Source organism: Caretta caretta, chromosome 13 (assembly GCF_965140235.1).
Source record: "Caretta caretta isolate rCarCar2 chromosome 13, rCarCar1.hap1, whole genome shotgun sequence".
Lineage (NCBI taxonomy): Eukaryota > Metazoa > Chordata > Testudines > Cheloniidae > Caretta > Caretta caretta.
This window is the reverse complement of record NC_134218.1, coordinates 40,962,936-41,034,827: the sequence shown is the minus strand read 5'-3', so window position 1 is coordinate 41,034,827 and position 71,892 is coordinate 40,962,936. Positions and strand designations below refer to the sequence as shown.

The following is a 71,892-nucleotide window of genomic DNA, read 5'->3' as shown; positions in this document are numbered from 1 at the left end:
GATACCTCATTCGACACCCTTTGTACAGTATTTGCTGCAATATATAACAGTGGTTGCAACAATGATCCATATGGTCATATTCTAATCAGATAACGTCACAATAAGTGTCCAGGTGAGGGTTCGAATTTACCTGAGGGTTAGGACTTGGTCTGGGAGTTAGGGAAGGGGATACAGAAAATGTGAATTTGACCTACATAAATTCAGCTAGGAATCTCAAATGCAATCATGCTCGGAGCCCTGCTGTGAGAATGGTCATCCCAGCCCTTCTCTCTCAATCCTCCCACTCTAAGTTCGCGCTAGGAAATACAGGGTGTCTCTTATAAAGAGGGGGATATACAAATGACAGTCAGAGTTTCCTGTTTATATCTGTCTCTCTCCTGCCCGGGCTGTATCCAGAGCGACAATCTGCAGCCCCCTGGTTCTGTGCCAGCCAACCCCCCTGAGGACTTTCCCTGCCAACACCAGGGACAACGAGGTTTGGTTACATCTCGTTCTCATTGCAGCAGCTCTGGAAGGTATTTTCTCCCTTTCCATGTGCTGGGCAGGCGGGGGATTATTGTGCTATTACCCGAGATACTCCCCTTAACGCGTCTTTATTCCCAGGTGCCCGGTCCCAGGGGTTGGTGGAGTCCAGGGAGGATGTGAAAAGCCCGGAGACTCTCTCCGCCCCTCCTGCAAAGCCTCCGGGTTCACGTTCACCGCCTACTGGATGCACTGGTGCATCTGAAGAAGTGGTTTTTGACCCACGAATGTTTATGCCCTAATAAATCTGTTGGTCTTTAAGGTGCCCCAGGACTCCTGGTTGTTTTTGTGGATACAGAGTAACAGGGCTACCCCTGGAGACTGGGTGCACTGGGTCCCTCAGGTCCCCGGGAAGGGCTGGAGGGGTCCCCCGATCAGCAGGGGCAGTGGGAGCAGCACAGACGCTACGGTGACCAGCCACAGGGCGACTCACCACCTCCAGGGACAATCCCAGCAACCTGCTGTGTCTGCAGCTGACCGGCCTGAAGCCCGAGGACACCGCCCGCTATCGCTGTGCCAGAAAACCCCCCCCCCCCCCCCCCCCGCACAGTGAGGGGAAGCCGGTCTGAGCTCAGACAAAAACCTCCTGTGGCGGTTCCCAGAGAAAACCCCAGCTGGTTTCATGCTGACAGGCCGGGCGCTGGGAGCTCACAGGAGACAGTAATTTCCTCCGTTTGAAATGCGGGAAACGAACCCGGCTGTACAGTCAGATCTAGATCCACAGGAGGCGGAGATACCGGGAACCGGGTGTCCGGCACTGGGCGTGGTGGGGATTCACTCGGTCCCAGATATTCTATTGCAGACACTGATGTGGGTTCAAAGGAATTATTATCTCCCAAACAGAAGCCCAAATAGTCCCATGTTCACCTCTCAGTTCCCGTGTGAGGATAGAAAGCAGGAGAGGTGAAAACACAAACCCTGGCAGCTATAAAAGGGAACAAGGCTGTTCCCCAAATCCCTGCTGGCCGATGCCATAGAGCTGGGTAGTGTCTGTTTATAGATTTATTTGACTCCCTGCCCTGTACATGGTCTCACTTCTATTAGCCTCATCAATGAGCTGGTCTCCAGCCAGTCTGAGAGCCTAGGGCCATGGCGCGTTATGGAGCCAGCCAGCCACCCACCCTTATGGTCTGAGTCTCATTCAGTGTAACTGTCTATCGGACATTCCCTTAGCACATTCCCCCCCCCCCCCCAAAGTGTGGTTATATGAAAGGGAACATGCGTGACAGTGGGAATGGGAAATGAGATACGTGTTTCAGCGTCAATGGTTATAGTGTCTGAATAGAAATATTTGTGTTGTTGTTTTTGTTGTTATCCCCCAATATTAGATCGTGGGGATGGTTTAAAAACACGTAGAGTTCATATCACACAAGTTCTTTAAGCACAACCAGGAGAAAGCTTCTATCTACACTTTATTGCTTATTAATAATTAACTAAGTAAATGATCTTGAGGATGATGCTCAGCGGTGACAGATTTGGTGCTGGTTGTGGTCCCAGTGCCCAGGGTCTCCAGAAGCCGGAATAGGTGACAGGGGATGGATCACTCCCTGATTCCCTGTTCTGTTCATTCCCTCTGCAGCATCTGGGGTTGGCCAGTGTCGGAAGACAGGAGACTGGGCGAGATGGACCCTTGGTCTGACCCAGGCTGGCCGTTCTTATGTTCTTAATTACAGTCTAGGATCCCATAGTCCCATATGGTACAAACACAGACCATAAAACCTCTCTCAGTCCCACTGAGTTTACAATCCAAGAGTAAATGGGAAGTGGAGTGTGACTGGGAACAGGAATGTAAACACGAATATAAATATCAGCCGTGGATCATAATCTCCCTTCACTGTGGCCTGAATCCTCCCTCGACTCTCCCGTAAAGAAAAACTCCAAGACACACTGCTCTCGACCCACTAATGTCAGGGAGGCTCCACTACAAAACCTTAACTCTGTCCTCAGACGCCCCCCCAGCTTCTCCCACCCGCACCCACAGGCAGGCCCCCAGACCTGCTCAGATCACCTTCCTACTATCATGGAACATTTCACTGTAGCCGGTGGCTGCTGGGAAGGGAAAGGGGTTTCCCTCCCAAAACCCTCCCAGCTTGATGGGAAATTTTCCCTCTCTAGTGGGTGGTCCAGCCCAAGAAGTCGGTGGGACAGACCCTGCGCCCCCCACCACTCCCGCCAGACACTGACCCCCTGACCGGACGTTGCATGGCCCTTGTGTGCGTGAACGGGGCTCCAGAGCTGAGTCCCCCACAACCCCAATATCAGCTTACAATAGGCCCTCAGTTTCTGAGTGAGGAAACACAGTCACTGCAGGGAGCTGTTCATTCCTCCCAGGGGTCCAAAAGTGTCAGGAGGACCCCAGCGCCCTGTGCCCGGCGCTGTACAGACACACAGCACGGGACACTCTGAATCCCGCACCCGGAGCTCTAGGGAGAGTCAGTCAGACCACTGGCAGCAGACACAGATCACTGCGTCTCTTATAAGCCTGGGGTATGCAAATCAGGGGGACAGTTTCCTGTTTAAATCTGAGCCTCCCTTTGCCCAGGCTGCACCCGGAGACACAATCCGCAGCCCCTGGGTCGGTGCAGTCCCCAGCCAGTCCCCTGAGAACTTTCCCCTCCCGCACCCGGGAAAATGGGATTTTTGCTCCTTGTCATTGTCGCTGTAGCAGCTCTGGAAGGTATTTTCCTCCTCTGAAGACCTGGCAGAGTTAGGAGAATATTGTGTTACCGCTGTTCTTATACCGACATTAATGGCCTGTCTTTATTCCCAGGTGTCCGGTCCCAGACGCTGGTGGAGTCCGGAGGGGGTGTGAAGAAGCCCGGAGACTCTCTCCTCCTCTCCTGCAAAGCCTCCGGCTTCACCTTCAGCAGCTACTGGATGAGCTGGGTCCGCCAGGCTCCCGGGAAGGGACTGGAGTGGGTCGCCTACATTTACAGCTCTAGCATATACTACAGTGACTCGGTAAAAGGGCGATTCACCGTCTCCAGGGATGACGCCAAGAGTGAGCTGTATCTGCAAATGACCGGCCTGAAGCCCGAGGACACCGCCCGCTATTACTGTGCGAGAGACACAGTGACACCAAACCGGTTTGTGATCGCACAAAAACCCAGGCTGCGGAATCGCCCTTCTCCCGGCGGCCGCGCGGGGGCAGCAGCGACACCCCCCGCTTCGGGCTCGGGCAGGAGACCCGGCACCCGGGGGAACGGGACACAAACCTCCCGCCAGTTTAACCCTTCCGTTCCCGGGGAATGTGTCTCCCCTTCCTGCCCAGAGCCCCGCTGGGTGCACAGATCCCTCACTTCGTCTGTGAACTCCAATGCGGAGTGAGTCCTGTTCTGAGTCGCGCCTCTCCCCCGACAGCTTGGTCTCCTAGGGCCCGTCTCTGTGTCGGTGTAAAGGGGACAAGCGCATTGCGGTTTGCATCAGACACAGCAGATGGAGTGAATAGCTCCTGGGGCCAAATCCTCCGCTAGTGTAAAGTCACCACAAGCGATTTCTCGAGACTCAAGTTACTCCTGATTTACACCAGGGAGCCTCTGGCCCTTTCAGAAAACTGGGATGTTTATCGCATTAATGCAGCGGAAGGTGATTAGTTCATTATAACCGATGTGGGGCCCCTCACCGGGGCATCTCCGCCCTTCGCACGCGGTTATTGCCTTTATGCCCCCAAAGCTGCCGGGAGGCAGAGGAACGATCACAGCCCCTGGGTCAGAGGGGGACTGAGGCAGAGAGAGATGGAGGCCGGGGTGTGGAAATGGGCCATTCAGGGTCCGAGCGGGGCTGGGGGGCAGAGATCACCCGGCGCCAGAATAAACCCCGCTCCGCTGCGCCGGGGGATGTGGCGCCGCCGGGACTTTCCAAAGCGGCTCCTGGGTTGTTTTCACCAACTGCCCTGTGGAAATCCCGGCCCGGACCCTCCGCTGGTGTCAGTGGGTGGAGCTGAGACATCCCAACCCCCAATAAAGTGCCCCCATGTCACAGAGTCACCATGGAGATAAAAGGCCCCTCCCCTCATCCCCCGATGACATCACTCAGCCCAGCGCTGGCCCGCAGGGCATTGGGGACAGTCAGGTGGCTAAGGGCTGTGGACAGGGACATGGTGGGTTTTAATGGGGTCGCTCAGGGGGAGGCGGCTGCGAGGGAGAAGCAGAGGCCTGTGGGGGGGGGGGGGGGCAGGAGGGCCCTAGTGTCACCGAACTCAGCTCTCTCTGAATTGGATACGGCCCGGACTTTCCTAAATCTCCCCTAGTGTTAGTTTCAAGATAGGGATGAGAAAAGGAGTACTTGTGGCACCTTAGAGACTAACCAATTTATTTGAGCATAACCTTTCGTGAGCCACAGCTCACTTCATCGGATGCATACTGTGGAAACTGCAGTAGACATTATATACACACAGAGATCATGAAACAATACCTCCTCCCACCCCACTGTCCTGCTGGTAATAGCTTATCTAAAGTGATCATCAAGTTGGGCCATTTCCAGCACAAATCCAGGTTTTCTCACCCTCCACCCCCCCCACCCCCCCACAAACTCACTCTCCTGCTGGTAATAGCCCATCCAAAATGACAACTCTCTACACAATGTGCATGATAATCAAGGTGGGCCATTTCCTGCACAAATCCAGGTTCTCTCACCCCCTCACCCCCCTCCAAAAACCACACACACAAACTCACTATCCTGCTGGTAATAGCTCATCCAAAGTGACCACTCTCCCTACAATGTGCATGGTAATCAAGGTGGGCCATGTCCAGCACAAATCCAGGCTTTCTCGCCCCCCCTTTCCCCCCCCCCCGGGGACACACACACACACACACACACACACACACACACACACACACACAAACTCACTCTCCTGCTGGTAATAGCTCATGCAAACTGACCACTCTCCAAGTTTAAACCCAAGTTTAACCAGAACGTCGGGGGGGGGGGGGGTAGGACAAGGGGAAATAGGCTACCTTGCATAATGACTTAGCCACTCCCAGTCTCTATTTAATTAATTAATTAATTAATTAATAGTATCCAATTTGCAAATGAATTCCAATTCAGCAGTTTCTCGCTGGAGTCTGGATTTGAAGTTTTTTTCTTTTAAGATAGCGACCTTCATGTCTGTGATTGCGTGACCAGAGAGATTGAAGTGTTCTCCGACTGGTTTATGAATGTTATAATTCTTGACATCTGATTTGTGTCCATTTATTCTTTTAGGTAGAGACTGTCCAGTTTGACCAATGTACATGGCAGAGGGGCATTGCTGGCACATGATGGCATATATCACATTGCTGGATGTGCAGGTGAACGAGCCTCTGATAGTGTGGCTGATGTTATTAGGCCCTGTGATGGTGTCCCCTGAATAGATATGTGGGCACAGTTGGCAACGGGCTTTGTTGCAAGGATAAGTTCCTGGGTTAGTGGTTCTGTTGTGTGGTATGTGGTTGTTGGTGAGTATTTGCTTCAGGTTGCGGGGCTGTCTGTAGGCAAGGACTGGCCTGTCTCCCAAGATTTGTGAGAGTGTTGGGTCATCCTTTAGGATAGGTTGTAGATCCTTAATAATGCATTGGAGGGGTTTTATTTGGGGGCTGAAGGTGACGGCTAGTGGCGTTCTGTTATTTTCTTTGTTAGGCCTGTCCTGTAGTAGGTAACTTCTGGGAACTCTTCTGGCTCTATCAATCTGTTTCTTTACTTCTGCAGGTGGGTATTGTAGTTGTAAGAAAGCTTGACAGAGATCTTGTAGGTGTTTGTCTCTGTCTGAGGGGTTGGAGCAAATGCGGTTGTATCGCAGAGCTTGGCTGTAGATGATGGATCGTGTGGTGTGGTCAGGGTGAAAGCTGGAGGCATGTAGGTAGGAATAGCGGTCAGTAGGTTTCCGGTATAGGGTGGTGTTTATGTGACCATTGTTTATTAGCACTGTAGTGTCCAGGAAGTGGATCTCTTGTGTGGACTGGACCAGGCTGAGGTTGATGGTGGGATGGAAGTTGTTGAAATCATGGTGGAATTCCTCAAGGGCTTCTTTTCCATGGGTCCAGATGATGAAGATGTCATCAATATAGCTCAAGTAGAGTAGGGGCTTTAGGGGACGAGAGCTGAGGAAGCGTTGTTCTAAATCAGCCATAAAAATGTTGGCATACTGTGGGGCCATGCGGGTACCCATAGCAGTGCCGCTGATCTGAAGGTATACATTGTCCCCAAATGTAAAATAGTTATGGGTAAGGACAAAGTCGCAAAGTTCAGCCACCAGGTTAGCCATGACATTATTGGGGATAGTGTTCTTGACGGCTTGTAGTTCATCTTTGTGTGGAATGTTGGTGTAGAGGGCTTCTACATCCATAGTGGCCAGGATGGTGTTATCAGGAAGATCACCGATGGATTGAAGTTTCCTCAGGAAGTCAGTGGTGTCTCGAAGGTAGCTGGGAGTGCTGGTAGCGTAGGGCCTGAGGAGGGAGTCTACATAGCCTTCGAGACACCACTGACTTTCTGAGGAAAGTGACTTTGTGTGTGTGGTTTTTGGAGGGGGGTGAGGGGGTGAGAGAACCTGGATTTGTGCAGGAAATGGCCCACCTTGATTATCATGCACATTGTGTAGAGAGTTGTCACTTTGGATGGGCTATTACCAGCAGGAGAGTGAGTTTGTGGGGGGGTGGGGGGGGTGGAGGGTGAGAAAACCTGGATTTGTGCTGGAAATGGCCCAACCTGATGATCATTTTAGATAAGCTATTACCAGCAGGACAGTGGGGTGGGAGGAGGTATTGTCTCATGATCTCTGTGTGTATATAAAGTCTGCTGCAGTTTCCACGGTATGCATCCGATGAAGTGAGCTGTAGCTCACGAAAGCTCATGCTCAAATAAATTGGTTAGTCTCTAAGGTGCCACAAGTCCTCCTTTTCTTTTTGTGAAGACAGACTAACACGGCTGTTACTCTGAAAGATAGGGATGAAGGATGAGGCCAGTATTAAAACTCAGGGTTGGAATTACATCCTGGGTAAAGTCCGGTTTGGGGGCTCTAAGTCAGGTATTCATGTAGTTTTCCGGTTCAGACATATATGAAGGTGGCGTTTATCCTCAGGGTCACGGTTAGGTGGGGGAGCGAGAGGAGGGATAAAGAAGGTGCCAGTTTCTCTCCTTATGGTCGAGTAGGAAGCTCCGACTGAGACAGGGGTTAGGTGCCACAGAGACAAAGCGTCGCCTCTTCTCTCAGCCCCACACAAAGGAACTGAGTCCGGGCTAGGAAATGGCGGGGGTCTCTTATAAGGAGCGGGGCATGAAAATGAGGGTGAGAGTTTCCTGTTTAAATCTGTCCCTCTCTCTGCCAAGGCTGCACCCGGAGACACAATCCGCAGCCCCCTGGCTCTGTGCAGTCACCAGCCAGTTCCCGGAGAACTTTCCCCTCCAGTACCAGGGAAAATGGGGCTTTGGTTGTACCTGGTTCTCATTGCAGCATCTCCGGAAGGTCCATTCTCCCTTTCCATGGGTTGGATGTATTGGGGAGGTGCGGGATTATTGCCCGAGGTACTCATGTTCCCCATAATTAATTGTTATTCCCAGGTGTCCGGTTCCAGCTGCAGCTGGTGGAGTCCGGAGGGGGTGTGAAGAAGCCCGGAGACTCTCTCCGCCTCTCCTGCAAAGCCTCCGGGTTCACCTTCAGCAGCGACTGGATGAGCTCGGTCCGACAGACTCCCGGGAAGGGGCTGGAGTGGGTCGCCCAGATTCACGGCTGTAGCATATAGGACAGTGACTCGGTAAAAGGGCGATTCACCGTCTCCAGAGATGACCCCAACAGCCCGTTGTATCTGCAAATGACCGGCCTGAAGCCCGAGGACACCGCCCGGTCTCACTGAGCGAGAGACCCAGCGAGGGGAATCCCGACCGGGCTCACACAAAAACCCGAGCGGCAGAACCGCCCTTCTCCCGGGCGCCGCGCGGGGGCAGCACTTCCACAGACAGCCCAGCCCTGGGCACAGGAACGGGACCTACAGCCAGAGTGAAAAACAAATCCGTGCTCAGGTTTCAGAGCTCAATATCCACCTATAGAGCCAGAGACTCCTGGGACTGGAGGGGACCTCGGGAGGTCATCTGGTCCCGCCCCCTGCACTCATGGCAGGATTCAGTGTTATCTAGACCATCCCTGGCAGGTGTTTGTCCAACCTGCTCTTAAAAATCTTCCCTGATGGAGATTCCACAACCTCCCTGGGAAATGGATTCCAGTGCTTAACCACCCTGCCAGTTCGGAATTTTTTCCTAATGTCAAACCTCCCTTGATGCAATTTAAGCGCAATGCTTCTTGTCCTATCCTCAGAGGTTAAAGAGAATAATTTGTCACCCTCCTCCTTGTACTGCTCCTTTTATGTACTTGCAAACTGTTACCACGTCTCTCCCAGTCCTCTCTTCTCCAGACTAAACAACCTCAAGTTTTTCAATCTTCCCTCATAGGTCATGTTTCCTAGACTTTTAATTATTTTCATTGCTCTTCTCTGGACTTTTTCTAATTTGTCCACCTCTTTTCTGAAACGTGGCATCCAGAACTGGACACAATATTTCAGTTGAGGCCTAATCAGCGTGGAGCAGAGCGGGAGAATTACGTGGCTTCCTTACAACATTCCTGCTAATACATCCCAGAATGATCTTCCTTTTTTTAACAGTGTTACATTGTTGACTCATATCAAGCTTGTGATCCCCTATGACCCCCAGATCCCTTTCCGCCGTTCTCCTTCCTAGGCAGTCATTTCCCATTTTGTATGTGTGCTACTGATTGTTCCTTCCTAAGTGGATTACTTTGCATTTGTCCTTTTGAAATTTCATCTTAATTACTTCGACCATTTCTCCAGTTTCTCCAGATTCTTTCAAATTTTAATCCTATCCTCCAAAGCACTTGCAACCCCTCCCAGTTTGGTATCATCCGCAAACTTTATATGTGTACTCTCTATGCCATTTTCTAAATCAGTGTTTCCCAAACTTGGGACACCGCTTGTTTAGGGAAAGCCCTTGGCGGGCAGGGCCTGTTTGTTTACCTGCTGCGTCCCCAGGTTTGGCCAATCGCAGCTCCTGCCTGCTGCAGTTCACAGCTGCAGGCCAATGGGGGCTGTGGGAAGCGGTGTGGGCCAAGGGACATATCGGCTTCCACTTCCCGCAGCCCCCATTGGCCTGCAGCGGTGAATCACGGCCAGTGGGAGGAGCAATCGGCTGAACCTGCGCGTGTGGTAGGAAAACAAACCAGCCTGGCCCACCAGGGGCTTTCCCTGCACAAGCATCACCTCAAGTTTGGGAAACACTGCTCTAAATCATTCATGAAGATATTGAACAGAACCGGACCCAGAACGGATCCCTGCGGGGCCCTTCTCCTTATGCCCTTCCAGCACTACTGTGAACCACTGATAGCTACTCTCTGGGAATGGTTTTACAACCAGTTATGCACTCACCTTATAGTAGTGCCGTCTGTTTGTATATAGGTCTGTTTGTTAGCCTGGGATAGAATTTTGGCTTTGGCTTTTTGATACTCTTCTACTAATACGTGAAAACAAGGGACAAAGACACTGTGATGTTGCTTCTGCCTAGTCAGTTGGATTTGTTAGTACAATGGGAACAGATAAGAGCAGTTAAAGTGACAGGTTTCAGAGTAGCAGCCCTGTTAGTCTGTATTCGCAAAAAGAAAAGGAGGACTTGTGGCACCTTAGAGACTAACCAATTTATTTGAGCATAAGCTTTTGTGAGCTACAACTCACTTCATTGGATGCAATCAGTAGCTCACGAAAGCTTATGCTCAAATAAATTGGTTAGTCTCTAAGGTGCCACAAGTCCTCCTTTTCTTTTAGCAGTTAAAGTGTTACTCAGAGCACACTTTAAGATTGCCTCAACCCCTATCTTAAGACAAAATCAACAGGGGCAGTCAGGAGGGGCAACAGGGATTGTGGGGGGAGGTCTAAAACATGAAAAGACCAAAGAAATGCCTGTCCCTGACCGGAGCACAACCTCACTCCTTACCCCTCCCATGGGGTACAAAAGGGGTGAGATGAAGACACCAGACCCAAAATTGAACATGTCCCTAAACTGTAAGGGGTGGGACTGTGGGCGTGCATTGCAGGTATATTTGGGCCTGCTAAGAAGGAGAAGATGGGAATAGGGGCAATGGGGAACAGGGACACAGGCAAGGGTCAGAGCTGGGAAGGCGGTTATGGGGTAAATGCTCTGCGGCGTCAGAGCTGGGAATGGAACACTGACATGTAGAGCTATGGACATATTTGCTTGGAATTAACCCCAATAAACTTTGCATTGTCTACACTTGGACTTCTGGTCTTTTGCTGCTTGCTGTCTGCATGACAAGAACCAGGGAAGCGGGAGGGTAGAGGGAAATCCCTCTAACATCTTGGTGCCATGACTCAGATGCATCACGTCGGCCAGGTGAGTGATAGCCAGGTAAGTCCCCCGCCCCAACAGTCTGCGCAGCTGCTTGCAGGGGGTTATGATGGGCTCTCATGATGATAGTTGCAGGTCCTTGAAAGCTGGGGTAATGGTTGTGACATTCCCCTCTGGTGTTATTTAGATGGGTGATCTGCTAGGCCTCTCCAATCCTTGACTCTAGGAGCCAGCCTTACCCTGCTCTGCTGTGAGAACCCCCACTCCTGGGCTGTTCATGCTCAGCCTCTGGCATGTCAGCTGAGATCCCATGCCCCTTCTCTGGGCTCTCCTCTGGGACACATTTCCCTATGCTTCCTAAAGCCGGGTCTGTCTCTGGTTCAGCTGCAACTTGCTGGCAGCTAACAACCTGGACAGTTCTCTCCCTGGCAGACATCACACCCCATCCCTTCCTGATGTGGTGTTGCTTCCAGCTGCAGTGCAGGAGTTGGTCTCAACCACCCTCCCACCTGGAAACATGTGGCTTCCCCCAGCTACAGAAGAATCAAGGAGACTCTCCCCCATTCTCTCAGCAGTTCCTGAGGCCTTACCCTTTCCCCCGGGGGGTCCCAGCATAACACTCCCTCCTGCTGCAGGCAAATACTTTAACCTGAGCTACACACAGAAAAAATCATTACCAAGGAGCAGGTTGAAGAGGAGGTGTTCCATTACCCCCACAGTCAAAACACTTTCCAAACCACATGGATTTTAGCTAGTGGTACGAGGCATTTGCTTTCGCCCACCCCCACTGTGACAGGTTGGATCACAGAAACCCCTTTGGAGCTGCCAACTGATGTGCTACGACTACTTCTGCCCCTGCCTTCCCTGCCAGCTTGGGACTCCAGCACCCTGCCTGGCTGTGCCAGATACACTTGCTGGCCACAAACACAGACCCAGGTCTGAACCACGTCCCACAAACTACAAGCTTAATTAAAAGCAGCTTAAGAAATGTTCCTGTCTTTAACACTCAGATGCCCAACTCCCAATGGAGTCCAAACCCCAAATAAATCCACTTTACCCTGTATAAAGCGTATACAGGGTAAACTCATAAGTTGTTCGCCCACTAGAACACTGATAGAGAGATATGCACAGCTGTTCCCCCCCCCCCCAGTTATTAATACATACTCTGAGTTAATTAATAAGTGAAAAGTGATTTTATTAAATACAGAAAGTAGGATTTAAGTGGTTCCAAGTAATAGCAGACAGAACAAAGTGAATTACCAAGTAAAATAAAATAAAACATGCAAGTCTAAGCCTAGTACAGTAAGAAAACTGAATACAGACAGAACCTCACCATCAGAGGTGTTCTAGTAAGCTTCCTTTTACAGACTAGTCTCCTTCTAGTCTGGGTCCAGCAATCACTCACACCCCCTGTAGTTTCTGTCCTTTGTTCCAGTTTCTCTCAGGTATCCTTGGGGGTGGTGAGGCTATCTCTTGAGCCAGCTGAAGCCCTAATGGAGGGGTCTCCCAGGGGTTTAAATAGACTTTCTCTTGCGGGTGGAGACCCCTACCTTCCCCTTTGTAGAATTCCAGCTACAAGATGGAGTTTTGGAGTCACATGGACAAGTCACATGTCCATGCATGACTCAGAACTTAAAGGTAGCAGCCATGGTTCACATGCTACCTTGAACATCCTCATGTGGACTTCTTATGTGGATTGGAGCCTTCCAAGATCCATTGTCCATCAAGTGCTTCTTGATTAGTCACTTAACTTGCAAATTCCTTTCTAAAGAAGCTGACCAAATGCCATTTCTAAGGCTATTTAAAATCAAACAAGTACACAGCCAATATTCACAACTTCAAATACAACAATGACACCTTCTGTGCCACTGAAACCCCCTCCGTTGCTATCTGGACGGGGGATCTGCTCGGCCTCTTCAATCCCTGACTCTGAGAGCCGGCCTGACCCTGCTCTGCTGTGAGAACCCCCACATGCATACAAATAGGATGAATATATTCAGTAGATCATAACCTTTACATAGATATGTTACATGGCATATGTAGCACAAAACATGTTCCAGTTATGTCATATATACATTCATAAGCATATTTCCATAATGTCTTATGGGGTACAACATCACACCCACAATCTCTGCTATTTTGCCAGGCAACATACTGGCCTTTGGAACCACACTCTGCTTAACCAGAGAGATCTGGGCCCCAAATATTCCCTGCTATCAATTTGGACAGCTCTAACCTGCTGCATGTCTGGTTCTGCAGAGGCTAACCTCCCAGAGCCAATACGATAGGTTTCAATTGTTTGGGGGTGGGGGTGGAGGTTCTGTGTTGAGGGCAGCAAAGCTAACAGGAGCTATTGGTTGCCTGCTTCCTCCTAGCACAGGGCATCTATTCCTCAGGTGATCAGTGGAATTACACTGATTGCACCTTCTGGGCTCTTCTGCTTTTACAGAAAATTTGGGATGCGGGTTAGAGGAATGGTTTTGGGCAAGAGAGTGTTTGCCCCCTTCTATCTTCCCAGGGGCAAAATGGGATCCTCCCTTCCCACCTGTTTTAAACTCCTCTTTCTCTGGCCTGCCCGCAGTAGACCCCTGATTCTGTTCAAAGGCATCATCTAAAAAAGCCATCTCCTCCCCAGACTTCACATCTTTGTCCCACAGACACTGCTTCACCTCAGCCTGACATGTGCCTGGGAAATGCTCTTGAGCAACAAGGTCCAGCATTCCCTCAAAACTTGCCACCCCCTAGCCCCTCACCCATTTTCCTAACAAATCTTTCATTTGGTTTACATATTCCCCATTACTCATACCAGGATCACTCTTAAGGTTCCTAAATTTAACTCTATAAGCTTCAGGGGTAATCTGAAAACTTCACAAAAGAGTATCTTTAAATTTACAATAGCCTAAAGCATTTTCACTAGGCATTCCACTGAATATGTTTCGAGCTGTACCAGTTAATTTCACAGCCAGTTAACTCTCTTATCACCAGAGATTTCATGTATCACACACAGCCTGCCGAAGGCCGTCAGATATTCGGCTCTATTGTCATCCTCACTGTGTGCAGGACATAAGTGTTCCCGTTTGTGGATTTTTGGAGTGATGTGAGTCGTTGGGGTCGGGGGGTTCTGGCTCTGCCTCTCTAGCAGGTCCAGCTGGTGTTTTCGCTCTCTCTCTCTTTCTTCCATGGACCTTCTGTGAGCAGCCTCCTCTGGCCGCCTCTTTTCCTTTTCTCTCCAGTTCTGTCAGTGGCAGTCATCTCTGGGGCTCACTCTCCTTTTCTGCAGACTGAAGCCTAAAAAGCTCCAACTTCGCAATCACTTCCCTCATTTTCTTGCTTTTCTGTTCCTACTTCCCTTTCCCGAAATAAGCAAACAGAAAATAACAGAAGTGTGACCCCCTCCTGACTGCTCTTAGCCACTGCACTGAAGACTCACTTAAAATCACAAATATCAGGGCTTAAAGTGTGAACTTCACTCGGAGTAACAAGCCGCACATACACCCTGCTCGCTGTGCCACTGAAACCCCCTCCGTTGCTATCTGGACGGGGGATCTGCTCGGCCTCTTCAATCCCTGACTCTGAGAGCCGGCCTGACTCTGCTCTGCTGTGAGAACCCCCACTCCTGTGCCCTTCACCCACAGCCCCTGGCATGTCAACTGCTCCCAGCTACGTGCAAGCCAATATCTCCTCTCCCAGAAACAGCCCTAGGAGCCTCCGTCTTGCAGTGTCCAGTTATGCGCACTAGACTCTGCCAGCTTGTATAAATTTGTCAATTTAATAAAGAAATTATTATGTACCAGGCTTGTTCTCTGAAGGGGAGATTCTGACACACTGCAAACCAAACGCACTGCTTCAGGTAGAATAAACAAACAGATTTATTAGCTATAAAGGTAGATTTTTAAGTGATTATAAGTCAAAGCAGGGAGCTGTTCATTCCTCCCGGGGGTGCAAAAGTATCAGCAGGACCCCAGCGATCTGTGCCCGGCGCTGCAGAGACACACAGGAAGGGAAGGTCTGACGCCTGCACCCTGAGCCTTGGGGAGAGTCAATCCGACCACTGGCAGCAGCAGTGTGTGTCTCTTATAAAGCGGGGCATGCAAATGAGGGAGACAGTTTCCTCTTTAAATCTCTGCCTCTCTCTGCCCAGGCTGCACCCGGAGACACAATCCGCAGCCCCCTGGGTCGGTGCAGTCACCAGCCAGTCCCCTGAGAACTTTCCCCTTCAGCACCCGGCAAAATGGGATTTTTGCTCCTTGTCATTGTCGCTGTAGCAGCTCTGGAAGGTATTTTCCTCCTCTGAAGACCTGGCCGAGTTAGAAGAATATTGTGTTACCGCTGTTTTTATACCGATATTAATGGCCTGTCTTTATTCCCAGGTGTCCGGTCCCAGACGCTGGTGGAGTCCGGAGGGGGTGTGAAGAAGCCCGGAGACTCTCTCCGCCTCTCCTGCAAAGCCTCCGGGTTCACCTTCAGCAGCTACTCGATGAGCTGGGTCCGCCAGGCTCCCGGGAAGGGGCTGGAATGGGTCGCCCGTATCAGCAGCGGTGGGGGTACTTACTACCTCGATGCAGTGAAAGGGCGATTCACCATCTCCAGGGATAACGCCAAGAGTGAGCTGTATCTGCAGATGACCGGCCTGAAGCCCGAGGACACCGCCCGCTATTACTGTGCGAGAGACACAGTGACACCAAACCGGTTTGTGATCGTACAAAAACCCAGGCTGCGGAATCGCCCTTCTCCCGGCGGCCGCGCGGGGGCAGCAGCGACACCCCCCGCTTCGGGCTCGGGCAGGAGACCCGGCACCCGGGGGAACGGGACACAAACCTCCCGCCAGTTTAACCCTTCCGTTCCCGGGCAATGTGTCTCCCCTTCCTGCCCAGAGCCCCGCTGAGTGCAGAGATCCCTCGCTTCATCTGTGAACTCCAATGCGGAGTGAGTCCTGTTCTGAGTCGCTCTCCCCTCGCAGACCTGGCATGTTGGCTCCCCCGGCCGGTCTCAGTGTCAGACTCACAGGACAGCGTTTGTCTGTTCAAAGGGGACAAGCGCGCTGGGGTTCGCATCAGACCCAAGGGATGGAGCGAATTGCCCCTGAGGCCAAATCTCCGCTAGTGTAAAGTCACACAACTGCTTTCACTAGACTCGAGTTACTCCTGGTTTACACCAGGGAGGCTCTGGCCCTTTCAGGAAACTGGGATGTTTGTAGAAAAGGAGGACTTGTGGTGCCTTAGAGACTAACCAATTTATCTGAGCATGAGCTTTCCTGAGCTACAGCTCACTTCATGGGATGCATCGGACGAAGTGAGCTGTAGCTCACGAAAGCTCATGCTCAAATAAATTGGTTAGTCTCTAAGGTGCCACAAGTCCTCCTTTTCTTTTTGAGAATACAGACTAACACAGCTGCTACTTTGAAAGGAATCAATGACATCAAGTAATGGCAAAGTTCGTGGTTCATGCTTGTAGCAGTGATGGAGTAATCTCCTGTCTTAAGTCAAGTCTCTGGAGAGCACCCACAGCCCGGATGGGTCCTTCAGTCCTTTGTTCAGAGCTTCCATTTGTAGCAAAGTCCCTCCAGAGGGAAGAAGCAGGACTGAAGACCAAATGGAGAAGATGCAGCTGCCTTTTATAGTCTTTTCCATGCGGCCCGTGCTTCCTTTGTTCCAAACACAAGCCAGCCAGCACATGGCTGGGAAGCCTTTAGGGCTTGTCTACATACCCGCTGGATTGGTGGGCAGCGATCAATCCAGCGGGAGGTCTATTTATCGCATCTAGTATAGACGGGATAAGTCAACCACTGAGCACTCCACCAGAAGGAAAAGCACAAGCGGAGTCAACGGGAGAGTCTCAGCTGCCGAGTTACCGCAGTGAAGACACCGCGGTAAGTAGATCTGAGGTGATACCAACATATAAACAAGATCATCATATGTGGCAAATTCTAACATGTTTGCAGATATCTTACACGGCATATCTGGCTGTGACCAGTGTCCCAGTGGGGGACAGCTCTGGTCACTCCACTAGGGTGAACTGCAAAGAATGGGGCAGACAATCCCCATAAAGCGGGTGGATATTCCCAGGGCTGGTGCGACCACTAGGTGAACTAGGCGGTCACCTAGGGCGTCAAGATTTGGGGGCACCAAAAAGCGGTGCCCCCCAATTTTTTACAGTGTTTCATCCTGCTGTCCCGTCCCCCCATGCTTCCCCAAAGTGTCCCCCGGCCCCCACTTGCTGCCCCGGCGCGCCTTCCCAGCCCCAGAAGCGTCCCTGCGTCTCTCCTGCAGCCCCACATTGCCTCGGCTCTGCTCTGGTCCTGGCATCAACTGCTGCCGCAGGGTCCTAGAGCCCCATTTCCACTAGGGCAGGGCAGGTTGCCCTTCCCCCGCCCTTCCCCCTCAGACCTTCCCTTTTCCGGCAGGACCCTCCACCAGCACAGCCCCCCCCCCCCACCCGCAGTCACCGCTCCTGCCCCACACTGGGCAAGGGTCACCCCCAGTGAGGCTACAGTGAGGGGCAGCAGCAGGGGAGGAGGCGCACATGTGATGGCAGCCCCCCCTCCCAGCTCCCCCCACAGGGGGGACGAGGGGGCTTCCTGGACCTGAGAGGGACCCTAGGAGCATGTGCATTGACAGTGATACAGGGTGAGTGTGCTACTGGGGGGGGGGGGACATGGGGGGCCCCTCCCACAGAACTCACTGCTGCCAGCAGAGAGAGGGCTGGGGGGAGTCCTCCACTCTGGCCCCATCCTTGGGGCAGCCTGCCTACACCCCAAACTCATCCCCAGCCCTGCCCCGCCTGAGAGCCTGCACCCCCAGCCAGAGCCCTCACCCCCCACCCCAACCCTCTGCCCCAGCTCCGAGCCTCTCCCACACCCCAAAGCCCTCACCCCCAACCCCAGCCAGAGCCCTCATCGCCCCACACCCTAACCCTCTGCCCAGCCCTGAGCCTCCTCCCACACCCCTAACCCCTCATCCCCAGCCTCACCCCACAGTCCTCACCCCTCCACCCCCATCCCCTTCCCACACACCCTCTCTGCTGCCAAACTCCCTCCCAGAGCCTGCACCCCAATCTCCTGCCCCAACCCAGAGCCTGCACCCCAGACCTCCTCCCCACATCCAAACTCCCTCCCAGAGCCTTAGGCCGGTGGGGGGCAGAGTTTGGGGGGGCGGGTTCTAGGAACCACCAAAATTTCTACAAACCTGCCACCCCTGCCAGTATCTGGGTTTTAAGCCCTGTTATGCCTGCAACAAGTCTAAGCCTGTGAGTGACCCCCATAGCAGCTGCCTGAAGTGCTTGAGGGAATCAAACATGAAAGACAAGTGTCAGATTTGTAAAAACTTTTGTCCGAGATCGCAGAAAGAGCATGACATTGGTTTGAGGGCTCTCCTCATGGAGGCTGTGCTCTGCCTATTGCAGGACTGCAGTCTCAGCAGGACTCTAGGCCCAGCACCTTGGCCTCGGTTTGTAGTTCACCCCTGGCACCGGGATCAGTCTGGTACCTCTACCCTTCGCCAGTGTCCAAGAAGCAGTCAAAAAAGTGGCACTCCCTGGCACCAAGCAAAAAGGGTCAAAGGACTTTGGATAATGGACCTAGTTCAGGCCACCTGCCCGCCACAGAGCCGCATGGGGGTTTCTCTCTGATTGGATCCACTAGTCTCCCCAGGGAGCCACCGCTGGCTCCTGGGAGTGGCACGGGATCCAAACTCACTATTGTGCAAATATGAGTGTGTAGGTTGTTGAAATTTGTCATATTAATATTGTCAGTTGTTGTTGTAAGATAGAATATCCACCAGTCTAATGTTATAACTTTTTATTGATAACAATAATTGGATATTCTAATGGCAGAATAAAATACAGTAGATTTTGATATGAAAGAATGAAGGAAGGAAATATACGTGATTAAAAAGGGTGTATTTCTGAAAGTATTTTGAAAGTTTATAATAAGCGATGGCCTGAGGGGAGGGGAGGGAGAAGGGGGGCGCAAGGTGTAAGTTTCGCCTAGGGTGCAAAATGTCCTTGCACCAGCCCTGGATATTCCAACACTTATAACTTCACATACAAAAATGATACATGCACATAGACAGCATAATTATCATCAGCAAATCATAACCTTTTCATAGACACCTCACTCAACAACCTTTGTACAATATGTGCTGCAAATATATAACAGTGGTTGCAACAATGATCTATAGGGTCATATTCTAATCACACCAAACATTTCATTACACACATTGATATGGGTTCAAAGGAATTATTATCTGCCAGACAGAAGCCCAAATAGTTCCATGTTCACCTCTCAGTTCCCATGTGGGGATAGAAAGCAGGAGAGGTGAAAACACAAACCCTGGCAGCTATCAAAGGGCCCACGGCTGCTGCTCAAATCCCTGTTGGTCAATGTCATAGAGCTGGGTAGTGTCTGTTTAAAGATTTATTCAGCTCCCTGCCCTGTACATTGTCTCACTTGAAATTCTGTGGCCTGCATTGTGCAGGAGGTCAGACTAGATGATCATAATGGTCCCTTCTGACCTAAATATCTATGAATCTATGAATCTTATCGTCTGAGTATCATTCAGAGTAACTGTCTTTCCAACATTCCCTTAGAAAATTCTCTCTCTCTCTCTCTCTCTCTCTCTCTCTCTCTCTCTCTCTCTCTCTCTCTCTCTCCCCCCCCCCCCCCCCCCCCCCCCCCCCCCATGTGTGTGAATGAGTTTGGGGATATGAAAGCGAACATGAGTGACAGTGGTAATGGGAATGGAAATCTGTGTTTCAGCGTGAATGGTTATAGTGTCTGAATGGAAGTGGGAATGGAAATATTGTTGTTGTTTTTGTTGTTATCCCTCAATATTACATCATGGGGATGGTGTGAAACACGTAGCTTTCCTATCATACAAGTTCTTTAAACACAGCCAGAAGAAAGAGTCTGTCTACACTTTATAGCCTATTAATAATTAACTAAGTAAATGATCTTGAGGATGATGCTCAGTGGTGATAGATTTGATGCTGGTTGTGGGCCTAGTGCCCTGGGTCTCCAGAAGCTGGGAATGGGCGACAGGGGTTGGATCACTCCGTGATTCCCTGTTCTGTTCGTTCCCTCTGGGGCACCTGGCGTTGGCCACTGTCAGGAGACAGGATACTGGGCTAGATGGACCTTTGGTCTGACCCAGTCTGGCCGTTCTTATGTTCTTAATTATAGTCTAGGCTCCCATAGTCCTAGGCACGGTACAAACACAGACCATAAAACCTCTTTCAGTCCCACCAAGTTTACAATCTGAGTGTACACGGGAAATAGAGTGTGACTGGGAATAGAAATATAAACATGAATATAAATATCAGCCGGGCATCATAATCTTCCTTCACTGTAGCCTGAATCCTCCCCACGAAAGAAAAACTCCCGGACACGCTGCTCTCGGCCCCCTAATGTCAGGGAGGCTCCACTGCAAAACCTTAACTGATGAAACAAAGAAGTTGTACTTACGTGCCTGTGCTTAATTTGTGTTTTCAATGATTTACCTTCTAGGAAAATCTGGCATGTCTTGCACCCCCAGAAGGGGCATCTTGCACCCCCAGGGGGTGCGTGCACCCCAGATTAAGAACCACTGATTTAGACCATTCCTGACAGGTGTTTGTCCAGCCTGCTCTTAAAAATCTTCAGTGATGGAGATTCCACAACCTCCCTGGGAAATTTATTCCAGTGCTTAACAACCCTGACAGGAAGTTTTTCCTAATGTCAAACCTCCCTTGATGGAATTTAAGCCCATTGCTTCTTGTCTTATCCTCAGAGGTTAAAGAGAATAATTTGTCACCCTCCTGCTTTTATGTACTTGCAAACTGTTATCACGTCCCCCTCAGTCTTCTCTTCTCTGGACTAAACAAACTAAATTTTTTCAAAAGAAAAGGGATACTTGTGGCACCTTAGAGACTAACAAATTTATTTGAGCATAAGCTTTCGTGAGCTACAGCTCACTTCATCAGATGCATTCAGTGGAAAATACAGTGGGGAGATTTATATACATAGAGAACATGAAACAATGGGTGTTACCATACACACTGTAACCAGAGTGATCACTTAAGGTGAGCTATTACCAGCAGGAGAGCGGGGGTGGGGGGGAACCTTTTGCAGTGATAATCAAGGTGGGCCATTTCCAGCAGTTGACAAGAACGTCTGAGGAACAGTGGGGGGTGAGGGAGGGGAATAGTTTTACTTTGTTTAATGACCCATCCACTACCAGTCTCTATTCAAGCCTAAGTTAACTGTATCCAGTTTGCAAATTAATTCCAATTCAGCAGTCTCTCGTTGGAGTCTGTTTTTGAAGTTTTTTTGTTGAAGAATTGCAACTTTTAGGTCTGTAATTGAGTGACCAAAGAGATTGAGGTGTTCTCTGACTGGTTTTTGAATGTTATAATTTTTGACATCTGATTTGTGTCCATTTATTCTTTTAGGTAGAGACTGTCCAGTTTGACCAATGTACATGGCAGAGGGGCATTGCTGGCACATGATGGCATATATCACATTGGTAGATGTGCAGGTGAACGAGCCTCTGATAGTGTGGCTGATGTGATTAGGCCCTATGATGGTGTCCCCTGAATAGATATGTGGACACAATTGGCAACGGGCTTTGTTGCAAGGATAGGGTCCTGGGTTAGTGGTTCTGTTGTGTGGTGTGTGGTTGCTGGTGAGTGTTTCCTTTAGGTTGGGGGGCTGTCTGTAAGCAAGGACTGGCCTGTCTCCCAAGATCTGTGAGAGTGATGGGTCGTCCTTCAGGATAGGTTGTAGATCCTTGATGATGCGTTGGAGAGGTTTAAGTTGGGGACTGAAGGTGATGGCTAGTGGCGTTCTGTTATTTTCTTTGTTGGGCCTGTCCTGTAGTTGGTGACTTCTGGGTACTCTTCTGGCTCTGTCAATCTGTTTCTTCACTTCAGCAGGTAGGTATCGTAGTTGTAAGAATGCTTGATAGAGATCTTGTAGGTGTTTGTCTCTGTCTGAGGGGTTGGAGCAAATGCGGTTGTATCGTAGAGCTTGGCTGTAGACAATGGATCGTGTGGTGTGGTCTGGATGAAAGCTGGAGGCATGTAGGTAAGTATAGTGGTCAGTAGGTTTCCGGTATAGGGTGGTATTTATGTGACCATCGCTTATTAGCACCATAGTGTCCAGGAAGTGGATCTCTTGTGTGGACTGGTCCAGGCTGAGGTTGGTGGTGGGATGGAAATTGTTGAAATCATAGTGGAATTCCTCAAGGGCTTCTTTTCCACGGGTCCAGATGACGAAGATGTCATCAATGTAGCGCAAGTAGAGTAGGGGCATTAGGGGACGAGAGCTGAGGAAATGTTGTTCTAAGTCAGCCACTGTGGATGTAGAAGCCCTCTACACCAACACTCCACACAAAGATGGACTACAAGCCGTCAGGAACACTATCCCCGATAATGTCACAGCAAACCTGGTGGCTGCACTTTGTGACTTGGTCCTCCCCCATAACTTTTTCACATTTGCGGACAATGTATACCTTCAGATCAGCGGCACTGCTATGGGTACCTGCATGGCCCCACAGTATGCCAACATTTTTATGGCTGATTTAGAAGAACGCTTCCTTAGCTCTCGTCGGTTTTCTGGCCCAAGGAGCATTTTCCAAGGAGACAAAAATCCTGGGTTAAATGGGTAAATAAATAACCCTCCACAATATTCATATCTGGTTTCAATAACAATACAAAAACCGGGGTCGGTGAGAGAAAGAGAGAGGGGCTGCAGAGTCCACTTCTCCTGTCCGCCACCAGGGGCAGCAATGAGCAAACAGCACCGCACAGCCTTGGGGACAAGACTGAAAGCGGGCACTGGAGGTTGGAAAACATCATTTTCCAACTCTGCACCTACAGAAACTGCTCCTTTGGACATAGGACCCGCCGGTGCCCTTTGACTCCGCCTCGCCTGTAAAGTCTCCGGGTTCAACTTCCGCGCTGGGTCCGTCAGGCTCCTGGGTAGTGTCTGCAATGGGTCTCCAGGGTGGAGTACCAAGGAAAGAGTTCTCATGACACCGATTCACCAAAAGGGCGATTCATTGCCGCTGGAGAGAATCCCAACAACCGGCTGTATTTACAAACAAGCAGCCAGAGACCCGAGGATACAGCCTGGTATCACTGTGTGAGAGACTGGATCACAGTGACAAAACCCATCACCAAAACAAACAGTGGGTTCACGCCGTGTTGGGCTCTAAAAATGGCCACATTAAAGAAAAGACGGGAATTAACCCCAACAGTCAATGTTATGTCAAAAGCACTGATTTATGCTTGGTTTTATTTTACAGAATGGAGCAGATGAAATTGTTAGAATTTGATTGTATAAAATCGTTTCATGTTCCCTATTCCGTTATTACTTGCCGGAATCATTGGTCTGACACTACCATGGAAGGAAATATGAACAGTGATGAATCACATAAAGTTGTGTGCCAAATGCCTCTGAAGAATGTTATCATTGGTGGAGACATCTATCTAGCTATTTTGTTTTCTTAACACTGTATCTGTTGTCATTGTAGTTTGTTCATTCAAATTATTTATTTTATTCAGTTTTTCAAATCATTTTACTATTTTCCATTTCACTTTTTAAGGTGTTCTTTAAAAAATTCCATGTATGTTGGGGGGAGGGATAACTCGGTGGTTTGAGCATTGGCCTGCTAAACCCAGGATTGTGAGTTCAGTCCTTGAGGGGGCCATTTCGGGATTGGTCCTGCTTTGAGCAGGGGGTTGGACTAGAGGAGGTCCCTTCCAACCCTGATGTTCTTTGAACCTAACATTTTTGGACTATTTCAGCCAAAACTCACTATGTGGAGAAAGCAAAATTCCCATCAGTAATGCCTATCAATAATATTCTTTAAAGCACGAAACTGACTAAGGAACTCAAGCTCCATTTTCAGCAATGACTTAGGAATTCTGAAGTCTAAGGTCTTGTCTACATGGTCCTGCAGTTCGGACTACAGGGGTATGACTAGCAATGTGCACCAAAGTGCTACACGGTAACTTCCTTGTGTGTGCTCTGCAGGTGTGAACTAAAGATTCCTAGTGAGCAATAGCATAGCCTTCTTCAAGCAGGAATACATTAGTGTGAAGGAGGAACCTTGTAGACTGCACCCACAGCATCCAAAGGGGGAGTTTCAGCACAGACTTTGGTGTGCCCTGTTATTCACAGTCCCCTAGTCCAAACCGAGGGATAGTATACACATGCCCTTAATCTCAGTGAAAGTCAGTGGGATGTAGGCATCTAAGAGTCAGATTTTCAAAGGTATTTAGGTACTTAAAATGGCAGCTAAACACCTAGTGAGAGTTTCAGAAGCATCTAAGTGCCTAGCTCCTATTGATTTCAATGGCACTTGGATTCCTAGGCATGTCTGTAGAGCCCATTAGGAACCTATCTACACCTTTAGGGGCCTAAATATCCTGAACATTTTGAGCTTATATCATTTTTGAAAGGGGAATTTAGAATGAAAATTTCAAAAGGGCCAAAGTGAGCTAGATTCTGGGAGTTGGGCTTCTATCTCCCTTAGGCGCCTTCAAAATCCCAGCATTACTCGCCTATGTCACATAGCTGTTTTTGAGAATTTTACTCTGTGTATCACAGAATCATAGAATCATAGAAGATTAGGGTTGGAAGAACCCTCAGAAACTCATCTAGTCTAAGCCCCTGTGTGACGTTGCACTCCATATGTTTTATTGAAATATGCTAATGAGTGTGAATATAATGTAACTAGAACATGCTTTATGCAAAAGGTCTCTTTTAAGGTATCGTTACAAAGCTTATAACCTACTGAGTGTGTTCATTCTATTTGTATGTATGTATAATTCTTGTATGTGAAGCTAGAAATATAAAGTATAACTCTGAAGTACTATTGTAATTATGCACAGTGTGGACCATTAATGGTGGTTTGGAATCTTGCTGGCTCTCATTAACTAGGACAATTGGTTGTAAATGTCTCTGTTTACTTGAAAGCCTTCCTGTGTTCCAGTGACTCAGGCCAGAAAGAATGGAGGCTTGGGGTCTCACAGGATATGTGACCATGTCACCTGGGACTGGAATCCATCTTAAACCTGGTGCTTTTCCATTTCGAAGGAGGGGTGGGGACCCAGAGAGACAAAAGATTCCCACCTTGTGCCGAAGCTATGAAAGTGGGTGAAACAGAACAAAGGGGGCTGCCAGTCATGAGAAATCTCCTAGTTACCACCTGAGCTGGAACTAACAAAAACTGTACCAGGGGAAAGGATTGGGCCCAGTCTAGGAAGGAGTCTAGTCTGTGAAAGAAGCTTATTGGAACAGCTCTGAGGGTGAGATTTACCTGTATTCAGTTTCTTAATGTATTAGGCTTAGACTTGCGTGCTTTATTTTGCTTTATTTTATTTGCTTACTTTGTTCTGTCTGTTATTACTTGAAACAACTTAAATCCTACTTTTTATACTGAATAAAATCACTTTTGTTTATTAGTAAACACAGAGTAAGTGATTAATACCTGAGGGAGCAAATAGCTGTGCATATCTGTCTATCAGTGTTATAAAGGATGGACAATTTATGGGTTTACCCTGTATAAGCTTGATACAGAGTAAATCGGATTTATTTGGGTTTGGATTGCATTGAGAACTGAGTGTCCGGGTGCTGGAGATAGGTGAGTTGCTGAGCAATTTTTGGTTAAATTCTGCAGCTTTGGGGGTGTGGATCAGACCTCGGTGTGTGTTGCAGGTGACTAGCGTGTCTGGCTCAACAAGGCAGGGTTCTGGAGTCCCAAACTGGCAGTGGAAAACGGGCTCAGAGGTATTTTCAGCACATCAGGTGACAGTCACAAGGGGATCTCTGTGATCGAACCCATCACACCCTGCTCAAAGCAGGACCAACCCCAACTAAATCATCCCAGCGAAGGCTTTGCCAACCTGGGCCTTAAAAACCTCTAAGGATGGAGATTCCACCATCTCCCTGGGTAACCCATTCCAGTGCTTCACCACCCTCCTAATAAAATAGTTTTTCCAAATATCCAACCTAGGTCTCCCCCACTGCAACTTGAGACCATTGCTCCTTGTTCTGTCATCTGCCACTACTGAGAACAGCTGAACTTCATCCTCTTTGGAATCCCTCCTCAGGTAGCTGAAGGCTGCTATCAAATCCTCCCTCACTCTTCTCTTCTGCAGACTAAATAACCCCAGTTCCCTCAACCTCTCCTCCTAAGTCATGTGCCCCAGCCCCCGAAGCATTTTCATTGCCCTCTGCTGGACTCTCTCCAATTTGTCCACATCCTTTCTGTAGTGGGGGGCCCAAAACTAGATGCAATACTCCAGATGTGACCTCACCAGTGCCGAATAGAGGGGAATAATCACTTCCCACGATCTGCTGGCAATGCTTCTACTAATGCAATCTAATATGCCGTTAGCCTTCTTGGCAACAAGGTAACACTGTTGACTCATATCCAGCTTCTCGTCCACTGTAATCCCCAGGTCCTTTTTGGCAAAAGTGCCACTTAGCCAGTCGATCCCCAACCTGTAGCAGTGCATGGGATTCTTCCGTCCTAAGTGCAGGACTCTGCACTTGTCCTTGTTGAACCTTATCAGATTTCTTTTGACCCAATCCTCCAATTTGTCTAGCTCGCTCTGGGCCCTATTCCTACCCTCCAGAATATTTACCTCTGCCCCAAGGTTAGTGTCATCCATGAACTTGCTGAGGGTGCAATCCACCCCATCATCAGTATCATTAATGAAGATGTTGAACAAAACGAGCCCCAGGAATGACTGCTGGGACACTCCACTTGATACCGTCTGCCAACTAGATATCGAACTGTTGATAACTACCCATTGACCCCAACAATCGAGCCAGCTTTCTATATACCTTATAGTCCATTCATCTAATCCAGTGGTGGGCAAACTTTTTGGCCCGAGGGACACATCTGGGTGGGGAAATTACATGCAGGAGTGGGGCAGGGGTTGAGGTGCGGGATGTGTGAGGAGGTGCAGTGTGCATGAAGGGGCTCTGGGCAAGAGGTTGGTGCAGAGGAGGGGTGCGGGGTGTATGAGGGGTCTTAGGGCAGGCAGTTGGGGTGCAGGAGGAGTGGGAGATGTAGCAGGGGGCTCAGGGCAGGGGGTTGGGGTGCAGGGGGGAGTGTGACTGGGGGCTCAAGGCAGGGGTTTGGGGTCCAGGCTTTGGCCCGGCACTGCTTACCTCGAGTGGCACTGGGGTGGAAGTGGTGCGCAACGTGCCTAAGGTAGGCTCCCTGCCTGCCCTGGCCTCGCGCCACTCCTGGAAGTGACCAGCATGTCCAGCAGTGGCTCCTGGGGTGGGGTGGGGAGGGTGGCTCTGCTGCACACTGCCCTCGCCTGTGGGTACCATACTAGAAGCTCCCATTGGCTTCGGTTCCCCCTTCCCGGGAAATAGGAGCTGCGGGGGGTGGTGCCTGCAGGCAAGGTCAGCGCACAGAGCCCTCTGCCTCTCTTCCCCAGGAGTCACAGGGACATGGTGCCAGCCCTTCCCCGCACTTAGCCCAGCAGCACCATGGGGGTGGCAATCCCTCAGGCTGGATCCAAAGCCCTGAGGGGCCGGATCCTGCCCACGGGCAATAATTTGCCCATCCCTGATCTAATCCATACTTCTTTAATTTGCTGGCAAGAATAATGTGGGAGACCGTATCAAAAGCTTTGCTAAAGTCAAGGCATACCACGTCCATGCTTTCCCCATATCCACAGAGCCAGTTATCTCAAGATAGAAGGCAATCAGGTCGGTCAGGCATGACTTGCCCTTGGTGAATCCATGTTGACTGTTCCTGATCACCTTCGTCTCCTCCAAGTGCTTCAAAATGGATTCCTTGAGGACCTGCTCCATGATTTTTCCAGGGACTGAGGTGAGGCTGACTGATCTATCATTCCCTGGATTCTCCTTCTTCCCTTTTTTAAAGATGGTCAGTATATTTCCCTTTTACTGCCACTGAGCTGGTTGTGGGCATCCAAAACTTCTGGGTGGTTCTGAAATCTCTGCCTTAGCTCCCCTAGTGCAGTTTTCACTCATTGTTTGAAAAGCACCTGACAAAGGAAGAGAAGCAAGGTTTATCTGCCTTTTTCAGCTAGGGGAAAATTAGGTGCCTTTAAAAATTACCCCCAGAGATCCTGCCCTCATCCAAGATTTGGTGGGATTTTCAAAGGGGCTGAGAGGATTGGACAAGCCGAGCCTATATCGTTTCCTTTGATACATTGGTGTTTATGTCATGTGAGGCAGTGGCCAGGACTCAGGAGACTTGTGTTCTCTTCCCATTCATATCACTGGTCTCCTGGATGCTCATGGACAAGATCCATCACCTCTCCATACCCGGCAAAGTTTTCATCCACCTATGTACCTATCTCCCATTGACTTTCCTGATGCCCAACTCCTGCCTGTGTCTTTGAAACCCCTCCTCCAGTGTCTATGACAATGACAGTACTGAAAAATATCAAACAAATGAAATTTTAAAAATGAAGGGAAAAACAAAAAACAAAATGAGAAAAAATCCCATTTCCCCACATCTTTTTCCAACCAGCTCTCAGTTATGTTCTCAGTTAGATAAAAACATAAAACAGTATTGCTTGAAGCTTGCAATGTAACATTCCTTTATTTCTTAGAATGCAGACCCATAAGATGCAAGAACACAAAAACAGAGGGACAAAGCAGGCTCCTCCCCACAACAGAGAGGCATAACTCTATGGTGATGGGCTGAAGAATGACAGCCCTCAAGCCTAAAACAAAGACTCACCAGCAACTACACACCACACAACAAAAACACCAACCCAGGAAGCAAACACTGCAACAAACCCCGGTGCCAACTCTGTCCACATATCTATTCAAGGGACACCATCATAGGACCTAACCACATCAGCCACACCATCAGGGGCTCATTCACCTGCACATCTACCAATGTGATATATGCCACCATGTGCCAGCAATGCCCCTCTGCCATGTACATTGGCCAAACTGGACAGTCTCTACGCAAAAGAATAAATGGACACAAATCTGACATCAGGAATTATAACGTTCAGAAACCAGTAGGAGAACACTTCAATCTCCCTGGTCACTCAATAACAGACCTAAAAGTGGCAATTCTTCAACAAAAAAAACTTCAAAAACAGACTTCAACAAGAAACTGCAGAACTGGAATTAATTTAAACTGGACACCAAATTAAGCCTGAATAAAGACTGGGAGTGGATGGGTCACTACACAAACTAATTTTCCCTCAGCTGATATTCACACCTTCTTTTCAACTGTTGGAAATGGGCGATGTCCACCTTGATTGTATTGGCCTTGTTAATACTACAGAAGTAATCAACCACTGAAAATAGGCCACTTCCACCTTAACTGAATTGGCCTCGTTAGCACTGACCCTCCACTCAGTAAGGCAACTTCCATCTTATTATATATATACCGCTGACTGTATTTTCCACTCCATGCTTCTGTTGAAGTGGGTTTTAGCCCATGAAAGCTTATGCCCAAATAAATGTGTTAGTCTCTAAGGTGCCACAAGGACTCCTCTTTGTTTTTGCTGATACAGTCTAACGCGGCTACCACTCTGAAAATTGACAACAGAGGATCCTAATCAGTGGAGAATGAATGTCATTGGCTTCAGTGGGAGTGGAAGAGACCCAGAGCCACTCCAAAGATGTTAAGCTCCTTGCAGAATTTGGGCACTTGTGTTCATGTACGGATGAATGTATGGATGCATGAAGCAGAGTGCTTTACTGAAATGTGTGTCTGGAAAAGAAAACATTTTTCTTAAAGAATGTCTCTTACAATATCAAGATATCATCACATCCGATGAAGTGAGCTGTAGCTCACGAAAGCTTATGCTCAAATAAATTGGTTAGTCTCTAAGGTGCCACAAGTACTCCTTTTCTTTTTACAGTATCAAGTTTTGTATAAAGAAATGTGTATTAAATGTATGAAAGATTAATACTGAAAAAGTATCCAAGTAAAAGAAAGAAAGAAAGAAAATGGATGAAGTAAGGTCAATGAGGGGTTCTCAAGGACTCTCCTATTCTCAAGGACTCCAATGGGCCATGTCTAAGAAACTATTTCAGTTCATCTCTATTTTACTATATGCTAAGATTTGTCCTTTAAGGTTCTATGGCTTTTTTGAAAGCAATCAGTTTAAGAATAGCTTTTCTCAGGGACTCATTGACCTCTTTGTTTCTCAGGCTGTAGATGACAGGATTGACCATGGGAGTCAGGACTGTGTAGAAGACAGAGAAGAGTTTGTGTAGGACCGTGGGAGTATTAGCTGTTGTAGCCACATAGACAGTAATCAGTGTCCCATAGAAAACTGAAACCACAATGAGGTGAGAGGAGCAGGTGGAAAAGGCCTTTTGCCTCCCCGTGGTGGAAGGGATTCTCAGGATGGTGGCGATGATACAAATGTAGGATGTCAGGGTCAGTAGACAGGGCACAATTGTCCCTATGGCAGAGATAGTAAATGTTACCAGTTGAAGAGTCTGGGTGTCATCACAGGACAGCTTAATCATGGGTGAAAAATCACAAAAGAAATGATCAATTTCTTTGGAATTACAGAATGTTAATTGGAAAAAGAAAATATCTACTATGGCACAGCCCACAAGGCTACTTATCCAGGACCCAGCCACCAGTTGGCAACAAACCCTGCCATTCATCAGAGCATCATAACGGAGTGGATTGCATATCGCTAAATACCGATCATAAGACATTGCCATGAGCAGCAGACATTCTGCAGTTGACATGACACCAAATAAGTATAATTGCAGAATGCAGCCCTTTACAGAAATGGATCTGTCCCCAGTCAGGAGACTGGCCAGCAGCCTAGGCAGGATGGTGGAGGTGTAGCAGGTCTCCAAGCAGGACAAGTTCCCCAGGAAGAAGTACATGGGGATGTGAAGGTGCTGATCAGTCACAACTAGCACAATAATGAGGATGTTCCTTGCCACAGTCACAATGTAGATCACTAGAAACACGAGGAAGAGAAGGGGCTGCAGCTCAGGGACATTCCCAAATCCTAAAAGGGTGAATTTCACGATGGGTGTTTGATTTCTTCCTTCCACTTTCTCCATAATCTGTATCTAGAAAAAGAAAACCATTAAATATTGATGGAGTGCACGCCGTCAGTTTGTGCTGTTGGATACACTAGCAGAAACCTGGAGTAGGTAACCTCATACCACTGCATCTCTCCACTAGAAGAATGAAGTTGTTAATAAACAGAGGAAGACTAATATAATCAAGAGATTGAGCTTCCAATATAGGTGAACCAAGAGCATGGAACCCTACTGAATTACGGAAATGTCCCATCTAACTCTCTTATGCTTTCTTGAACGTTAAATAAAGACTTTTAGGCTGGGATTTTGGAATACCTTAATCCTATCAGTGCCATAGCAACAAATCTAGAAGACATAAACAAAATCAAGAGATTGGAAACGAAAGATATTTAGAGTTCAACGACTGGTAGTCTAACCTGCAGTTGGGAGGTGTAATTCCCAGCTTGGGTAGAGGTACATATACTAGCTATGGTCAAGCGAGCAGGATAAAAATAGCAGTGAGAACAGGACAGCACATACAGGGGCTTGGGAGGGCCACGTGTGGACGTACCTAGGATCTCAGATGGGATTGTGCTCGGGCAGCTCGTCTGTGCTGCCGAGGCCACACTGCTATTCTTAGCACAATAGCTCCATCACAGATAATGTGTGTAGGTCACCGGAGCAGGGAATTACACTGCCCAGGTGCAGCATAGACATAACCCAGGAGACACACACCGAACACCAAAGAGGCTGCGGTTCGTATGAAGGTCTGTCCAGCTGTCCTCTATCACAGCAGATTCAAAGAAGAATTTGCACCATTTAATAGATACAGCTGAGAAACAGACAAAGACAAACATTAACCTAAACACAGACCATGGGCTGTTACCGATCTCAATTACGCCAGGGTAAATTGCATCCGCTTTATGTGGATTTACACAAGAGCAACTGAGACTGGAATCCAACCCCATTTAAAGAAATGTAAGTGAAATAGAAATGAAAATTCATCAAGATAGAAATAAGAGAGTCGTTTTTATTCAGAAGGGAGAATGTACCTGGAGAAAAATTAAAAAATGGAGAAAACGAAAGAGATAAATAAACAGAATAAGATAAAAATATAGTGTGAGAGAGAAAGAGGAGAGAGACTGAGTTTATTTCTCCAAATTTTTGAGCAATAAAATACAGATCTGTTCAAAGAGATGTAGCATATACTTTCTGTTAAAGCAAAGGTATCAGAACTAATAAATCTGAAATCTCTTCAGTAGTCGTCCCCTCAATAGCATTCATCACCATAAACTTTTCTGAGACATTTACATGCCCCATTTTGGGTTTATGTCCCACCTTCCATTCCTGTTTTTGGTTGCGTACAGGTTTGGCACTGTTAGTCATTTTGAAAAAAAATATTTGTTTTTAATGTTTGGACCGGGGAAGGTTGTATGCTTGTGTTTTGATAAATTTGGCTGATTTCTTAGAAAAAAGGGAAGGGTTAGGTCAAAAGAATAGAAAGAGAGCGCTTAAAGAAAAGGAGTTTTTAAAAAAGAAAGATTGTTTAGGTTTATTAAGGAGAGAGGTTTTCAAAGAGTAAAGATTGGTTATTAAAGAAAGGACAGATTTTTTTGTTTAGGTTTATTAAGGAGAGAGGGTTTTAAAGGAAAAAAAAATGGAAGAACAGAAGGAAAGACCTTAATGAAAAGCAGTTTAAAAAATAAAAGATTGCTTAGGGTAGATTTAGTAAGAAGAGTGGTTGGTTATTAAGGAAAGGAAAGATTTTTGGTTAGGTTTACTAAGGAGAGAGGGTTTTAAAGACAAAAGTTTGAAAGAAAGGTTATTATAAAATACAAAAAAATGTAATAAATGAGGAAATATCAAGGTGGCTTGAAATAGGAGCATTTAAAAAGAGTTATTTTGGAAATAAAAAAGGAAAATATAAAGGGAAAAAGAATTAGGCTGAAAGAGAGCACATGCCAGAAAAAAAGGGAATTTTAAAAATTAGGAAGAAAATCTGTATTCAGTGACAAAGGGCTGTGTGAAAGAGATAAAGTATAGAAAACGAGAGAGAGAGAGAGATGCTTTTCTGTTCATGAGCAGAACACAGGGCTGTGTGAAAGAGGTAAAGTTTAGAAAACAGCAAGAGAGAGAAACATCTTTTTTTGTTCATCAGCAGAACACATGGCTAGTGAGAGAGGTAAATTATAGAAAGCAGTAGCAAGAGGTAAGCAGCAAGCTTACCCAGTGGCTGTCCCTAGGGAAATGATAACGATACCAGAGGCTGTGAGCCTTGGGAGGAAACCCTGCTGGACCAATCAGAAGCTGTTCTACAGCCCATCGCCTCCTCCTTCCTCCCTCCCTCCCTCTCCTCCCCTCCCCACCCCTCCTGAGATAAGCCCTGCATGAAAGATATTTCCACAACCTTTTCATATAGTTAAAGTTTTACCGAAAATTGACTTTTAATTTAAGTTTTGTAAAAGAATATACACTTAAAAGATAAGTGTGTTTGAAGAAACGTTTCCCCAACACAAAAATAATGAGGAATCCCTGTGGCACCTTAGAGACGAACAAATTTATTTGGGCATAAGCTTTTATGGGCTAACACCCACTTCATCAGATGCATGGAGCTGACAAGAAGGTGTGAGTATCAGCAGAGGGAAAATTACTTTTTGTAGCGACCCATCCATGCCCAGTCTTTTTTTAGGCCTAATTTGATGGTATCTAGCTTGCAAATTAATTCCAGTTCTGCAGTTTCTCTTTGGAGTCTGTTTTTGAAGTTTTTTTGTTAAAGAATTGCCACTTTTCAGTCTGTTATTGAGTGTCCAGGGAGGTTGAAGTGTTCTCCTACTGGTTTTTGAATGTTAGAATTCTTGATGCCTGATTTATGTCCATTTTGCATAGAGACAGTCTGGTTTGGCCAATGTACATGGCAGAGGGGCACCTCTGGCACATGATGGCATATGTCACATTGGTAGATGTGCAGGTGAATGAGACACTTTAGCTCTGTCACACAGCCCTTTGTCATTCAACACAGGCTTTCCAGCTACTTTTTAAAATCCCTTTTTTTTCCATCTTGTGCTTTCTTTCAACCTTATTTTTTTTTTACCTGGATATGTTCTTCTTTATTAAAAAAATCTCTATTTTAAATGCTCCTCCTTCAATCCACCTTTATATTTTCCTCTTTTATTTCAATTTTGTTTAGTTCTATAATAACCTTTCTTTCAAACCTTTGTCTTTAAAACTCTCTCTCCTTAATAAACCTAACCAAAAATCTTTCCTCTCTTTAATAACCAACCTCTCTCCTTACTAAAGCGAACCAATTCTTATTGTTTTAAACCTCCTTTTCCTTAAGTCATCTCTTTCGATTCTTTCAGATTAACCCTTACTTTTTCTAAAAAAAAATCAGCCAGACGTGTCAAACCACAAGTACAAAACATTCCCCTGTCCAAACATAAAAAAAAATTATATGTTTCAAAATAGCCAAAGGTGTCAAACTGTACACAACTGAAAGCGGGAACGGAGGGCAGTACATTCACCTGAAATGGGGCCTGGAAACAGGGCAGAAAAATATATAGTGGTAAATTCTATCAGGGGTTAACTCCTCTCTTCCTTGCTTTTCCCTTACGCACTTTTTATCTCCTCATTCACTAGTTTATGATGCACCCATAGAAACTATGTCTACACCGGGAATGTTAATGGTACATTGACAATGGTGCAACATAAAGGTATGACAGAAAAATGGAAATCCAGAAAAACACAGAGAGAGAGAGAGACTCTTTGTTTTATTTCAAAAATTGTACAAGCAATAAATGTCACATTTGAGGAAAAGAAACAGAGTCTTGTCGTGAAAAAGAAAATACACACACAAGGAGTCAATAAACTAGATACATTCATGGAGGACAGGTCCATCAATGTCTATTAGCCAGAATGGGCAGGGATGGTGTCCCTAGCCTCTGTTTGCCAGAAGTTGGGAATGGGCAATAGGGTATGGATCAGTAGATGATTACCTGTTCTGTTCATTCCCTCTGAAGCACCCGGCATTAGCCACTGTCAGAAGACAGGATACTGGACTAGATGGACCTTTGGTCTGACCCACTATGGCCCTTCTTATGTTCTTATGTTTTAAATCTGAAAGCCATTCATTGCTCTTTCTTAGGCATGCTTTTCTATAACTCATCTACCTTCATTTCCTTCCCCCCTGGATTGAACAAGCAATCATACTCTTTCTGACATGGTGGATGCCTGAGCAGGTATTTCTATTTGATAATCAGATTATTTCATTTTAACTGGGCTGCTTTACCTTTCTCACTGATGATCTATTGCCCCTAACCCCAATCTTTCCTTCAGATTTCCCGAGTTAAAATTATAATCTTTGCACTACATTTTCAATTCTCTTCTACTTTTGATAGTCTTCAATAATCTCAGTAAAATGAGCTTTGGGTTCCTACATGGATGTCTGGATCCTATGGCACTTCTGGGTGTATTTTGCTGTTCTTCCCTTTCACAGAAATTTATGTCTCTCTCGGTTGGTAATTTCTCCTTCACAATAGATGATGTAATCTCCCTTCATATTTCTGCCGGTGGGAATTTGAAATTATTGCCTAGAGGAAAGATAATATTTATTTTTAGAAAGGAAAAACAACGGTGCAAGAACAGTCTTATTACTAACCTCAAAGGGGAAGTCATGGAAAACAACTGGTTCAAAGAGGGAAAATAACGGAGACAGAAGAATTGTTGACCCAAAAGACAAAGCAATTGGAAAAAAGGGAATGTCTCATTTATGTCTCACCAGTCTGGGCTCCCTCTCACACTGTGCTGCTGTGGCAAGATGCAAAACTGCTCCCAGTCCTACACTTCCTCCAACATTCCCACAGGCAGGGATGCACCCAGCTGCAGTTACGTGCAAGCTCTGGCCAGCCACTGCATGAACCAAAAAGAGAGAAGCTGCAGTCAAGATACCAACCAGCTCCCCAGCCTAGGATCCCAGAGCTGGACCGTCCTGCCCTCCTCAAAACACTGACCAGTATGAATGCATTACCTGGTTCGTCTCTCCCTCAACGTGGAGAGGAATACGCACACTTGTGGTAATGAAGCTGAGATTTTCCCCAGATACTTCACTGAAAAGCACACTGGTATAGGTTCAAATATATACAAGGCTTTTAATGATAAAAGTTAGATTTTAAATGATTAGAAGGGATACCAAACAGATCAAAGCAGATTATCTAGCAAATAAACAGAAATGCAACCTAAGCTTAACGCACGAGTTAGATTGACTATGAATGAGCAGTTTCTCACCCTGACCGATGATATCAGCAGTCTGACAGATTCTCAAGGCAAAAGCTGCATTTGCCTTGCAGCTTGGGTTTCTCAGGTTTCCATACACAGGCTAGAAATCTCTTTAACCTGGCTCCAGCACTTCCCCCAGTTCAGTCTTTGTTCCTTAGGTCTCTCCAGGAATCCTCTTGTGTGGCATGATATCGCTCCCTGACTTATATAGCTTTAGCATAGGGTGGGAACCCTTTGTTTCAAAACTCGGTTCCCAGACCAGTTTGAGGAAAAATACAGATGTCCCAAGATGGAGCCCAGTGTCATGTGGTCTGGTCACCTGCCCTGATAGATTCATATCACCCATTACTTACAGGCTCTCTGAAAAGTTCTCAGGAAGGCTCATCAGGTGGGAGATAAGCTTCTCCTAAGATCTATTCTTTTCCCTAACGGCTCATTACCCTGAATGTCAAAGGGAGTTGGACACCTAACCTTTCTGTGCTCCTTTGAAAATCCACACTTTGTTGCCTGATGGCCTAACTTGCACCTATCCTTTTGGTCTTTGCTGAAAGAGCGAGGGACTCCTTCTCCTAAAGTGTGAGGGAAGATGCTATGTATGTGGGATGGGAAAGGTGGAGGTGGATAGCTGTAGTGTAAAACAGGAATGTAATCTGTGACTGTTTATTTTGAGAGTGGGCAGGGGAGACACAGATACTAGTCCATATTAGCCATGGGGAAAATAACTCTTGCCTTTGCCTTGTACAGGGCCTGATACAAAACCCCTTGTTGTCAATGATTGAGAGTCTTTTCCTTAACTAGAAAGGACTTTGGATCTGGCTCATTATTAAAAGATGCAAGACTTTGGAGCATACGAGCCATAGTGAGATAAAGAATGATTTGGCCTCTATTTTGTATCTACTAACATGATGAAAACTAATACAGTAGGGGACTGGGTGGTGATGGGAAGTTGACTTGTGGGGAAGTCTTGATCTGATGACGTGCACAAACTGGTCCAACAGATACCATTCTCTCTTTAATTATATTGCAACCAATACAATGCAACTCAGTGCTGTATAATAAATCGCTTCACCCACTTTGGTTCATTATCAAATATATTCAAGAGACCAAATAACCAATGTCATTCAAGTTTATTGCTATTAACCAGTAATAATATAGTTCTGGAAAAAGGTTCTGTATGATACCAATCTCCAGGAAGACATCTCATGCAGTCATGTTACATTCACCTGACACAGAAGGTGTACTCCCAAAGTTATACTCCTAAAGCTATCTTTCTATACTCTTTACTTTAGGAGTATAAAACCTTCTGTTTTACTGGCTGGCTGAGAGTCACATCTGACTGCAGAATTGGGGTGCGGGTCCACTGGCTTCCCTACTCCCGCACTGCGGACTCGCTGCGGGAAGCGCACAGTGTGAGAAGGGGATGCTGAATGCTCCAAGGTCAGCCCCAGGAAGGTCGAAGCTGTGGAAGCTTCTTGCCCTGGAGACAGTCTGCTCACAGAGAGGAGGTTCCCCCAGAGTCCTGACTGGCTTCATATGGAGTCGTTCCAGAGCATCACATCCAGAGCAACTGGTGGTTGAGGTGGGATGGACTGCACCCCATGGATGGAGCATCTGGCAGTAAGTGACAGGGGAGCAGTAAAACAGTAGGTTTATTAGATGACAGGAACATGGTCTAAAACAGAGTTTGTAGGTACAGAGAACAGAACCCCTCAGTCAGGTCCATCTTGGGGGGCAGGGAGGCTAGAGCCCCATCTGGGCCTCCCTCCATTTCCCCAGCCAGCTCCAAAACTGAAACTCTGTCACCCCTCCTCTCACCTTTTTCTCTTTCCCAGGCCAGGAGGCCACCTGATCTCTTTGTTCTCCAACACCTTCAGTTGGCACCTTTGCAGAGGAGGGGCCCAGGCCATCAGTTGCCAGCAGACAGGGTGTCGGCCATTCTCTGTGCAGACAGCATCACACACCCTTATCCCACGACCTAGATACTTAAGAAATGCCTAGGGGAAACTGAGGCATGCACACAGTATTCAGAGAAAACATTAAGAACATTCCCACTTCGTTGCAATCCTCCAAAACACTTGCAACCACTCCCAGCTTGGTATGGTCTGCAAACTTTATAAGTGTACTCTCTATGCCATGATCTAAATCATTGATGAAGATATTGAAAAGAACTGGACCCAGAACTGATCCCTGTGGGACCCCACTCTTTAAGCCCTTCCAGCATGACTGTGATCATTGAAAACTACTCTCTGGGAATAATTTTCCAACCAGTTATGCACCCACCATACAGTAGCTCCATCTAGATTGTATTTCCCTAGTTTCTTAATGAGAAGGGCATGCGAGACTGTATCAAAAGCCTTACTAAAGTCAAGATATACCACATCTACCACTTGCCCCCATCCACAAGGCTTGTTACCCTGTCAAAGAAAGCTATCAGGTTGGTTTTCACAATTTGTACTTGGCAAATCCATGCTGACTGTTATTTATCACCTTATTAACTTCTAGGTGTTTTCAAATTGATTGCTTCATTATTTGCTCCATTGTCTTTCCGGGTACAGAAGTTAAGATGACTGGTCTGTAATTCCCCAGATTGTCCTTATTTCCCTTTTTATAGATGGGCACTAGATTTGCCCTTTTCCAGTCTTCTGGGATGTCTCCCGTCTTCCATGACTTTTCAAAGACAATAGTCAATGACTCAGATTATCTCCTCAGTCAGTTTGCCTCTTACCCCTTCTCCCCCAGGGGCCAACTTGAAGGTGGTTCTGACCCACTTGGGAACAGTGCTGAAGGGGCCTGGAGAGTCCCATAAATTGCAATGTGCCACCAGCAGGTTTGATCTTAGCAGCAACTGGATGGCCTGGATCAGACAGGAGGCAGGGAAGGGGTGAAATACCCAGTGAGGGGAATCCCGACAGGGAAAATACAAAAAACAAAGCTGCAGAAACTTCCTTCTGCCATATGTCGCATGGGGGCAGAAATTCCACAAACAATCCAGTACTAGGCACAGCAATGGGATCTGCAACCAGAGTCAAATCAAAATATCTGTCATCAGGTTTCAAATCTCTGTATCCATCTATGATCGTGTGTCCATAAAAACTGGGGCTTCTGGAATATTAAGATATCCTGGGATAAGAAGGAAGGTACTCTCATGGACTGGTAACTAGTTAAAAGATAGGAAACAAAGGGCAGGAATAAACAGTCAGTTTTCAGAATGGAGAGAGGTAAATAGTGGTGTCTCCCAGGGGTCTGTACTGGGCCAGTCCTATTCAACATATTCAGAAATGATCTGGAAAAGGGGGTAAACAGTGAGGTGGCAACATTTGCAGATTATACAAAATTACTAAAGATAGTTAAGACCCAGGCAGACTGCGAAGAGCTACAAAAGGATTTCACAAAACTGGGTGACTGGGCAACAAAATGGCAGAAGAAATTCAATGCTGATAAATGCAAAGTAATGCACATGGGAAAACATCATCCCAACTATACATAGAAAATAATGGGGTCTAAACTGCCACTCAAGAAAGCTTATGCCCAAATAAATTTGTTTGTCTTTTAGATGCCACAGGACTCCTCATTGTTTTGTTTTGTTTTAAATAAGGAAGTGTTATTTACTCCTTCTCATAAGGCAAGAACTAGGGGTCACCAAATGAAAGTAATAGGCAGCAGTTTTCAAACAAAAAAGGGAAGTATTTCTTCACACAATGCACCGTCAACCTGTGAAACTCTTTGCCAGAGGATGTTGTATAGGCCCAGACGATAACAGGGTTCAGGAAAGAACTAGATAAGTTCATGGAGGACAGGTCCATCATTAATGGCTATTAGTCAGGATGAGCAAGGATGGTGTCCCTAGCCTCTGTTTGCCACAAGCTGGGAATGGGAGACAGAGAATGGACAACTTAATGATTACTTGTTCTGTTCATTCCCTCTGGGGCACCTGGCATTGGCCATTGTCAGAAGACAGGATACTGGGCTAGATGGACCTTTGGTCTGATACAATATGGCCATTCTTATGTTTTTATATGGTCATATTTGAATGTGGCCCTTCTCAGACACCAAAGTAAAAATGCACACAACCTCCCAGATAGTTACAGATTCATAGAATTAAAGGCCAGAAAGGAGCAGTATGATTCTCTAGTCTGACCTCCTGCATAATATATGCCATAAATCCTCAACCTGATTAATTGGAGTTCAGTCTAGCACCCTCTTTACTTCAGCATGCTGTGATTCCACTTTCTTTCACCACTGTCAGAGAGACATTCCAGCAGAAGGGCCCTGATCTCTCAGCTTTTAGCACTAGAACCCACCAAGTCTGTCTGTTTTGCTTTTCTTTTTCGTTCATTTGCTTTTGTGGTTAGTTGAATAATTTTTCAGCAAAAGCTGGCTTTTTCTGGCACAAGAAGCATTTCCCAAGGAGCAAAAAATCTTGGATTAAAAGAAAAAATAACCCCCAAAATATTTATTTTCTGCTTTAAATGATAATACAAAAGGGGGGTCAGTGAGAGAAGGGGGGGTGCAGAATCCCCTTCTCCATTCCGCACTGGGGGGAGCAGTGAGAAAACAGCACAGCCTTGGGGACAAGACTGAAGAGGGGCTTTGGGGGTTGGAAAACATATTTTTTTTCAACTCTGTACCTACATAAATGGCTCGTTTGTACATCGAACTTGCAGGTGCCCTTTGACTTCGCCTCTCTTCTAAAGTCTCCGGGTTTCACTTCAGGGCTGGGCCCCTCAGGCTCCTGGGAAGCAACTGGAGAGTGTCTCCAGGGCACAGAATACAAGAAATTGTTCTCATTACACCTATTCAGCGAAAGGGCGAGTCATTGTGTCCCGAGACAATCCCAACAACCCTCTGTGTTTACAAAGGAGCAGCAGGAGACAGGAAGACACTGCCCGGTATCACTGTGTGAGAGACTAGACCACAGTGACAAAACCCATCACCAAAGCCAACAGTGGGTTAACATCGTGTTTGTCTCTTAACATGGCCACATTTAAGAAAAGACAGGAATCAACCGCAATTGTCAACACAAAGGCACTGATTTGTGCTCACTTCTTGTTTACAGAATAGAGTAGATGAAATATATAGAATTAGACTGAACCGCCGGAGGATTTGACAAAATCGTTTTATGTTGCATGTTCTGTTATTACTTGCAGGAGCCATTGGTCTGACGCTACCATGGCAGGAAATATAAGCAGTAAGGAAGCACGTAAAGTTGAGTGATAAACGCCCCTGAGGAATGTTATCATTGTTGAAGACAACTAATCTAATCTACCTGCCTACCGGTCTGTCATTTTAAGATCTCTTTTTATTCTTATTGCTCTAACAGCGGGTCTTCCTCCTTGTCCTGGATCCCCAGAGGCAGCAAGTGTGATCTTTTGGTGAAGGAGTTCCTGGGGATGGCTACACTTGCAGATGTAGAGCGCTGTGAGTTAAACCCGCCTTCGGAGAGCGTAGGAGGGAAAGCGCTGCCGTGTGTTCACACTGTCACCTGCAAGCACGCTGGCGTGGCCACATTTGCGGCACTTGCAATGGCATTGGGCCCGGTGCATTATGGGCAGCTATCCCAGCATGCAAGTGACTGCAACGTGCTTTTCAAATGGGAGGGTGGGGTGGAGTGTGACAGGGACTGTGTTGTATGTATGTGGGGGGAGAGAGAGTGGGTTTTTTGGGGGGCAGAGAGCGTGTCAGCATGCTGTCTTGTAAATTCAGACAGCAGCAGACCCTGCCTCTCTCTCTCTCACACAGCATTCTGCACTAATGGTTGCTTTGTCTCAGAGTAGATAAACAGCCGGGTGTCAGAAATGGAGTTTTCAAAGGGCACATCTGCATTCCTACAGCTGATTCCAAACAATGACCAGAGTGGCCACTTGACTTAAGGGGATTATGGGACATTTCCGGAGTCTGATCAGAGCGCAGTAATGCAACACCTCATTCACACTGATGCCCAGGCATTTCAGCCAAGGCACAGCAGGAGTTAATCTTCTCGCGGAGGTGGAGAACCAGGAGTGCTGTAGCCTTGGAGTCAGAGCACTCTACAAGCCTTGCCTGTGTGGACAAGCTGGGGTGCCGGGGGATGCTTTAATGCGCTCTAACTCCCAAGTGTAGCCAAGCCCACCTGTTCCTTATAAAGAGGGGGATATGCTAATAGGGGTGACCATTTACTGTTTATATTGATCTTTCTCTTTGCCCAGGCTGCAGCCGGATTCACAATCAGCAGCCCCCTGGATCTGTGCAGTGACCAGCCAATCCCCTGAGAACTTTCCCCTTCAACACCTGGGAAAATGAAACTTTGGCTCCATTTCGTTTCCTTTGTAGCAGTCTCAGAAGATATTTTCGTTTACTAGTTTCTCTATAGATAGATGGGGACATAGTATTCTTTCCAAACTATTTTGATATGATTCTTAACATGACTTTATTCCCAGGTGCCCGGTCCCACGTCCAGCTAGTGGAGTCCGGAGAGGATGTGAAAACGCCTGGGGACTCTCTCCGCCTCTCCTGCAAAGCCTTTGGGTTCACCTTCAGCAGTTATCTCATGGACTGGATCCGTCTGGCCCCCGGGAGGGGGCGGGACTTGCTGGCTAGAGCTGCTGCCCAGGGCAGCGCCTACTATGCTGACTCCGTGAAAGGGCGATTCGCCATCTCCAGAGACAATGCCAACAGCCTGGTGCGTTTGCAAATCAGCAGCCTGAGAGCGGAGGATACCGCCCTGTATCCCTGTGTCAGAGACACACAGCCAGGGACCTAGGACAAAAACCGAGTGCTGTAGCCACCGTCTGGAGTTGGCTGGTTGGGGCGCTCAGGGTTTGCAAAACTGTGGAAATCTGAGGAAAGACTCAGATGACATTTAAACACCAAACCCGCCCCACTGGGGGCACTGGCTATGTCAATAAAGTAGGGAGCCCGGGGGCTTCGAATCACATAAGGGTCTAAGGGTAGTTATTATAATGCCTGCCTAGAGGTGCCTGGCTCCCAATGGAATTTACAGCCTCGAATTAGGCACCCTGACTCTCAGCCCCACTGTGCCTGAGCCAGAGAATGGACTTCAACAAGGTCCATCTTCTACCTCCCAGGGGAGGGCCCAGCCACTGGGCTAGAAGGTTTCCCGGGGGACTCCTCTCCAAAGAGCTGCAGTTGAAGTTCTTCTACTTGCTTCAGAATGCAAAGAGTCTTTGTGAGGAGAGAGCAAGACAGAGTGTGAATGAGAATGACGGTATAGCCCGGTGACCAGGGCGCTCTTCTGGGATCAAGGGAGGCCCATCTTCAGGTCCCTGTGCTCCAAGGGTTATTTGAATGCTCGATTAGCAGGTTTCAGGCCAGTGTGGTTATTAGAACACTGGGCGGGCTGGGCCTCGGGGAACCTGGCTTTTCTTCTAACAGCCAACAGACCTCGGGCAAATCAGTTTCCTTCTCTCTGCCTCAGTTTATCCACCTCGAAAAAGGGGACACGAAAGCTCACCGTCCGTTCCCAAATCTCCCTTACAGAGCGGAGTATTTCTGTTACCCAAGGGTGTAATCACTCCTGGGCTGTATTTCACAGACTGGATACATTCAGTGCTTCAGATTACTTTGAACATGCTTCTATCCCCTCAGGGTCTCACACGTATCATGGCATCTCCCAAAGCCCGGGACAAGGGACCTCAGCGAGAAATGCAATGCCAGCCCCTGGGACTCCATTTTAATAGCACGGATATGCAAGTCGACTAATTGTATTCCCTGCTTAAAGCTCTTTGGGTTGGGAACCTGCAGCTCCCGGTGTCTGCAGTGATCGGCCCAACCCTCTAGAGAACTTTTCCCAGCAAACACACTTGATGTTTTGGCTGCATTTTCTTTTCACTGTGGCAGCTTTCCGAGGTGTGTATTTCTTCAGGGGGAAATGGAGATACCCTTGTTTTGAAATAACGTGTGGCAATATTGGAATCAGAGCTGTGATCCGTAGCAATATTAACAGAAGCATCAATCCGGTTAGCATCAGCACCGTCATCTGGATTCTCCATGTGCTTTTACATCCCCCGGGGCTGGGGCTCAGGCTCCGCAGGTGGAGTCCGGAGGAGGAGACATTAAGAAGCCCGGACAATCTCTGCGCCTCACCTGTACATGTTCCGGCTTTGATTTCAGCCAGGCTGGTTTACACTGCGTCCGACAAGCTCCCGGGAAGGGAGTGGAGTGGGTCTCCGTGATTTTCTTTGATGGGAGTAAGGAATATCACGCCGCTTCTGTCAAAGGATGATTCACCACCTCCAGGGACAACTCCCCAAACCTGGCCGATTTCAACATGAGCAGCCTGAAGCCAGAGGACACGACCTGGTTACTGTGCAGCGTCCCAGTGAGTGAAACCCGGTCTGAGCTGAGACAAAAACCCGTCCCCTGCAATGCCATGAGGCTGTTACTCTTGGTGGCGCTGAAGGTCTGCAAGTTACAATGAGCCCAGCGAGGACAAAGGGAAGTAAACAAAGAAATCAGGGGGTTCATGTCATTTTCTTTCTTACGGGGAATTGCCCAGCAGGCCAGATAAGAATCCGGATGTTTAATCACAGACGTTAATAGGTTTATAAAGACTCCTTCCACCTCCCCTCCCCCTTCCCCCAATACATTGTCTTTGCCCTCCTCTCCAAAAAAGGACAAATCCTGTGATGTTCTGGCTCTGTGTAGCATCCTCCCTCCTATGACCTACAGACCCGGTGCCCTCCTTTGTGTAACCTTTGCAGTGACTGACAGCACCGCTGGGGGGACAGTCAGACAGAGAGACCTGACTCTGTTGGGTCTTAGAATGAAGTCAGGGCCAAATACTCCGACTCGCATTTGTGCAAAAGGAATGGGAATGGGAGTATGAATCGGAATGAAAGAGGAATATCCATGGGAACAGAAATGGGACGGTGAGCATGAAAGAGAACAGGAAGGTGAGTGTGAGTGGAAGTGGAAATGGGAGTGTGTGAGTGAACAGGAAGGGGATGTAAAAAGGAATGGGAGTGTTCATGGGAGTGGGAAAAGAAATACCTGTTTCAGCGTGAATGGTTACAGGGGTCTGAATGTAAGTGGGAACGGAAATATTTTATTATTAAGTAGTAGCAGTAGTCGAATGTCTGAATATTACATCATACAAAATCTAAAAACATAAAAAGGAGAAGGCTTCTGCCTGCACTTCATTGCTTATTAATAATTAACTAAGTAGATGATTATGCTGATGATGATTAGGGGGGAGGGAGTTGGTGGTGGTTGTGATCCTAGCGCCTGGGGTCTCCAATCATAGTCTAGGATCCCCTATTCCTAGGCACGGTACGAACACAGACCATAACACCTCTCTCTACCCCGCGGAGTTTACAATTCGAGCATAAATGGGAAGTGGAGTGTGAATGGGAGTGGGAGTGTGAACACGGATATAAATATCAGCCGAGCATAATAATCTTCCTCCATTGTCTACTGAATCCTCCCTCTACTCCCTCCCTAAAGCAAAACTCCCAGACACGCCTCTCTAGGCACACAAATGTCAGGGAGGCTCCTCTGCAAAACCTTAACTCTTTCTTCAGACCCCCACCCCCAGCTTCTCCCACCCGCACACACAGCCGGGCCCCCAGACCTGGTCCAAAGTGCATCATTTCAACGTAGCCGGTCACTGCTGGGAAGGGAAAGGGGCTTCCCTCCCAAATCCCTCCCAGTGACAGGGGAAATCTTCTGTCTCCAGGGGGTGGCCCAGCCCTATGGATCCCTGGGACACGACCCCTCCCCAGACACTGACTCCCCAGACCGGACATTGCATGGCCCCTGTGCGTGTGGAACGGGGCTCCAGAGCTGAGTCCCCCCAATCCCCAATATCACCTCAGAATAGCCAGACCCTCAGTTCCCGTGTGAGGAAATACAGTCCCTGCAGGGAGCTGTTCATTCCTCCCAGGGGTCCGAAAGTCTAATGAGGATCCCAGCGCCCTGTGCCCGGCGCTGCATAGACACAGAGGACGGGACACTCTGACTCCTGCCACGGGAGCCCTGGGGCGAGTCAATCCGATCACTGACAGCAGGAGCGTGTGTCTCTTATAAAGCGGGGCATGCAAATGAGGGAGACAGTTTCCTGGTTAAATCTCTGCCTCCCTCTGCCCAGGCTGCACCCGGAGACACAATCCGCAGCCCCCTGGGTCGGTGCAGTCACCAGCCAGTCCCCTGAGAACTTTCCCCTCCAGCACCCGGGAAAATGGGATTTTTGCTCCTTGTCATTGTCTCTGTAGCAGCTTTGGAAGGTATTTTCCTCCTCCGAAGACCTGGCCGAGTTAGAAGAATATTGTGTTCTCGCTGTTTTTATACCGACATTAATGGCCTGTCTTTATTCCCAGGTGTCCGGTCCCAGACGCTGGTGGAGTCCGGAGGGGGTGTGAAAAAGCCCGGAGACTCTCTCCGCCTCTCCTGCAAAGCCTCCGGGTTCACCTTCAGCAGCTACTGGATGAGCTGGGTCCGCCAGGCTCCCGGGAAGGGACTGGAATGGGTCGCTGCTGTAAGCGATGGTGGGAGTACTTACTACCTCGATGCAGTGAAAGGGCGATTCACCATCTCCAGGGATAACGCCAAGAGTGAGCTGTATCTGCAAATGACCGGCCTGAAGCCCGAGGACACCGCCCGCTATTACTGTGCGGGAGACACAGTGACACCAAACCGGTTTGTGATCGCACAAAAACCCAGGCTGCGGAATCGCCCTTCTCCCGGCGGCCGCGCGGGGGCAGCAGCGACACCCCCCGCTTCGGGCTCGGGCAGGAGACCCGGCACCCGGGGGAACGGGACACAAACCTCCCGCCAGTTTAACCCTTCCGTTCCCGGGCAACGTGTCTCCCCTTCCTGCCCAGAGCCCTGCTGAGTGCAGAGATCCCTCGCTTCATCTGTGAACCCCAATCCGGAGTGAGTCCTGTTCTGAGTCGCTCTCCCCTCGCAGACCCGGTACTTGGCTCCCGCGGGGCCCGTCTCGGTGTCAGACTCACAGGCCAGCGTCTGTCAGTGTAAAGGGGACAAGCGCGTTGGGGTTTGCATCAGACCCAACGGGTGGAGAGAATTGCTCTGGGGGCCAAATCCTCCGCCAGTGTAAAGTCACCGCAACTGCGTTCACAAGACTCGAGTTATTCCTGATTTACACCAGGGAGGCTCTGGCCCTTTCAGCAAACTGGGATGTTTATCCCATTAATGCAGCGGAAGGTGATTATTTCGTTATAACCGATGTGAGGCCCCCAGGGCCAGTGCAAGGATATTTTGTGCCCTAGGTGAAACTTCCACCTTGCGACCCTCCTCCCCGTCCCCCTCCACTGTGCCCCCCCATCTCCAAAAACTAGTAAACTTAGAACTATAAACAGCCTCTCAGAATGGGTAATGGCTCTTGTATTGTTTCTTTTTTCCCTTTAAGACGTTTCAGTTGTTTGCCATCGCCTCTGATGGTGTCCCATCCAAAGTCTTCCTGTTGTGCAAAGCTAAACAACTGAGCCTTGCATTGCATCACCAGCCAAGTTAGCCGGGTGACAAATCCCTCTTGCCCCAAAGGGCCATTATCCCCTGGAGACTAATTTCTACTCCAAGTCCCTAAAGCAGACTTTTAAGGTAAATACACAATATTACCCATGCACACATCTCACAGAGATTCGCACTCTTGGCAACTTAGCAGCCTTGTGCAGATCCCTTCCACATTCCTCTTTGTGGGTCAGTGCCCTGTAAGACACGTGTGGGGTGCAGTGAGTTTGTCAGGCCTGCGGTAACAGCTGTTTGTGAAGATCAGGGGGCCCTTTGCCAAGGGGAGCTGGTGTCACAGTGGGCTTGGGCTGGCTGACAGTATGGGGCAGGGCACTGAGGCTGGTGGGGCAGGTAACATTCACTGGGCTGGGGGGCAGGCAGTGCCGGGATAGGGCAGGGGCAGGTACCTGTCAGTCTCCAGCACTCAGGCGACGCCAGGGCCAGCAGCCTCTTCACCTCAGAGTCTCCTCCACTTCCCCGGGGGCCACCCCTCCTCTCAGGCTCCCCAGCCGCAGCCGCCAGGGAGGACGCAGGCTGGGGGTGCCGCCGCAGAGGAGACACAAGGGGCTGGGCTTGGCTGGGGCCCCGCACTTGCAGGCTGAGAGCAGCAGGAACCAGGCACTGCTCGGGGGGAGCCGGGTGGCCCGAGCCCAGGGCACCTACGCTCCCCGCCTGCCCCTGCTGCTGCGGAGGGTGCTGCTGCCCTGGGCTCGGGCCACCTGGCTCCCACCGAGCAGCACCCGGTTCCTGCTGCTCTCGGCCGGCAGATGTGGAGCCCCAGCCGAGCCTGGCCCCTTGCGTCTCCTCCGCGGGGGCGCTCCCGGCCTGTGTCCTCTCGGAGGCCGTGGTGGCAGTGGCCAGGGAGCCTGAGAGGAGGGGTGGCCCCTGGGCAAGCGGAGGAGACTCAGAGGTGAAGAGGCTGCTGGCCCTGGCGTGGCCCGAGCGCTGGAGACTGACAGGTACCTGCCCCTCAGCAATAGTGTAAAAAAAAAATGGGCACCGCTTTTTGGCGCCCCCAAATCTTGGCACCCTAGGCAGCCGCCTAGTTCACCTAGTGGTTACTCCGGCCCTGGAGGTCCCTCACCGTGGTGTCTCCGCCCTTCGCACGAGGTTATTGCCTTTATCCCCCCAACGCTGCCGGGAGGCCGGGGAACGATCACAGCCCCTGGGTCAGAGCGGGACTGAGGCAGAGAGAGATGGAGGCCGGGGTGTGGAAATGGGCCATTCAGGGTCCGGGCGGGGCTGGGGGGCAGAGATCACCCGGCGCCGGAATAAACCCCGCTCCGCTGCGCCGGGGATGTGGCCCCGCTGGGACTTTCCGAAGCGGCTCCTGGGTTGTTTTCACCAACTGCCCTGTGGAAATCCCGGCCCAGACCCTCCGCTGGTGTCAGTGGGTGGAGCTGAGACATCCCAACCCCCAGTAAAGTGCCCCCACGTCACAGAGTCACCATGGAGATAAAAGACCCCGCCCCTCAGCCCCCGATGACATCACTCAGCCCAGCGCTGGCCCGGAGGGCATTGGGGACAGTCACGTGGCTAAGGGCTGTGGACAGGGACACGGTGGGATTTCATAGGGTCATTCAGGGGGAGGCGGCTGCTGATGGAGAAGCAGAGGCCCGTGGGTGGGGGGTCAGGGGGCACTACGGTCACAGAAAGCAGCTCCCACTGAATGAGATTTGGCTCCGGCCTCCCCAAAGTCTTGTGTGACATTCCCATCCCGCATTAGCTGTCAGCCAATTGTCACTGTCAGGTCTCCCATGGCTACAAAATGCTGAATCTGCTTCCCCTTGTCCTCAGAGAGTTTCTCAGATTCTGGTCCTGCTGCCAAATGCTCTTGTCCCCCACAGTCTAACCCAAAGGCAATGAAGAATAAGGGAAGCTTTTCTCGGACCCAAGAACACACTGTGTCTGGCCAGGGAAGGATGTCTTGGGATTTGAGATCATTTTACTTCTCCCTTAGGTAAAAGCGCAAACATGATCCCCCAGCCCAGCCGCCTCACAACACAGGATAAGGGGCCCGCTGAGTCCTCTTCTTCAAGACTGAGGGTAAAGCAAAGGGCAGGAGCTTGTGTCTTATAAGGAAAGGGAAATTCAGATAGGTCAAGAAATTTCCTGTTTAAATCTGTTCCTCTCTCTGCCCAGGCAGTACCAGGAGACACAGTCCACAGCCCCCTGGGTCTGTGCAGTGACCGGCGAGTCCCCTGAGAAATTTCCCCTTCAGCAGCGGGGAAAATGAGACTTTGGCTCCATTTGGTTTTCAGTCTAGCAGTTTAGAAGGTATTTACTGCTCTTAAATACATTGCAGAGAAAGGGGAAATATTGTATTATTCTTCTCAGTACCATTTCTAAACATGTCCTTATTCCAAGGTGCCCGGTCCCACGTCCAGCTGGTGGAGTCCAGAGGGGATGTGAAAAAGCCTGAAGACCCTCTCCGCCTCTCCTGCAAAGCCTCCGGATTCACCTTCAGTGATTACAACATGAATTGGGTCTGTCAGGCTCCTGGAAAGGGCCTGGAGTGGGTTGCCCACTTTCAAGTCACCTCTACATACAACACTGATTCCATCAAAGGTTGATTCACCATCTCCAGAGACAATCCCAACAATATGGTTTATATGCAAATGAGCAACTTGAAGACCGAGGACACTGCCCTGTATTACTGTGCAAAGCCCACAGTGAACCGAAACCTACAAATGATACTACAGAAACACCAGCTGTGGATTCCCCCTTATCCCATCAGCTGCAAAGGGCTTCAGATCATAAACAATACCCCACTGGGCACAGGAATAGGAAGGGTCACCAGGCCATGAGTAAAGTCAGGTTTTATCTATATAATTCCCAGACAATATTCCATCTTGTTGCCCATCGCTCCATAGTGGGTGTGATCTCTGATCAAGTATCAGACAAGGTATTAAACTAAAGAGAGACCTTCCCAGCCTTTGCTAGATTTTTCTGGCCACCCACCTGAACCCAGCGCTCCATACACCTACCCAGGCCCCACACACTCCCTGCTTCCTGGCTTAAACCCCTTCAGGTCAATCCAGTATATGCAAAGTTGTCAGCTCCCACTTCATTGTCATGAATGGGAGACTCCCTTGTCATTGGAGACATGGGAGACTCCCTTGTCATTGTCATTGGAGACTCCCTTCCCACCCCACCACCATGCTCTTTGCATTATGAAACTTCATTTGACTGACTGGACTCTCACATCGAGTTTTTGAACAGACAGTTGAACTACACTTTAGAGGTCAGAGTCATCCCTGCTCTAACTCAAGGGACTGGCCCGGGAAGTTGATTTGACACAAATGAAACCCACCTAACACCAAAGGAATGTAAGAGCAAAGTGGGTGCAAATCATTCCTCCCTCCTCTTTGCACCATTGGGAATGGCCTCATAAGGTTCACATCAAGGCAGAGTTGGGCCCCAGACCTTTTTAATTTAATTATTCACTATTCATATCACTTTTCACCTATTGCTTTCCTCTCCATGGCGACTTTTCTTAGATTGTCCTGACCCAATCGGATCCAGCAGTGAAAAAGTCAGACATGCGCTGTAGATGGATGTAAGATGAACCTTTACATCATGCCTTGGATCCAAAAGGCTTCCATGAAGACGTGGGAGTGGACACTTTACTGTCATACATCCTATACCAACAGCTACTGGCCTATAACCCCCGGGGGAGGGGCTCACAACCTCCAAAGACAGTTCCATCTCCATTTATACATCAGCAGTCTAAAGGACAAGCACACAGAACTGTTAGCTCTCTCGCTCTCTCTCTCTCTCTCTCACACACACACACACACAAACCCATACAATATTCTTCCTGAAAGGCAGCAACTTCATAGTACTTTATTATTCTTCAGAATCCAGACTCCCTAACACACCAGACTCAAAGACAGAGAGAGAGAAAGCAGGCTGCTCCTAAAGGGAGAGAGGCACAACCCATCCCCATCCTGATCTACCATGGCTCTTCGCAAAGTGACTGTTAAAAATCCAGATCACAAGCTTCCCTAAGGAGTCCAACAGCCTGTATGCAGGAGAAGGAAACTCCTTTCAGACTCAAAGCGATGGCTTCAAACGTTACATCAGATTTCAATAAACCGCAATGGACTTTTGACACTTCTGCCTCCAAGGCTACTAAACATTATGTGATTCTATTTATTGTGCCCCATCTCCATTAACATGAACATGTAACTCCTGTCCCCCTCCCTGCATTAAGGCTACAGTTTAGGGTACAAACTTTAGGGTTGTGGCAAGACTTCAGGCCTCCGGGTAGGATTAAAATGTAGGATTAAGATTAGCTCTAGGTTTTGGGTTAGAGCTCAGGTTTACGATTACAAATAGCTTTCGGATTTAGAGACAGAGCATAAATTTGAGGTTCAGGTTCCAGTTAAAGGTTAATGTGACATGTCATGATTAATATTTGGGCCAATTTTAGTATTATGGTCAGTTTATATATTTAAGGTTAGGGTTAGGGTAAATGTTAAAGATTAAGGTTATTTGTTACCCTTATAAATAGGGATAGAGTACAAATTTAGGTTTGTGTTTAGTTAAGTGTTAAATTTTGGGTATGGTTTTATCTTTATCGTTAGGTTTTAGGTCGGGCTTTAGTGTTAGTTTCAAGGCTGTGATGGAGAATGAGGGCAGCTATTAAAAGCCAGGGTTAGAATTTACACTGAGGGTTAGAATTCCCTTCAGGGAAGAAGTCAGGATTTAGGGATAGAACTAAGGTATTCCTTTTGCTTTCAGATTCAGATCAATATAAAGGCTAAGGTGAGGGTTTATCCTAAGGGTTAGGGTTAAATGTGGGAGTTAGGGAGAGGAGAAAGAAGATGCGAGCTGGACTCCTTATAGACACATAGGAAGCTCTAATCCAGTGGTACTAGCACCCCGACTGGGAGAGGGGGGTGCCCCAGAGATAAACTGCCGGCCCTTCTCTCAGCCACACACAAAGAAACCGAGTTCGCTCTAGGAAATAATTGGAGTCTCTTTTAAGAAGGGAGATATGCAAATAGGGGGAGAGTTTCCTGTTTAAATGTGTCTCTCTCACTTCCACGGCTGTGAGACAGACAATCTGCAGCCCCCTGTCTCTGGGCAGTCGCCAGACAACCCCCCTGAAAACTCTCCTCTCCAAACACAGGGACAATGAGGCTTTGGTTGTCTCTCGTTCTCATTGCAGCAGCGTGTGAAGGTATTTTCTCCCTTTCCATATCTTCTAGAGTCAGGAGATAGTTATTCTGTTGCCCTAGGTACTAATTTGTCCCATAATTCTTCTTTATTTTCAGGTGTCCGGTCCCAGACGCTTGTGGAGTCCAGAGGGGATGTGAAAAAGCCCGGAGACTCTCTCCGCCTCTCCTGCAAAGCCTTCACCTTCAGCAGCTACTGGATGAGCTGGGTCCCCCAGGCTCCCGGGAAGGGGCTGGAGTGGATCGCCGGCATTTACAGCTCTAGCATATAGTGACTCGGTAAAAGGGCGATTCACCGTCTCCAGAGATGACCCCAACAGCCTGCTGTACCTGCAGATGACCGGCCTGAGATCCGAGGGCACCGCCCGGTATCACTGTGCGAGAGACACAGCGAGGGAATCCCGATGCTGCTAACACGAAAACTCCAGCTGCAGAATTGTGCGTCTCTTGTGCGCCGCGTGGGGGCAGCACGTCCACAAACCATCCGGCACGAGGCACAGGAACGGGATCGACAGAGGGAGTGAAGAAATATCTGTCAGCAGGTGCCCGACCTGTATATCCAGCTGTGATCATGTGTCCATCAAAACGGGGGCGTCTTGAATAGTCACATGCCTGAAAGTGGAACTTATCTGACAGTAGAGTAAAAATGCACAGCGCAGAGGAGGAATATTTGGGGTCTCGGTTGTTCAAGGTGTAATAACTAGGACTTGGACTTCAAAGGTCCCTCAAAGCGCCAGGTGTCAAAATCCTATCGCAGTTTGTTGGGAAATAGGTACAAATGCTCTCAGCTTCCTTTGAAAAATAACAAAACGCAGCAATAGTTCTAACGTTCCCTTGAAAGGATACATCAGGTTTCAACCACCTCTGCCCTCAATACAAACACAGATTTTCACATGCTGCTGCCCTGGTCACTAGCCGGATACTCTTCTCTCCATGGGCCTGACCCACAGTTCGCTAAAGCCAAGAGTGGGTTTTTCCATTCCCTTCAATAGAGTGTAGCTCAGCCCTTACATCCGGTGGGATGAGAGGGATTCAAGGGAGCTCTTTGTACACCAGTATGGTCAGATGGCCCCACACTCGCTGGGCGCTACCCAGACACAGAGTTAGCACCAGTCCGACTCCCTCCCTTAGAGCCACCGGCCAAATGACTCCGAGCATTTGGGAAAAGGGTTTGTCTCTCCTATAAGCAGCGAGATATGCAAATAAGGGTGAGAGTTTCCTGGTTAAATCTGCCCCTCTCTCTGCCCAGACCCCTGACTCTGTGCACTTACCAGCTAATCCTCCTCGAACACCAGGCTGGGACCCTCCTTGTCCTGCTCCACCCCCTTTTAGAGCTTTGGCACAAGGTGGGAATCTTTTGTTTCTCTCTGGGTCCCCGTCCCCACCTTCTAAATGGAAAAGCACCAGGTTTAAGATGGATTCCAGGACCAGGTGACATGGTCCCATGTCCTGTGAGACCCCTACTCTCCATTCTTCCAAGGCTGGCCGGCCTGACTCACAGGAACACAGGAAGGTTTAAAAGTAAACAGAGCCATTTACAACCAATTGTCCTGGTCAACGGGAGCCATCAAGATTCTAAACCACCATTAATGGTCCACACCTTGCATAATGACACTGGGCCTTTAGAGTAAGACTTCATATTTCTAGCTTCACAGATAAGAATGATACAGTCATACAAATGGGATGACCACACTCAGTAGATCATAAGCTTTGTAATGGTACCTTACAAGAGACCTTTGGCATAAGGAAAATTCCAGTTACATCATATTCATCCTTAAAACATATTTTTGTAAAGCATATGGAGTGCAAAGTCTCAACTGCCCACAGGGGATGCATTGCCTCATTTTCTGAAGCAGATGACAATGATTGTGGTCAGAGAAAAGTGACTGGGAACAGTCATCATCATCTCCACTTCCCCTTAGACCTCAGAGCGCTTTACAGGGAGGTCAGCCCCATTATCCACATGGTGCAGGTCGCTCATAGAGTCATGGATTCCAAGGCCAGAATGGACCATGCTGAAAATCTAATCAGACCTCCACAGGCCAGAGAACTTCCCCAAAAACAATCCTGTGGGCAGCTCTTTTAGGGAAAAAACGTGCAGTCTTGGTTTAAAAATGGTCAGTGCTGGAGAACACACCACATCCATTGGTGAGTTGGTCCAATGGCCAGTTACTCTCACTTAGATTTTTGCACCATATTTCCAGTCTGAATGGGTCTAGCTTCAACTTCCAGCCGTTTGTTCCTGTTATACCTTTTCTCTATCAGATCAAAGAGCCCAGGATTAAATCTTTGCTTCCCGTGGAGGAGCTGATCCGAGGTCAATGGCAGTCAAGGCCACGTCCCTTCTCAGTTCAGGGAGGTTTGGGTCTGAACGTTACGCACATTCTTCACCCATTCCTCGGAATCAGAGGGCAAGACAGTTGATTGCTCAGGGAAGAAGTTTGTGTCTCTTATAAGGAGCAGGATATGCAAATAGGAGTGACACTTTCCTGTTTAAATCTGTCCCTCTCTCTGTCCAGGCTGCACCCAGAGAGACAATCCACAGACCCCTGTGTCTGTGCACTTACCAGCCAATCCCCTGACAGCTTTTCCCTCCAACTCCAGGGAAAATGAAACTTTGGCTCCATTTGGTGTTCATTGTAGCAGCTCTGGGAGGTATCCTCTCCCCTGGAAAGCATTGGCGGGGCAAAGGAGCAGTCTATTATCGCTATTACGATTAATATGATCGATAATATCTTTCTATCCCCAGGTGCCCAGTCTCAGTCTCTGATCCCAGAGTCACAAGTTTATGTGCAAAAGCCCAGAGACACTCTCTGTATTTCCTGCAAACCCACCAGGTTCACCCTCAGCAGCTACTCAACGAGCTGGGTCAGACAGGCTCCTGGGAAGGGACTGGAGTGGAGTGCAGAGGGGAAATACACCCAACTTCAACTACCATCAATGACACACAGGGACGCTTCACCATCTCTAGGGACAACCCCAACAACCTGCTGTATCTGCAAATGATCGGCCTGAAATACTGAGAGCAGAAAGCTATTAAGCGCAGAAGAAAAAACGAGCTGAAATGGCACAAACTTTACCAACACACTGCAGAGGGCAGCAGTGAATTAAAATCAAATACTGTTATAGTAAACTATTTCAAGGATAAGTATTAAAGGGCATGTTTGTGCACATAGAAGCAGGTAAATATGTAGGGATTTTTATGTATATTAATAATATGAGAAAATATTCTTTCACGTCTTGTACAGCCAATGACACTACGGAGAATAAAATGTAAAGTTAAATCAATGGGACTAAGAATTGTGCTTCAATGTAAAAGGTGTCCTGCACAGAGATGGGGTTAAGCAAATGCCTCAGTGCTTTCCTGAAGCAAAGCCTAAGAAATTGTTCTAGGGTCTAGATGAAAAATACTTGAAAATTATCCACTGAGCTCCTATGTCCATTAAATTATTTGGAATATGCCCAACTCTGTAGAGGGGCAGGGGGAATCTCCCTCCGCACACTGCTCCTACCTGCAAGCTCCACCCCCGCAGCTCCCATTTGTCGGGAATGGGGAGCTGTGGCCAATGGGAGCTGCAGGGGCAGTGCTTGCAGAGAGGGGCAACATGCGGAGCCATGTGCCACCCCCCTCACCCCACCCCAGGGGCCACAGGAGTTTGTTGGCCATTTCCAGGAGTAGTGTGGGGCCCAGGTGGGCAGGGAGCCTGCCTTAGCCGCTGGAGGTAAATGCTGCAATACACAATGCTGGTGCTTACCCAGGAGACCTCATGGGGGGCAATTTAATCGTGCCTGGGACATTTCCATAGGCTATTTTATTGTGACTGTGACACCTTGTCTCCATAAACTTCTAGGAGGAGTTCAAATACCTTTTCCACATCTTTCTTGTCTGCCATTGCCAGGAGCTTAACCATGGCCTTGGCCCTGGCCCTTGAGGTGTTCCTCTATGAAGTCCATATGATCCTCTACAGGTCCTCTTAGCACACACAGAGTTGCCTTCACAGACTTGACTCACTCCTCTACTGTGATGTCTCCTGGTCTTGTTGGGAAGCCACCAAACTCTGGAACTTTCTGCTCCCATAGGACATAAATAGTAGGGGGTTTCTTAGCTTCTGCTGCCTGATGGTCTATTACTGCCTGAGCCAGTGATACGGCTTCTCTCTGTTCTGTCCTAGCTTGTTGTAATGCCTCAGCTTGGTCTGATCATCTGCGCACAAGTTCAGCAAAGTGGGCCCATAGTTCTTCAGTTCCAGCCATTCTGACGGACCCAGGCAATTCCAGCTCACACAGAGGACGGGACCCCCCTTGCCCAGTTTACAATCTGAGTGTAAATGGGAAGTAGAGTGGGAATGGAAATATAAACAGGAAGATAAATATCAACGGTGCATAATAATCTTCCTTCACTGTCCCCTAAAGAAAAACACCCAGACACGCCGCTCTTGGCACACGAATGTCAGGGAGGCTTCACTACAAAACTTAACTCTGTCCTCAGACTCGCCCCCCCCCCCCGCTAGCTTCTCCCACCTGCACCCACAGGCGGGCCCTCAGACCTGCTCCAAAGCATGAGCCAGGCTTGCTCAGATCACGTTCCGAGTGTCATGGATCATTTCAATGTAGCCGGTCACTGCCGGGAAGGGAAGGAAAAGGGGATTCCCTCCCAAATCCCTCCCAGCGCCATGGGAAATCTTCTGCCTCCAGCGGGGGGGGCCCAGCCCAATAGATCCCTGAGACAAGACTTCGCGCCTCCCCCCACCGGACACTGGCCCCCCTGACTGGACGTTGCATGTCCCTTATATTTGTGGTACTGGGCTCCAGAGCTGAGTCCCCCCAGCCCCCAATATCAGGTCAAAAAAGCCAGACCCTCAGTTCCCATGCGAGGAAATACAGTCACTGCAGGGAGCTGTTCATTCCTCCCAGGGTCTGAAAGTGTCAGGAGGACCCCAGCGCCCTGTGCCCGGCGCTGCACAGACACACAGGACGGGACACTCTGACCCCTGCAGCCGGAGCCCTGGGGCGAGTCAATCCGAAAACTGGCAGCAGGAGTGTGTGTCTCTTATAAAGCGGGGCATGCAAATGAGGGAGACAGTTTCCTGCTTAAATCTGAGCCTCCCTCTGGCCAGGCTGCACCCGGAGACACAATCCGCAGCCCCCTGGGTCGGTGCAGTCACCAGCCAGTCCCCTGAGAACTTTCCCCTCCAGCACCCGGGAAAATGGGATTTTTGCTCCTTGTCATTCTCGCTCTAGGAGCTCTGGAAGGTATTTTCCTCCTCTGAAGACCTGGCAGAGTTAGAAGAATATTGTGTTACCGCTGTTTTTAAACCGACATTAATGGCCTGTCTTTATTCCCAGGTGTCCGGTCCCAGACGCTGGTGGAGTCCGGAGGGGGTGTGAAAAAGCCCGGAGACTCTCTCCGCCTCTCCTGCAAAGCCTCCGGGTTCACCTTCAGCAGCTACTGGATGAGCTGGGTCCGCCAGGCTCCCGGGAAGGGATTAGAATGGGTCGCTTATATAAGCTACGATGGGAGTAGTATAGGCTACCTCGATGCAGTGAAAGGGCGATTCACCATCTCCAGGGATAACGCCAAGAGTGAGCTGTATCTGCAAATGACCGGCCTGAAGCCCGAGGACACCGCCCGCTATTACTGTGCGAGAGACACAGTGCCACCAAACCGGTTTGTGATCGTACAAAAACCCAGGCTGCGGAATCGCCCTTCTCCCGGCGGCCGCGCGGGGGCAGCAGCGACACCCCCCGCTTCGGGCTCGGGCAGGAGACCCGGCCCTTGGGGGAACGGGACACAAACCTCCCGCCAGTTTAACCCTTCCGTTCCCGGGCAAAGTGTCTCCCCTTCCTACAAAGAGCCCCGCTGGTCCTGGGGTTCAGAGGTCCCTCGCTTCATCTGTGAACCCCAATCCGGAGTGAGTCCTGTTCTGAATCACTCTCCCCTCGCAGACCTGGCACCTTGCCTCTCCCGGGCCCACCTCGGTGTCAGACTCACAGGCCAGCGTAGGTCAGTGTAAAGGGGACAAGCGCCCTGGGGTTTGCATCAGACCCAACGGATGGAGCAAATTGCCCCTGGGGCCAAATCCTCCGCTAGTGTAAAGTCACCGCAAGGGCTTTCACGAGACTCGAGTTACTCCTGATTTACACCAGGGATGTTTATGGCATTAATGCACAGGAAGATGATTAGTTAATTATAACCGATGTGGGACCCCTCCCCGTGGCATCTCCGCCCTTCACAAACGTTTATTGCCTTTATCCCCACAACACCGCCTTGAGGCCCGGGAACTATCACAGCCCCAGGTTCAAAACGTGGGACTGAGGCAGAGAGAGATGGAGGCTGGGATATGGCAATGGGCCACTCAGAGTCTGGGCGGGGCTTTGGGGCAGACAGGGCCGGCTCTCGGTTTTGTGCTCCCCCAAGCAAAAAAATTTTGGCTTCTCCCCCTTTTTTTGGCTTTTACACGTTTGCGCTTTGCAATTTTGTTTTGTTTTGACTGTTTAAATTTTAAAAAAATGAAAACAGAATTTGTAGTTAGTGAAATAAAACAATTTCCTACTTGTGTACTCATTAACACCAGCGCCCCAGCAAAGGAGCTTCCACTCCTCCCCTTGGAGCCACCAAAGCCTGGTGAAAATGGAGAGATGGCCCAGCTGCTGCTTCCCCCATCCACTGGGCCAGTGACCCTGCCAAAGAAGGAAATTCTGTTGGTTTGGCAAATCCATGCTGGCTGGTCCTCGTCATCCACCAGGAGCTTACAAATGCATTGTTTAGTCATTTGTTCCAGTCCCTTTCCAGGATCAAAGTTGGGCTGACTGGTGCTTCATTGGACCTCTTCCTAAAGATGGCAAATGTCAAACCTTTCTCCAGTCCTCTGGCACCTAACTGGGGGAAAGGAGCAACTGGTCCAGGGGCATCCAAAGCCAGGCCCCTGCAGTTGCTCATTTAAGACCCACAAAAGGGTACCTGGCCATGCACCTTCAGCCAAACTCCACCAGCATGGAGCCCCATGGAGCCCCCAGGGCTTGGAGGGCAGATCTGAGTCCCGCAGTGCCAGAACAGCCAGGGAGCAGGGATGGTGCCCAGAGCCTGGTGGCGGGCTGGTGTCGAGACACCCGGGTCCCGATGCTGGACCAGTCCCAGGCGAGTTGGCCCAGAGGGGGGTGGGAAGCAGCTTTGGACTGGTCAGTCCCAAGTCCAGGGGCAGCTCTGTGTGCCAGGCCAGCTGTTTGCAGTGAAGTCTTGCTCAGCAGGGCCGGAGGAGGCCACTCAGCCCATGCCACGGGTGGCGTCTCCTCCTCTCGGGGGTGGCTCCGGCCCGGCCCCTCCCTCTGCCTCTGCCTCTGCCGCGGTGGCTCACTGGTAGAGCCAGCTATAGCTTTTTGCAACCCCAAGCATGTAAGCTTGCTGGTGCCTAGAGCTGGTCCTGGGGGCAGAGATCACCCAGTGCCGGAATAAACCCCACACCACTGAGCCTGGGGATGTGGCACCGTTGGGACTTTCCAAAGAGACTGGAGCATTTTTTTTCATCCATTTGACAGCTGGAAATCACAGCCCCAGTGTAAACGGTGCAGCTCAGGATCCTGCCCCCAATAAAGTTCCACAATGTCACAGAGTCACCATGGAGATAAAAGGCCCCGCCCCTCAGCCCCCGATGACATCACAGCCCAGCGCTGGCCCGCAGGGCATTGGGGACAGTCACGTGGCTAAGGGCTGTGGACAGGGACACGGTGGGGTTTCATGGGGTCGCTCAGGGGGAGGCGGCTGCCGAGGGAGAAGCAGAGGCCCGAGGGTGGGGGGCCAGGGGGGCACGAGGGTCACAGAGCGCAGCTCCCACTGAGTGAGATACGGCCCAGGACTCCCCAAAGTCTCGCCTAGTCTTAGTTTCGAGGTAGGGATGAAGGTTGGGGGCTAATATTAAATCTCAGGTTAGAATTTACATTCAGGGTTAGAACTGCACCCTGGGTAAAGTCCGGTTTGCGGCTCTAAACTTCAAATCCAGACTCCAGCGAGAAACTGCTGAATTGGAATTCATTTGCAAATTGGATACTATTAATTTAGGCTTAAATAGAGACTGGGAGTGGCTAAGTCATTATGCAAGGTAGCCTGTTTCCTCTTGTTTTTTCCTACCCCCCCCCCCCAGATGTTCTGGTTTAACTTGGATTTAAACTTGGAGAGTGGTCAGTTTAGATGAGCTATTACCAGCAGGAGAGTGAGTTTGTGTGTGTATGCGGGTGGGGGGGATGTGAGAAAACCTTGATCTATGCAGGAAATAGCCCGACTTGATTATGCAAAGAGTTGTCACTTTGGATGGGCTAGCACCGGCAGGAGAGTGAATTTGTGTGGGGGGTGGAGGGTGAGAAAACCTGGATTTGTGCTGGAAATGGCCCACCTGTTGATCACTTTAGATAAGCTATTACCAGCAGGACAGTGGGGTGGGAGGAGGTATTGTTTCATATTCTCTGTGTGTATATAAAGTCTGCTGCAGTTTCCACGGTAAACATCTGATGAAGTGAGCTGTAGCTCACGAAAGCTCATGCTCAAATAAATTGGTTAGTCTCTAAGGTGCCACAAGTACTCCTTTTCTTTTGGCTCTAAGTCAGGTATTCATGTAGTTTTCCGGTTCAGACATATATGAAGGTGGCGTTTACCCTCAGGGTCACGGTTAGGTGGGGGAGCGAGAGGAGGGATAAAGAAGGTGACAGTTTCTCTCCTTATGGTCGAGTAGGAAGCTCCGATGAGACAGGGGCGGTGCCACAGAGACGAAGCGCCGCCTCTTCTCTCAGCCCCACACAAAGGAACTGAGTCCGGGCTAGGAAATGGCGGGGGTCTCTTATAAGGAGCGGGGCATGCAAATGAGGGTGAGATTTCCTGTTTAAATCTGTCCCTCTCTCTGCCCAGGCTGCACCGGGAGACACAATCCGCAGTCCCCCGGGTCTCTGCAGTCACCAGCCAGTCCCCGGAGAACTTTCCCCTTCAGCACCCGGGGAAATGAAGCTTTGGTTGTACCTGGTTCTCATTGCAGCATCTCCGGAAGGTCCATTCTCCCTTTCCATGGGTTGGATGTACTGGGGAGGTGCGGGATTATTGCCCGAGGTCCTCATGTTCCGCATAATTAATTGTTATTCCCAGGTGCCCTGTCCCAGGTGCAGCTGGTGGAGACAGGAGGGGATGTGAAGAAGCCCGGAGACTCTCTCCGCCTCTCCTGCAAAGCCTCCGGGTTCACTTTCAGCAGCTATGGGATGAGCTGGGTCCGACAGGCTCCCGGGAAGGGGCTGGAGTGGGTCGCCCAGATTCACGGCTGTAGCATATAGGACAGTGACTCGGTAAAAGCGATTCACCGTCTCCAGAGATGACCCCAACAACCTGCTGTATCTGCAGATGACCGGCCTGAAGCCCGAGGACACCGCCCGGTCTCACTGAGCGAGAGACCCAGCGAGGGGAATCCCGACCGGGCTCACACAAAAACCCGAGCGGCAGAACCGCCCTTCTCCCGTGCGCCGCGCGGGGGCAGCACTTCCACAGACAGCCCAGCCCTGGGCACAGGAACGGGACCTACAGCCAGAGTGAAAAACAAATCCGTGCTCAGGTTTCAGAGCTCAATATCCACCTATAGAGCCAGAGACTCCTGGGACTGGAGGGGACCTCAGGAGGTCATCTCGTCCCGCCCCCTGCACTCATGGCAGGATTCAGTATCATCTAGACCATCCCTGACAGGTGTTTGTCCAACCTGCTCTTAAAAATCTTCCCTGATGGAGATTCCACAACCTCCCTGGAAATTGATTCCAGTGCTTAACCACCCTGCCAGTTAGGAAGTTTTTCCTAATATCAAACCTCCCTTGATGCAATTTAAGCGCAATGCTTCTTGTCCTATCCTCAGAGGTTAAAGAGAATAATTTGTCTCCCTCCTCCTTGTACTCCTCCTTTCACTAACTGTTATCACATCCCAGCAACCAGATGAATGTAACACAAACCTCCCCTCAGTTTTAACCCTTCTGTTCCCTGGCAATGTCTCTCCCGTTCCTTCCCAGAGCCCCGCTGGGTGCAGAGATCCCTCGTTTCATCTGTGAACCCCAATCTGGAGTGAGTCCTGTTCTGAATCCCTCTCCCCTCGGAGACCTGGTGCCTTGGCTCTCTTGGGGCCTGTCTCTGTGTCAGACTCATAGGACCCCTCCTGTCAGTGTAAAGAAGACAAGCACATTGAGGGATTGATCCAATGCCAATCAGAGACAACGGGATTCATCCTCTTGCCCTCCTTGGGGTTTGTATCACACCCAACGGATGGAGCGAATTTCTCATGGGGCCAAATCTTCAGCTAGTGTAAAGTATCTGCAACTGCTTTCACTAGACTCCTAGATATTAAGGTCAGAAGGGACCATTATGATTATCTAGTCTGACCTCCTGCACAATACTGGCCACAGAATCTCACTCACCCACTCCTGCAATAAATCTCTCATCAATGTCTGAGCTATTGAAGTCCTCAAATCAGAGTTTAAATACTTCTAGGTGCAGAGACTCCTCCAGCAAGTGATCCATGCCCCATGCTGCAGAGGAAGGAGGAAAACCCCCAGGGCCTCTTCCAATCTGACCTGGAAGAAAATTCCTTCCTGACCCCAAATATAGTGATCAGCTGAACCCTAAGCATGTGGGCAAGGTTTACCAGCCAGATACCCAGGAAAGAATTCTCTGTAGTAACTCAGATCCCACCCCATTTAACATCCCATCTCAGGCCATTGGGCCTATTTACCATGAATGGTTACAGATCAATTAATTGCCAAAATCATGTTATCCCATCATACCATCTCCTCCATAAACTTATCGAGTTTAATCTTGAAGCCAGATAGGTCTTTTGCCCCCACTGCTTCCCTTGGAAGGCTGTTCCAGAACTTCACTCCTCTGATGGTGAGAAACCTTCGACTAATTTCAAGTCTAAACCTCCAGATGGCCAGTTTATATCCATTTCTTCTTGTGTCCACATTGGTACTAAGCTTCAATAATTCCTCTCCCTCCCTGGTATTTATCCCTCTGATATCTTTATAGAGAGCAATCCTATCTCCCCGCAGCCTTCTTTTGGTTAGGCTAAACAAGCCAAGCTCCTTGAGTCTCCTTTCATAAGACAGGTTTTCCATTCCTCAGATCATCCTAGTAGCCCTTCTCTGTACCTGTTGCAGTTTGAATTCATCCTTCTTAAACATGGGAGACCAGAACTGCACACAGTATTCCAGGTGAGGTCTCACCAGTGCCTTGTATAACAGTACTAACACCTCCTGATCTCTACTGGAAATACCTCGCCTGATGCATCCCAAGACCACATTAGCTTTTTTCACAGCCATGTCACATTGGCAGCTCATAGTCATCCTGTGATCAACCAATACTCCAAGGTCCTTCTCCTCCTCTGCTACTTCTAATTGATGCATCCCCAGCTTATAACTAAAATTCTTGTAATTAATCCCTAAATGCATGACCTTACACTTCTCACTATTAAATTTCATCCTATTACTATTACTCCAGTTTACAAGGTCATCCAGATCCTCCTGTGTGATATCCCGGTCCTTCTGTAAATTGGCAATACCTTTGTATCATCTGCAAACTTCATTAGCACACTCCCACTTCTTGTGCTGAGGTCAGTAATAAAAAGATTAAATAAGATTGGTCCCAAAACCGATCCCTGAGGAACTCCACTGGTAACCTCCCTCCAGCCTGACAGTTCACCTTTCATTGTGACCCACTGTAGTCTCCCCTTTAACCAATTCCTTATCCACCTTTCAATTTTCATATTGATCCCCATCTTTTCCAAGTTAACTAATAATTCCCCATGTGGCACCGTATCAAATGCCTTACTGAAAACTAGGTAAATTAAATCCATTGAGTTTCCTTTGTCTAAAAAATCTGTTACTTTCTCAAAGAAGGAGATCAGTTTGGTTTGGCATGCTCTACCTTTTGTAAAACCATGTTGTATTTTGTCCCAATTACCATTAACCTCAATGTCCTTAACTACTTTCTCCTTCAAATTTTTTTTTCCAAGACCTTGCATACTACAGTTGTCAGACTAACAGGCTTGTAGTTATCTGGATCACTTTTCCCCCCTTTCTTAAAAATAGGAACTATGTTAGCAATTCTCCAGTCATACGGTACAACCCCTGAGTTTACAGATTCATTAAAAATTCTTGCTAATGGGCTTGCAATTCTATGTGCCAATTCCTTTAATATTCTTGGATGAAGATTATCTGGGCCCCCCGATTTAGTCCCATTAAATTGTTCGAGTTTTGCTTCTACCTCAGATATGGCAATATCTACCTCCATATCCTCATTCCCATTTGTCATGCTACCATTATCCCTAAGATCCTCATTAGCCTCATTAAAGACTGAGGCAAAGTATTAGTTTAGATATTGGGCCATGCCTAGATTATCCTTAAACTCCACTTCATCCTCAGTGTTTAGCGGTCCCATTTCTTCTTTCTTTGTTTTCTTTTTGTATGGCTGTAGACCCTTTTACTATTGGTTTTAATTCCCTTTGCAAGGTCCAACTCTACTTGACTTTTAGCCTTTCTCACTTTATCCCTACATGTTCTGGCTTCAATAAGGTAGCTTTCCTTGCTGATCCCTCCCATCTTCCACTCCTTGTAGGCTTTCTGCTTTTTCTTAATCACCTCTCTGAGATGTTTGCTCATCCAGCTTGGTCCTGCCTATGAATTTTTTCCCCTTTCTTGGGATGCAGGCTTCTGATAGCTTCTGCAGCTTTGACTTAAAGTAATCCCAGGCCTCCTCTGCCTTTAGATCCATAAGTTCTTCAGTCCAACCCACTTTCCTAACTAATTTCCTTAATTTTTCAAAGTCAGCCCTTTTGAAATCAAAAACCCCAGTTGCAGAGGAATCCATCAGCTATCGCATCTCGGAGAATCTGAGCCCTATTATTACTAGCACTTGTCCTCCAGTCTATATCTGGGAAGTTAAAGTCTCCCATGATCACGCAGTTTCCATTAGTATTTACTTCATTAAAAACATTAAAGAGGGCTCTATCCATATCCAAATTAGATCCTGGCGGTCTATAGCACACCCCAAGCACTATCCCAGGGGAGGCTCTCGTAGTTTTCTTCCCCAATGTAGTTTTTTTCCCAGACAGACTCTGTCTTATCCATCCCATCGCTTCTTATTTCTTTACATTCTACCTCATCATTGATATACAGTGCTACTCCACCACCTTTACCTTTATTTCGGTCTTTCCTAAGCAGCACATACCCTTCAATACCTGAACTCCAGTCATGACCACTATTCCACCCTGTTTCTGTTATCCCTGTAATATCTGGTTTCATTTCCTGCACCAGTAGCTCTAGTTCCTCCATTTTGTTACCTAGCCTCCTCGCATTGGTGTACAAACATCTTAATTTTTGATGTTTGGCCTCGCTCACATTCTTTACCCGATTAGACACTGACATTCTACTGCCACTCTGACCTATTAGACTGGTACCCACACTGCCCTTCCTCCTTATGTCCATTCTCCTACCCACGGCTGTATCCTTTCTTACTTTGTTGTTTTCTTCCCTCTCGATGTTAAAATACGGCATGGGGATTACCTGGACATCTCCCAACCATCTCCCACAAATTCCTAGTTTAAAGCTCTCTTAATTAGTTGTGCCAGCCTCCATCCTAGAAGTCTATTTCCTTCCCTACTCAGATGAAGTCCACCCCGAGAGACCTGTCCTCTGTCCAGGAAGTCCTCCCAGTGGCCACACATCCCAAAGCGCTCCTTACAGCACCACTGCCTGAGCCATCTGTTGATAGTCATAATCTTGTCACACCATTGTTGCCCTTCTCTAGGAACAGGCAGAATCCCACTGAAGATCACCTGAGCCTTGATTTCCTTAAGCGTCTTCCCCAGCCTGACATAGTCTCCCTTGATATGTTCCAGCGAGAATCTATCGGTATCATTTATTCCCACATGAAGGACGATCAGCGGATTCTTTCCCGCTCCCTTTAGGATCCTCTTCAAGTAGACTTGAGTTACTCTTGATTTACACTCACTGGGGATCTGGCTATAACTGTGCCTTGGTGGGTCACATCTGAGAATACCAAATTCAGAACAAACTGCTGAGAAATAGGGAAAATACACCCTAAAACTGGTAGTTATTATCTCATAAGATATACCAAACCAGCAACAAAAGTAAACTGATGTTTCACCACACCAGCTGACAAGAAGTCAGAAAAGCAGTTTCCTTAGCTTTTCCAGTGCTTGTATCACCACCAAAACCACTAGACCTAAAGATGAGTGGTTCTTTAAAACAATTTCATCAAATAAAATCCAGATAACGTCACACCCCCAACGTAAAATTGATGCAGAAAGGGGTGTCCCAGGCACTGCAGAATGCATCGTTGGATCTTCCCATTCTTAGTTCTGTATTACTACAGCTTCTAACCCAAGAGTAGAAGTCTTAGTGTATAACAGAAATCATAGAATCATAAAAGATCAGGGTTGGAAGAGCCCTCAGGAGGTCATCTAGTCCAACCCCCTGCTCAAAGCAGGACCAACACCAACTAAATCATCCCAGCCAAGGCTTTGTCAAGCCGGGCCTTAAAAACCTTTAAGGATGGAGATTCCACCACCTCCCTAGGTAACCCACTCCAGTGATTCACCACCCTCCTAGTGAAATAGTGTTTCCTTATATCCAACCTAAACCTCCCGCACTGCAACTTGAGACCATTGCTTCTTGTTCTGTCATCTGCCACCACTGAGAACAGCCGAGCTCCATCCTCTTTGGAACCCCCCTTCAGGTAGCTGAAGGCTGCTATCAAATCCCTCCTCACTCTTCTCTTCTGCAGACTAAATAACCCCAGTTCCCTCAGCCTCTCCTCATAAGTCATGTGCCCCAGCCCCTAAATCATTGTCATTGCCCTCCGCTGGACTCTCTCCAATTTGTCCACATCCCTTCTGTAGTGGGGGGAACAAAACTGGACATAATACTCCATGTGTGTCCTCACCAGTGCCGAATAGAGGGGAATAATCACTTCCGTCCATCTGTTGGCAATGCTCCTACTAATACAGCCCAACTTGCCATTGGCTTCTTGGCAACGAGGGCACGCTGCTGACTGATATCCAGCTTCTCATCCACTTTAATCCCCAGGTATTTCTCTGCAGAACTGCTGCTTAGCCAGTTGATCCCCAGCCTGTAACAGTGCATGGGACTCTTCCTTCTGAAGTACAGGACTCTGCACTTGTCCTTGTTGAACCTCATCAGATTTGTTGTGGCCCAATCCTCCAATTTATCTAGGCCACTCTGGACCCTATCCCTACCCTCCAGTGTATCTACCTCTCCCCACAGCTTAGTGTCATCTGAGAACTTGTAGAAGGTGCAATCCATCCCATCATCCAGATCATTGGTAAAGATGTTGAACAAAACTGGTCCGAGGACCGACCCCTGGGGCACTCTGCTTGATACTGGCTGCCAACTAGACATCAAGACATTGATCATTACCCACTGAGCCTGACAATCTAGCCAGCTTTCTATCCACCTTATAGTCCATTCATCCAATCCATACTTTTTTAACTTGCTGGCAAGAATACTGTGGGAGACCATATCAAAAGCTTTGCTAAAGTCAAGATATATCACATCCACTGCTGTCCCCATATTCACAGAGCCAGTTATCTCATTATAGAAGGCAATCAGGTTGGTCAGGCATGACTTGCCCTTGGTTAATCCATGTTGACTATTTCTGATCACCTTCCTCTCCTCCAAGTTCTTCAAAATGGATTCCTTGAGGACCTGCTCCATGATTTTGCCAGGGACTGAAGTGAGGCTGACCTGTCTGTAGTTCCCCGGGTTCTCTTTCTTCCCTTTTTAAAATTTGGGCACTATATTTGCCTTTTTCCAATCATTCGGGACCTTCCCCTATTGCCACAAATTTTCAAAGAGAATGGCCAATGTCTCTGCAATCACATCAGCCAACTCCCCCAGCACCCTCGGATGCATTAGATCTGGACCCAGGGACTTCTGCATGTCCAGCTTTTCTAAATAGTCCTTAACCTGTTCTTTCACCAGTGAGGGCTGCTCACCTCCTCCCCATACTGTGTTGCCCAGTGCAGCAGTCTGGCAGCTGACCATGTTTGTGAAGACCGAGGCAAAAAAAGCATTGAGTACTTCAGCTTTTTCCACATCATCTGTCACTGTGTTGCCTCCTCCATTCAGGAAGGGTCCCACACATTCCTTGACCTTCTTCTTGTTGCTAACATACCTGTAGAAACCCTTCTTGTTCCCCTTCACATCCCTTGCTAGCTGCAACTCCAATTGTACCTTGGCCTTCCTGATTACACCCCTGCATGCTCTAGCAATATATTTATACTCCTCCCTCATTGTCTGTCCAAATTTCCACTTCTTCTGAGCTTCCTTTTTGCTTTTAAGTTCCCTGAAGATTTCACTGTGAAGCCAAGCTGGTCACCTGCCATATTTGCTATGCTTTCCGCACATCGGGATGGTTTGTTCCTGCGCCTCACTAAGGCTTCTTTAAAATACAGCCAGCTCTCTTGGTCTCCTTTCCCCCTCATATTAGCCTCCCAGGGGATCCTTAAGTTCCTTAAGGGAGTCTAAGTCTGCTTTTCTGAAGTCCAGGGTCCATATTTTGCTACTCTCCTTTCTTCCTTTCGTGAGGATCCTGAACTCGACCATCTCATGGTCACTGCTGCCTACGTTGCCTCCCACTTCTACTTCCCCTACCAATTCTTCCCTGTTTGTGAGCAGCAGGTCAAGAGGAGCACGGTCCCTAGTCGGTTGCTCCAGCACTTGTACCAGGAAGTTGTCCCCAACACTCTCCAAAAACTTCCTGGATTGTCTGTGCACTGCAGTATTGTTCTCCCAGCAGATGTTAGGGTGATTGAAGTCCCCCATTAGTACCAGGGCCTGTAATCTGGAAACTTCACTTAGTTGTCTGAAGAAAGCCTCGTCTACCTCATCCTTCTGATCCAGTGGTCTATAGCACACGCCCACCACGACATCACCCTTGTTGCTCTCGCCTCTAAACTTAACCCAAAGACTCTCAACAGGCTTTTCTCCATTTTCAGACTGGAGATCTGAGCATACAATGCAACTCCTCCACCTTTCCTCCCCTGCCTGTCCTTCCTGAACAGTTTATACCCATCCGTGACAGTGCTTCAGTCATGTGAACTGCCCCACCAAGTTTCTGTTATTCCAATCACATCATAGTTCCTTGATTGTGCCAGGACTTCCAATTCTTCCTGCTTGTTTCCCAGGCTTCTTGCTTTCATGTACATGCACCTAAGATAACTAGCCAAATGGCTTATCAAAATCATGTTTGACTAAAACAGGATGTTTCTTTGTAAAGTTCATTATGGAAGTAACAAGGTGATTGAATTTCTTTACAAACCCAAGGTAAAACTTGGTTAGACCAATAGTAGATTGGATCTGCTCTTGCAGCATGATTCCTGTACGTTTCATGTGATCTTGCCCTAAGCTAATGAAAATAGCTAATTTATTTATCCAAGTTCTGGCAAATGTTTGAAACTCAATTCATATCAAGTCAATGTAGATATTAATGTTCTCCAAAGTGTAGTGTAGGAATCTTGGCATTTAGTCATGGAAGCAAGATGGTAACATGCCTCAGTTTCCCTTTTCATACAGCACATTAGGTCTGCAATGTCTTTTCTCTTGTGTACAGTTTCAAGGCTAGTTACAGGCACTACCTGTGAAATATCCATATCACAAGGTCTTTTAACATAAAGTGTGCTCTTATGTATCACTTCCAACATGTTCAAAGGTTTTTCCAAATGATTAGGCACATTGTACATTTTCACAGTTTTTGGTATCTGCAAAACATTAGTCACAAGTGTGAACATGAGCATTAATATGAACATTAAATTAATTACAAGTGTACATTTCCAATCATTTTTGTCATGCCACGCCTTTGGCTCAGTACCATTGGGGTTTTGACATTCTGGGGTTAACCGGTGGCTTTTATTTGAAAGGTTTAGTCTTTCCCTTCCTCCCCTGTTCTGGGGGGGGGGGGGGGCAAGGCAGGTGTCAAAATCTGAGCTCTTTTGTGTAACAGAATCCGTTATCTGGCTGGGTGTGTCCTCTTTGCTAAGGCCTATGGGCAAGTCTTTCTCCCCCTGTCTGTCAGGCAATTTGCATCAACACAGATATTAGTTTGTTGACTGGTTTTCAGATTCTTAACTAATAACAATTCCAAGGCTGGACTCTGTCTTAAAGAGATACCATCCATTTTCAGCAGCATGTTAGACAGAAGGTTCTTTTGTCCTTCCATTACCAACCTCTGCTTCCACATGGAATCAGATGTTAGGTTCACTAAGAGACCGAAAGATATATCTAAATTATTTAGAGATGAAGTTTTGCCTGCTATCCCCTGTATTCTCAAGAGATTAACTTCACCGCTGTCTTGGCGTATAGATTCAGCTACGCAGTCTTCTCTCCGAACCTGAGACACAGACTCTTCCCTCCAAGAGTCAACATGGTGCCATTCCTGTTCCAACAACATTGTTTCCCCAACAGGCTGGCCAAGCTCAGTCACTTGGTTATAGGGCTGTTCAACATCCCAAACAATTTTTATTTCATCTGAGACCTTTTAGGCTATCCACACTGGATTTTCCAAAAGCAAGCTCATGGATCCATACATATCTGAAAGACTCTGGCAGTTAGGAACTGAAACTCCCTTAATCAAATCACTTCCACACCCCTCAGTTACAGCAAACTGCTCACAAAATCTACCATGGCAAAAACTACCATGAGGATTCTTCTCCTTAGGAGCTTCTTTAAGCAACAATCCCCTTTTATCTTGCTCCACAGACGCATTGCTCTGCTGAGCCACAATCAACTCCTTCTGAATTTCATTTAAACCCAGAATCACCTCTGGCCCATCTAGAGGAGTTTTATACAACCCCCTTTGAGGCAAGCTGCTAGACTCCATAGTTAAAAGGTCAGAGGCGCTCTCTTTCCCTTTGCAGCCCTTCTTGCTGGCAACACTGCAAGTTACCAAGCTCACACACACAAGCTTTGGAATTATTTCCTTCATGTTAAAATTGTCCACACTGTCAGTGGGTAGCACAGTCAATTCATCTTCATGCTCTCCTGGTGCCCTGGTCATGATATCAA

General features: G+C 48.3%; 1 protein-coding gene and 1 long non-coding RNA gene across 2 annotated transcripts; both read right to left on the bottom strand.

Moving 5' to 3' along the window:
* Positions 1–29,938: 29,938 nt before the first annotated feature.
* LOC142068712 (olfactory receptor 11A1-like) lies at positions 29,939–30,901 on the bottom strand. The gene has a single exon (XM_075118541.1). It carries the CDS (start codon positions 30,899–30,901, stop codon positions 29,939–29,941), a length of 963 nt encoding a protein of 320 aa, XP_074974642.1.
* A 3,112-nt stretch (positions 30,902–34,013) lies between these two features.
* LOC142068854 (uncharacterized) lies at positions 34,014–62,172 on the bottom strand. Its single transcript, XR_012664773.1, has 3 exons — positions 61,787–62,172; positions 35,637–35,767; positions 34,014–35,448 (listed from the first exon to the last, which is right to left on the bottom strand). It is a non-coding gene; the product is annotated as an uncharacterized LOC142068854 (long non-coding RNA).
* Positions 62,173–71,892: the final 9,720 nt, after the last annotated feature.

What these genes read in the sequence shown, in the direction of transcription:
- LOC142068712 (XM_075118541.1), bottom strand. Translation starts at nt 30,901, where the DNA reads ATGGAGAAAGTGGAAGGAAGAAATCAAACACCCATCGTGAAATTCACC.